General features: G+C 37.3%; 1 protein-coding gene across 2 annotated transcripts; it reads right to left on the reverse strand.

The window, feature by feature from the left end:
- Positions 1-23613: 23613 nt before the first annotated feature.
- Positions 23614-53696, reverse strand: RAD21 (RAD21 cohesin complex component). Of its 2 annotated transcripts, XM_047842422.1 has the most exons (15): positions 53482-53696; positions 46865-46991; positions 45563-45737; positions 40614-40743; positions 39103-39202; positions 36595-36701; positions 35719-35925; positions 35117-35242; positions 34658-34780; positions 32511-32734; positions 30990-31149; positions 30405-30553; positions 27728-27877; positions 26355-26438; positions 23614-25336 (listed from the first exon to the last, which is right to left on the reverse strand). In XM_047842422.1, the coding sequence occupies exons 3-15, from the start codon at positions 45704-45706 to the stop codon at positions 25145-25147; spliced, it is 1896 nt and encodes a 631-aa protein (XP_047698378.1). In that variant the 5' UTR covers positions 45707-45737; positions 46865-46991; positions 53482-53696; the 3' UTR covers positions 23614-25144. The 2 variants fall into 2 exon arrangements, with proteins under 2 accessions (XP_047698378.1, XP_047698377.1); XM_047842421.1 differs by lacking the exon at positions 46865-46991 and having other exon boundaries at positions 53482-53695.
- Positions 53697-72089: the final 18393 nt, after the last annotated feature.

Below are 72089 nucleotides of genomic sequence, written 5' to 3' on the forward strand. Positions count from 1 at the left end.
ATTTAGAGTTATAGGTATGTAGGGACCTACTAATGCCATCTTGTTAATAGTTTATTAGTTATGTTGTATTTTCATTGTTTAGTATTCCCTTTGTTTATGTCTACCTTTGTGAATAGGTGATTTTCCATGGTGATATGCTCTGTTTCCCCTTTATTTTTTGTCCTTTTACTCTAGACTTTGAGCTCATGGTTACCATGAGCTCACATAAGACCCATCTTACATAGGCAAAACAGTCCATTTTAAGCAGATAGCAATCTAATTTCAATCATCTACAAAAGTTTCACTATTTTACTTCCCCTTTGCATTTTTGATGTTACTATTTACTCTTTTTTTGATGTTACTGTTTACTCTTTTTATACTCTTTTATATGCCTTCCCTTGGACTCTTATACTATAGTTAGGTGGTTAATACACTATCCTATTATGGAATTGGAGTTTTTGGAGTTTGGTTGTATATTTACTTTTACCAGGATGTTATATGCTTTCATATGTTTTCATGTTACTGATTAGTCTTTTTATTTCAGCTTGAAGAACTTATTTCAGCATCTCTTAGAAGGCAGGTCTTGTGGTGATGAACTGCCTCAGATTTTTTTTTTTTTTGGTCTAGGTAAATCTTTCTTCTTCATATCTGAAGGATAACATTGGTGGATAAAATATTCTTGGCTGGAAAATGTTATTTTCAACACTTTGAAATTGTCATTTACTCTTTCCTCACCTAGGGTTTTTGCTGATTAATCTGCTGATAGCCTAATGGAAGTTCCTTTGTAGGTTATTATCTTTTTTTCCTCGACTATTCATTTTAGGAGTCTTTATCTTTGATTTTTGACATATTTATTATACTATGTCTTAAAGTCTTTTTGCATTGAGATAAAAGCATGCTATTAGCTCTGTGAGCTTGGTCGTCCAGTTCTCTCCTCAGGTTCAGAAAGTCCTCAGCTACTACTATTATTATTTTTATTGAGGTATAATTAGCCTCTAACTTTATATTAGTTTTAGGTGCATAATGATTCAACTATATATATTACAAAATGATCACCACAAAAAAGACTAGTTAACATCTGTTACTATACATAGTTAAAAATTTTTTTCTTGTGATGAGAACTTTTAAGATCTAATATCTCTTAGCAACTTTCAAATATTTAATATAGTTTTCTTAACTCAAGTCATCATGTTTTACATTACTTTCCATGATATATTTATTATATAACTGGAAGCTTGTACATTTTGATCCCCTTCATCTATTTTGCCTACCCCTCAACCCTCCACCTCCAGCAACCACCAATTTGTTCTCTGATTCCACTTACAAGTGAGCTCATGCAATATTTGTCTTTCTGGGGCCTGACCTTTTCATTTAGCATACTACCCTCAAGGTCCATTCATGTTGCCATAAGTGGCAATATTTCATTTTTTACAGCTGCATAATATTCCATTATATACACACACCACATTTTCTTTATCCATATATCATCCATGGATGGGCACATAGGTTGTTTCCTTATCTTAGCTATTGTAAATAAGGGTGCAATGAACATATATCTTTTCAAGTTAGTATTTTTATTTTCTTTGGATATATACCCAGAAGTGGATTTGCTGGATCACATGGTAGTTCTATTTTTAATTTTTTGAGGAATCTACATGCTGTTTTTGATAGTGGCTGCACCAATTTATATTTTCACCAACAGTGCACAGTGTCCCCTTTTTCCACATCTTCACCAACACCTGTTATTTCTTATGTATTTTTTTAATTTTTATTTTGTAATAGCCAACCTAACAGGTGTGAAGTAATATTTCATGGTGGTTTTGATTTTTACTTCCTTGATTAGAGATGTTGAGCACGTTTTCATATACTTGTTAGCTATTTGTAGTTCTTCTTTGGAAAAGTTTATTCAGTCCCTCTGTCCATTTATGAATCAGACTGGTTTAATGCTATTGACTTTTGTGAGTTATTTTATATTAACCCCTTGTCAAACATATGATTTACAAATATTTTCTCCCTTTTGATAGGTTGCCTTTTCATTTTGTTGATGGTTTCCTTTTCTGTTTAAAAGCTTTTTAGTTTTTATTTTTGCTTTAGTTGCCTTTGCTTTTGGTGTCAGATCCCAAAAATCAGTACCTTGGCACCTGGGTGCCTCAGTCAGTTAAGCGACTGACTTTGGCTCAGGTCGTGATCTCACGGTTTGTGGGTTTGGCCCCCCCCCACCCCCGTGGGGCTCATTGCTGACAGCTCGGAGCCTGGAACCTGCTTGGTTTTGTGTCTCCCTCTCTCTCTGTCCCTCCCCTGCTCATGCGCTGTCTCTCTCTGTCTCTCAAAAATAAACATTAAAAAAAAATCAGTATAAATACTGATGTCAGGAATTCACCACCTATGTTTTCTTCTAGGAGTTTTATGGTTTCATGCCATATATTCATCTTTAATCTACTTTGTGTTAATTTTTGTGTGGTATAAAATAGTGGTCTAGTTTTATTCTTCTGCATGTAGATTTCTAGTTTTCCCAACACTATCTATTAAAGTGACTGCCCTTTCTACACAGTATTTTTTTGCTCCTTTGTCATAGATTAATTGATCATAAAAACGTGGGTTTATTTCTAGGCTCTCTGTTCTGTTCCATTGATCTACACATCTGTTTTTAGATTGTTTTGTTTACTATAGCTTTGTAGTATAGCTTGAAATCAGGTAGCACGATACTTCCAGTTTTGTTCTTTGCCCAGGTTGCTTTGGCTTTTTAGGGTCTTTGTGGTTCCATACAAATTTCAAGATTATTCCTTCTATTTTCATGAAAAATACTATTAGGATTTTGATAATGAATGTGTCAATTGCTTTGGGTAACATGGGCATTTTAACAATATTGACTCTTTTAATCCATGAGCATGGAATATATTTCCATTTATTTTTGTCTTCAATTTCTTTAATCTATGTAGTATAGTTTTCATTGCACAGGTCTTTTAATTCCTTGGTTAAATTCATTCCTCAGGTATTCTTTTTGATGTGATTATAAATAAAATTGCTTTGTAATTTCTCTGGTAATTTGCTATTAGTGTATAGAAATGTCACATATTTTGTACATTGATTTTTTATCCATAATACGTATTTACTTATTAGTTCAAGTAGTGTTTTGGTGCAGTTTTTAGGGTATTCTATATATAATAGCATATCATCTGCAAATAGTGACAGTCTTATTTCTGCCTTTCCAATTGGCTACCTTTTTATTTCTTGCCTAATTGCACTGGATAAGTCTTCTGATACTAGATTGAACAAAAGTGGCAAGAATGGGCTTTATTGTTCCTGATCTTAGAGGAAAAGCTTTTACTTTTTTACCATTGAGTAGGATGTTAGCTGTGGGTTTGTCATATATGATCTATATTATGTTGAGGTACATTTGCTCTGTACTCACTTTGTTGAGAGTTTTTTGTCATGAACAGATTTTGAATTTTGTCAAATACTTTTTCTACATCTATTTAGATAATCATATGATTTTTATATATTTTTTTTTAATAAAGGGTATCACACTAATCGATTTGTGGATATTTAACTGTCCTTGAATCCCTGGAATAAATCCCACTTGATTATGGTGAATGATTCTTTTCATGTATTGTTGAATTTGGCTTGCTAATATTTTGTTGAGGATTTTTGCACCTCTGTTCATCAGGGATATTGGCCTGTAACTTCTTGTGGTATCCTTGTCTGGTTTTCATATCATGATAATGCTGGCCTGGTAAATGAATTTCCAAGTGTTCCCTCCTCTTCCCTTTTTTGGAAGAGTTTAAGAATTAATGGTATTAATTCTTCTTAAATGTTTGGTAGAATTCACCAAGGAAGCTGTCTATTCCTGGACTTTTGTCTGTTGGGATGCTTTTGATTACCTATTCAATGTCTTTACTAGTATTTGGCCTGTTTAGATTTTCTATTCATGGTTCAGTTTTGGTAAGTTGTATCTTTCTAGGAATTTATCCACTTCTTCCAGGTTGTCAAATTTTTGATATATAATCGTTCATAGTATTTTCTTGTGATCCTTTGTATATCTGGTATTAGTTCTAACATCTCCTCTTACATTTCTAATTATATTTATTTGAACCCTCTCTCTTTTTTTCTTGGTGAGTCTAACTGAAGGTTTGTCAATTTTGTTTATCTGTTCATTCAGATATTAATGACATCAATCTTTTCCAATCTGTTATTTCCTCCCTTCTAGTAACGTTGGGCTTTATTTGTTCTTCTCTTTGTTTTTGCTTCTATTTGTTCCTTAATAATGGTTATTTGTTTGATATTTTTTCTGTTTCTTGATACAGGTATTTGTTGCTGTGAACTCTCTTAAAATGGCTTTTGCTGCATCCTATAATTTTGGCTTGTTTTATTTTAATGTTCATTTGTCTCAAGATATTTTTTATTTCCTTTTTGATATCTTCTTTGACCCACTGGTTGTTTGGTAGCATGTCGTTTAATCTCCACCTATCTGTGAATTTTCCAGTTTTATTCTTATAATCAGTTTTAGTTCCATACCATTGTATACTCGATACAATTTCAGTCTTCTTAAAATTATTGAGACTTGTTTTGTGACCTAGCATATGACGTATCCCGGAGAATGTTTCATGGGCACATTAGAAAAATGTGTATTACTGCTTTTTGATAGAATGTTCAGTACATACCTAAATCCAAGTGGTCTAACATGCCCTTTAAAGCAGATGTTTCCTTGTTGATTTTCTTTCTTTCTTTCTTTCTTTCTTTCTTTCTTTCTTTCAGTTCACTTATTTATTTTGAGAGAGAGAGAAGGCGAGGGGCAGAGGCAGAGAGAGAGAATCCCACACTGTCAGTGCAGAGCCTGATGCAGGGCTCAATCTCACAACCCGTGAGATCATGACCTGAGCCAAAATCAAGAGTTGGATGCTTAATGGACTGAGCCACCCAGGTGCCCCTCCTTGTTGATTTTCTGTCTGAATAATTTATTCATTGATGAAAGTAGGACATTAAAGTCCCCTGGATTTACTTTTTTGCTATTTAGTCCACCCTTTAGGTCTATTAATATTTGCTGTATATACTTAGGGGTTTCTGTCTTGGGTACATAAATATTTACAATATTATATCCACTTATTGGATTGACCTGTTTATCAGTATTTAATGCCCTTCTTTGTCTCTAATTATAATGTCTGTTACCCCAGCTTTCTTTTAATTTCCATTTACATGGAATAGCTTTTTCCATTCCTTCACTTTTAGTCTGTGTGTGTCCTCATGTTTGTGTTTTAAAAAACTTATTTCTAGGGGTGTCTAAGTGGCTCAGTTGGTTGGGCATACAACTTCACCTCAGGTCATGATCTCACGGTTCATGAGTTCGAGCCCCGCCTCGGGCTCTGTGCTGACAGCTCAGAGCCTGGAGCCTACTTTAGATTCTGTGTCTCCCTCTCTCTGTGCCCCTCCCCCACTCTCTCTCTCTCACTCTCTCTCTCTCTCTCTCTCTCAAAAATAAAGATTAAAAAATTTTTTTAAACTTATTTCTAAATTCATAGCATTGTGTTCAGTTTTGATGCTTGCTATGATTTCAATCTTATTAATTTATTGAGATTTATTTTGTGGCCTAAGATGTGATCTGTTCTGGAGAATGTTCCATGTGTGCTTGAAAAAAAATGTGTATTCTGCTATTTTTGTATGTAATGTTTTATATTTATCTGTTAAATCCATCTGGTCTAATGTGTTGTTCAAAGTTGCTGTTTCCTTATTTTCTGTCTGGATGACCTATCCATTGATGGAAGTAAGTAAAGTACCATTATTGTAATACTGACGTTTCCCTTTATGTCTGTTAATATATACTTTTTATATATTATCTAAATATATTTAGATATTTGGTACACAGATAATTATGATTGTTAGATCCTCTTGTTGGACTGACTCCTTTATCATTATTTAATGCCTTTCTTTGTCTCTTGTTGCAGTCTTTGTTTTGAAGTCTATTTTGTCTGATATAAAGTCTATTTTGTCTGATTTTTCTTCTATTTGCATGAAATATCTTTCTATCCCTTCATTTTCAGTCAGTATGTGTCTTTAGGTCTGAAGTGAGCCTTTTGTAGATAGCATATAGATGGGTCTTGCTTTTCATTTTTCATTTTTAAAACTTTTAAAAAAGTTTATTTATTTTGAGAAATAGAGAGTGAGTGCAAGTGGGGTAGGGGTAGAGAGAAAGCAGAAAGAGAATCCCATGCAGGCTCCATGCTGACACTGCACAGAGCCTGATGTGGGGCACAAACTCACAAACTGTGAGATCATGACCTGAGCTGAAGTCGAGAGTCGGATGCTCAACTGACTGAGCCACCCAGTCACCCAGGTCTTATTTTTTTTAACCAGTCCGTCCCCCTATGTTTTTGATGGAAGGATTTAGGCCATTTACATTGAAAATTAATTATTAGTATGTACTTTTTGCCATTTTGTTAATTGTTTTCTGATTGGTTATGCAGTTCTCTGTTCCTTTCTTCTTCTCTTGGTCTCTTGCCTTGTGATTGGTGACTTCCTTTAGTGTTATTCTTGGATTTCTTTCTCTTTATTTTTTGTGTATCTATTACAGCTTTTTGGTTTGTGGTTACCATGAGGTTCATATATAACATCCTAAGTGTATAGCAGTCTATAATAAGTCAACGGCCTATTAAATCACATTCTAGGGGTGCCTGTGTGGGTCAGGTGGTTGAGCTTCTGACTCTTGATTTTGGCTCAGGTCAAGCCAAAATCCCAGGGTCGGGTGATCAAGTCCCATGCCTGGGATCCTCTCTCCCTCTCTCTTCATCCCCTTCTCCCCCTCTCACACCTTCTCTCTCTCTCTCTAAAATAAAACAAAAAAATGACCACATTCTAAAAGCGCAGTACAGTTTTACTCTCCTTTCCATGTTTTATTATGTATATGATGTCATATTTTACATCTTTTTTGTTTTGTTGATCCCTTAACTAAAATTTTAGATGTAATTGAATTGACTACTTTTGCCTTTTAACCTTATAGAAGTGATTGATCTACTACCTTTACTATATGTTTACTTACTTATTTTTAAAGTTTTATTTATGTTTTTTACACCCAATGTAGGGCTCAAACCCATGGCCTCAAGATTAAGAGTCACATGCTCTTCCAACTGAGCCAACCGGGCATTCCTACTATATGTTTATTTTCATTTGTGAAAATTTTTCCTTTCATAATTTTATTCTGTTACAGCCTTTTCTTTTCCTCTTAAAAAGGTCATCTCTTTAACTTTTCTTGTAAGGCTAGTTGAGTGATAATGAACTCTTTTAACTTTTGTTTGTCTAGGAAATTTTTATCTTTCCTTTAATTCAGAAAGGTAAATTTGCCAGGTAGAATATTCTTGGTTGTAGGTTTGTTTTTGTTTTTTGTTTTTTTTTTCTTTCAGCTCTTTGAATATATAGTGTCATTCCCTTCTGGCCTACACAGTTCCTGCTGAAAAATCAACTGATAGCCTTATGAAGTTTCTTTTCCATGTATATGTTTTTTCCTTTTGTTGGTCAGCTTGTGTGATTTCCATTATTCTGTCTTCCAAATCAGTGATCCATTCTTCTGTATCTAATCAGTTGTTGGTACACTCTCTTATATTCTTTATTTCAGTTATTGTATTCTTCAGCTCTTATTTTTTTTAAATATATTTTCTGTCTCTGTTGAAGTTCCCACTGTATTCATCCATTTTTCTCCCAAGTGTGCTGAGCATATTTACAACATTATTTTGAACTCTTTGTCACATAAATTGCTTATTTCCATTTCATTTAGTTCTTTTTGTGAGGTTTTATCCTGTTCTTTCATTTTGAACATATTTGTCTGTCTCCTCATTTGCCTGACTCTCTGTGTTTGTTTTACTGTATTAGGTAGATCAGCCATGTCTCCTGGTCTTGAAGTTGTGGCCTTATGTAGAAGGTATCTTTTGGGACTAAGAAGCACAATCCCTCCTAATCACCAGAGCCAGATACTCCAGGAGTGTTTCCTGTGGGGGCTACATGTACCCTATTGTGGCTGGGCCATGATTGCTGCATGACTGACTGCAAGTCCTGGCTTTATTATGGAGATGCTAGTGATTATGTGGCTTGCCCTGCTGTCCACCTCCCAACAGGTGAGACCCGCTTTGGGAGAATGTGGGGGTGCCTGACCTAACCGAGGCTGCTCACTAGGTGTGGCAGCCATGGTGCTCCTTTGTGGGGGCACCAGAACCAGCCAGTTCTGCTCACTGGCTGTGGCAATACGAGAACCATTTTGGGGAGGTACTGGACCTACTGATGTGTATACAAACCCTTTTCAAGAAGACACTGGCTTACAGGGGTGCCTGGGTGGCTCAGTCAGTTAAGCATCTTACTCTTGGTTTTGGCTCAGGTTATGATCTCATGGTTTGTGAGTTTGAGCCCTGCATAGGGCTCTGCACTGACAGTGAGGGGCCTCCTTGCGATTCTCTTTTTCTGCCTCTCTCTCTCAAAGTAAATAAATAAACATTTTAAAAAATGATACTGACTTACAGTGAGCTAGAGGGAGAAGATAAAGAGAGGTATTTGCTGATTTCCCTGGCTTCTGGGGAGGATCACAGTAACCCCCATATGTGTGCTAAATTAAAAGCCTGACCCTTAGCAGCAGCTTTTAAAGTATGAAAGTAGACACCTTTCAGAGAAAGACTGGGGAGATGGGTGATTTTTCCTGCTTTCTTTGTGCTGAACCCTGGGAGATAACTGTGGTTGAGTACTCATGCAGCTGTTAAGATTTTCTTCTTTGTTTGACATAGTCTTGTTGGTCTCATGGATGTGAGCCCCATTAACTTTCAGAGTTAGGCACTTTGGGGCCTGTTTCTCAGGTGAGAGTCTTAAAAATTTTGGTGGTAGGTGTGGAGTCCAAGCCCTTTTCTCTTCAGAAAGAAGCTAGGAGTTGAGTTCCTTCATGATTGTATGTAGCCATGCTGGGAGTGGGGCTTGTGGAGAGGCTTGACTCAGACTTTCCTGCCCATTTTGATGTGGGTTTTTTGGTTTTTGTTCACCCAATGTGTAGGAGTTGCTTGGCTGGTTCTGGATTTCTTTTAAAGGAAATTTCTCCATGTGTAGCTGTATGTTTTGTGTATCTTTAGGATGAAGGGAACTCAGGAAACTCCTGTGTCACCATCTTTGCAGGATTTTGAGGATTGCTCTTCATCAAGTGCACTGCAGGCAGAGAAAATGGTGTGCTGATAAAGAGGGATGGTCAGAGGGCAACCGTCCTTCAGATTCCTCTGGCATCTCAGATCCCCTAGTGTTGACAATGACGTTTAGTCTCTTCATTCTCCTATTTTACATTCCACTCTGTCACATTTGTATTCTGAAAACTCCATTTTCTCATATGAATACTTTGCTTGAAACATTTTTACAGTAGCCACTACTTATTGAGTGCCCACTGTTTTAGGCACTTTTTATTTCACATAATCCTCACAAGACGTTTCAAGTTCTGCACCAATGGCCCAAATTTGTAGTTGAATAAGTAGAGTCTCATGGCAACCCTGGTCTATTTAACTTCAAATACCAGTTTACTTCTCATTTAACCCATTGTTCTCAAATTTGGGTACTAGTGGCAGAATGTCAGGGTTACTCTAATCCACGCAGTAAATAAGATTTACCTTACAGAAGCATCAATGTTACTCAAAGAGTGTGTGGGAGATCCATTACATTACAAATCCATTCCATCCATGCATCCATTTAACTATTTTGTGTTCAGTGGGAAATAAGAACCTGGAGACACATTTCTGTGGGGAGTAAGACCCAGGCATCAGTATTTTTTAAAGTTCCCTGTTTGATTGCCAAGGGCAGCAAGATGGAGAACCTCGGCTGTACATGCTCTGGTCCCTCTTATGTCTCCCACCTTATTTACTATTACTTTCCTCCACTCACTTTGTTCCAATCACTGTCTGGTCTTGCTTCATCTTAAACACCTCAGGCATACTTACACGTCAGAGTCTTTGCTGTAGCTGTTGGCTCTTTCTGAAACATTTTTCGGTACATCCCTTCATCTCTCTTCCCTCCTTCAACTTTCTCTTTGCTCAGAACTTCACATTTTAAATGAGGTCTCCTCTGACCACTCTATCTTTACAACCTGTATCTGTCCTAACATATTCAATTTTAAGTTTCTTCATTATTTGTCTATATGCCAGAATGTAAGCTCTATGAAATCAGAGAAATTTGTTTTGTGCATTCTTGAACTGTAAACATCCTGAATAAATTTAGGGGAATTATCTTAAGACTTTGTAAACTTTTAATGTCATGTTGAACCGTGCTAATATGGTAGCTGTTAGTCACATATGGCTATTTGAACATTTGAACTGTGGCTAGTATGAATTCATAAATGTAAAATGCATGCTAGATTTTTAAGATTTAGTAAAAAAAAAGTGGAATATAAATCTTAAGAACTAATTACATTCTGAAGTATTGGAGATATATTGGATTCAATGGGTTATTAATTTCATCAATGTGACTACTAGAAAAATTAAAATTACATAAAGGGGCTTACATTCGACAGCACTGATTCATAATTGATTAGGGCTCAGATATATCACAAGTGTTTATTGCTTTAACTTGACAATATTAGCTAGCTTTGTATTCAAATCAGTTATTTCATAAAATCTCATTTTAAAAATTCTTATTTTAGTTACTATCCTATTTACCTTATTAATGGGTTAACTAGAGCTTTCACATGTGCTATTTATATGAGCATTTTAACATTTTGAGAATTGTTGATAGTATTCATTGCATATCTTGTGAATGAATGAGGCTGTCATAGACCTAAGTAGTGGTAACAAGGGAATGTACTGAAATTATAGAATCACCGGGTATTGGAGATGCCCAAGGTGAACTGACATGAATGAAGAGATCAACTGATGGAAGAGATCAAGTGAAGATGTTCATCTCACAAGGTGACCCTGGAAAGAAAAAAATAAGGGTTTTGCTCAAGCATGGACACCTGAGTTGCCTGAATCAAAGGGTTATCTCCTTCATAATAAAGATTAGGGGCTTTTCTAATTGCTTTTAACTAGTTCACAGGATTTTCACAACTCTTAGAGACAGTGAGACTTGATTTTCATTTTATCTTAGAAGTAGAGAATAAAGCTTCTTGAGTTTTAGGCTCCATAATCAAATGAATTTTAGAAGTTGGTTTTCCAGACCCTTGAGCCATTGGTCTTTCTGCTGCACCCTTTTGGTAGCTCTAAGCTTGAGGACAGAAGCCAAGACAGGATTCTACTCTCAAAGTTTCCATTGAGGCATTTTGGTTCCATGTATTTAGTCCCATACTCATGGTTCTGCTATACCTAAAACAAACCATTTCACTTACTTACTGTGCTGAGCCATCTTTTAAGTGTTTATTATTATTTAAAAATTTTTATTTCCCATTGTACTGGAGTTGACACATTAGTTTCAGGTGTACCACATAATGATTTGACAAGTTTATTTTTATGCTATGCTCACCATAAGTGTAGCTACCATGCGTCATCATGTAATGCTACTACAATACCATTGACAATATTTATGCTGTACATTTTCTCCCCATGACTTATTTATTGTATAACTGGAAGCTTGTATCTCCTACTGTCTTTCACCCATTTTTCCCACGCCCCTACATGCTCCCCTCTGGCAACCACCAGTTCTCTGTATTTATGGACCTGTTTCTGCTTTTAGGTTGGTTGTTTATTCATTTGTTTTTTAGATTCTACATATAAGTAAAATCATATGGTATTTGTCTTTCTCCGACTTACTTCACTTCGCATAATACTAATTCCACCCACGTTGTCACAAATAGCAAGACCTCATTCTTTTTTATGGCTAATACTGTGTGTGTGTCTGTGTGTGTGTGTATACACACCACACCTTCTTTATTCCTCTATCATTGAACACTTGGGTTGCTTCCATATCTTGGCTATTATAAAGCTGCAATAAACACAGGGATGCATATATCTTTTTGAATTGTGTTTCCATTTTCTTTGCACAAAAACCCAGTAATGGAGTTACTGTTTCATATAGTAGCTCTATTTTTTAATTTTTTGAGGAAATTCCAAATGTTTTTTCACAGTGGCTACACAAATTTACATTCCCACCAATAGTGAAGGAGAGTTCTCCTTTCTGTACATCCTTGCCAACACTTGTTATTTCTTGTCTTTTTGATTCAAGCCATTCTGACAGGTGTGAGGTAATATCTCTTTGTGGTTTTGATGTTGAGCATCTGAGTGATTTGTCTGTTGGCCATCTGTATGTTTTGGAAAATGTATATTCAGGTCCTCTACACATTAAAAAAATGTTTATTTTGAGAGAGAGAGAGAGAACAGGGAAGGGCAGAAAGAGAGGCAGAGAGAGAATCGTAAGTAGGCTCCACCCTGTCAGCACAGAGCCTGATGTGGGGCTCCATACCAGGAACTGTGAGATCATGACCTAGCTGAAATCAAGAGTTGGATGCTTAACTGACAGAACCACCTAGGTACCCCTCATGCCCATTTTTTAATTGGATTGGGTTTTTTTTGGTGTTGAGTTGTGTAAGTTCTTTATATATTTTATTTATTTTATTTTAAAATTTTAATTAATTTTTAAATTTCTATCCAAGTTAGTTAGCACATAGCACAAAAGTGATTTCAGGAGTAGATTCCTTAAAGCCCCTTACCCATTTAGCTGATTCCCCTCACACAACCCCTCCGGCAACCCCCTGTTTGTTCTCTATATTTAAGAGTTTCTTATATTTTGTCCCCCTCCATGTTTTTATATTATTTTTTTGTTCATCTGTTTTGTATCTTAAATTCCTCATATGAGTGAAGTCATGTGATATTTGTCTTTCTCTAACTAATTTCGCTTAGCACAATACCCTCCATTTCCAGCCACATAGTTGCAAATGGCAAGATTTCATTCTTTTTGATTGACAAATAATACTCCATTGTGTGTGTGTGTGTGTGTGTGTGTGTGTGTGTGTGTACACACACACAACATCTTTATCCACTCATCCATCGATGGACATTTGGGCTCTTTCCATACTTTGGCTATTGTTGATAGTGCTGCTATAAACATTGGGGTGCATGTGCCCCTTCGAAACAGCATATCTGTATCCCTTGGATAAATACCTAGGAGTGTAATTGCTGGGTCATAGAGTAGATGTATTTTTAATTTTCTGAGGAACCTCCATACTGTTTTCCAGAGTGGCTGTGCCAGTTTGCATTCCCATGAGCAATGCAAAAGAGTTCCTCTTTCTCCGCATCCTTGCCAACATCTGTTGTTGCCTGAGTTGTTAATGTTAGCCATTCTGACAGGTGTGAGGTGGTATCTCATTGTGGTTTTGATTTGTATTTCCCTGATGATGAGTGATGTTGAGCATTTTGCATGCGTCAGTTAGCCATCTGGATGTCTTCCTTGGAGAAATGTCTATTCATGTCTTTTGTCCATTCACTGGATTATTTGTTTTCTGGGTGTTGAGTTTGCTAACCTCTTTATAGATTTTGTACACTAACCTTATTTGATATGTCATTTGCAAATATCTTCTCCCATTCTGTCAATTGCCTTTTAGTTTTGCTGATTGTTTCCTTCGCTGTGCAGAAGCTTTTTATTTTGATGAGGTCCCAATAGTTCATTTTTGCTTTTGTTTCCCTTGCCTCTGGAGACGTGTTGAGTAAGAAGTTGCTGTGGCCAAGATCAAAGAGGTTTCTGCCTGCTTTCTCCTTGAGGATTTTGATGGCTTCCTGTCTTACATTGAGGTCTTTCATCCATTTTGAGTTTATTTTTGTGTATGGTGTAAGAAAGTGGTCCAAGTTCATTTTTCTGCATGTTGCTGTCCAGTTTTCCCAGCACCACTTGCTGAAGATACTGTCTTTATTCCATTGGGTATTCTTTTCTGCTTTGTGAAAGATTAGTTGGCCATACGTTTTTGGGTCTAGTTCTAGGTTCTGTATTCTCTTCCATTGATCTATGTGTCTGTTTTTGTGCCAGTACCATACTGTCTTGATGAATATAGCTTTGTAATACATCTTGAAGTCCAGGATTGTGATGCCTCCATCTTTGGTTTTCTTTTTCAAGATTGCTTTGGCTATTTAGGGTCTTTTGTGGTTTCATACAAATTTTAGGATTGTTTGTTCTAGCTCTGTGAAGAATGCTGGTGTTATTTTGATAGGGATTGCATTGAATATGTAGATTGCTTTGGGTAGTATCAGACATTTTCACAAAGTTTGTTCTTCCAATCCAGGAGCATGGAATCTTTTTCCATTTTTTTGTGTCTTCTTCAATTTCTTTCATAAGCTTTCTATAGTTTTCAGTGTCCAGATTTTTCACCTCTTTGGTTAGGTTTATTCCTAGGTATTTCATGGTTTTTGGTGCAATTGTAAATGGGATCAATTCCTGGATTTCTTTTTCTGTTGCTTCATTATTGGTGTATAGGAATGAAACGGATTTCTGTGCATTGATTTTATATCCTGCAACTTTGCTGAATTCATGGATCAGTTCTAGCAGTTTTTTGGTGGAATCTTTTGGGTTTTCCATGTAGAGTATCATGTCATCTGCAAAGAGTGAAAGTCTGACTTCCTCCTATCTGTTTTGATGCCTTTTATTCTTTTGTGTTTTCTGATTGGTGAGGCTAAGACTTCCAATACTATGTTGAACAACAGTGGTGAGAGTGGACATCCCTGTCGTGTTTCTGACCTTACAGAGAAAGTTCTCAGTTTTTCCCCATTGAGGATATTATTGGTGGGTCTTTCATATATGGATGCTGTATTTTGTCGAATGCTTTCTCTGAATCTATTGAGAGGATCATGTGGTTCTTGTTCTTTTTTTTATACATTGATTGCGTTCTGAATATTGAACCAGCCCTCCATCCCAGGTATAAATCCCAATTGGTTGTCACCACAACCAATAATTCCTTTAATATATTGTTGGATCCAGTTGGCTAGTATCTTCCTGAGGATTTTTGCATCCATGTTCATCAGGGAAATTGGTCTGTAGTTCTCCTTTTTAGTGGGGTCTTTGTCTGGTTTTGGAATCAAGGTAATGCTGGCTTCAGAGAATGCATTTGGAAGTTTTCCTTCCATTTCTGTTTTTTGGAACAGCTTCAAAAGAATAGGTGCTAACTTTTCTTTAAATGTTTGGTAGAATTCTCCTGGAAAGCCATCTGGCCCTGGACTCTTGTTTCTGGGAGATTTTTGATTACTAATTTGATTTCTTTGCTGGTTATGGGTCTGTTCAAATTTTCTATTTCTTCCTGTTTCAGTTTGGTAGTTTATATGTTTCTAGGAATTTGACCATTTCTTCCAGATTGCCCATTTTATTGGCATATAATTGCTCATAATATTCTCTTATTGTTTGTATTTCTGCTATGTTGGTTGTGATCTCTCCTCTTTCCTTCTTGATTTTATTTGTTTGGGTCCTTTCCTTTTTCTTTTTGATCAGACTGGCTAAGAGTTTATCAATTTTGTTAATTCTTTCAAAGAACCAGCTCCTGGTTTCATTGATGTGTTCTACTGTTTTTTGTTTGTTTGTTTGTTTTATTTTGATAGCATTGATTTCTGCTCTAATCTTTATTATTTCCTGTTTTCTGCTGGTTTTCAGTTTTATGTACTATTCTTTTTCCAGGTCTGTAAGGTATAATGTTAGGTTTTATATCTGAGACCTTTCTTCCTTCTTTAGGAAGGTCTGGATTGTTATATACTTCCCTCTTATGACTACCTTTGCTGTGTCCCAGAGGTTGGACTGTGATGTTATCATTTTCATTGGCTTCCATGTACTTTTTAAATTCCTTTTTAACTTCTTGGTTAGCCCATTCACTCTTTAGTTGGCTGTTCTTTAGTCTCCAAGTATTTATCTTTCCAAATTTTTTCTTGTGGTTGATTTCAGCTTTCATAGTGTTGTGGTCTGAAAATATGCACAGTATGATCTCAATCTTTTTGGACTTGTTGAAGGCTGACTTGTGTCCCAGTATGTGATCTATTCTGGAGAATGTTCCATATGCACTTGAGAAAAATGTGTATTCTGCTGATTTATGATGAACTGTTCTGAATGTATCTGTTAAGTCCATCTGGTCCAGTGTATCATTCAAAGTCATTGTTTCCTTGTTGATCTTCTGTTTAGATGATCTGTCCATTGTTGTAAGTGGGATGCTGAAGCTCCCTATTATTATGGTATTATTATCAATGAGTTTCTTTATGTGTGTAATTAATTGATTTATATATTTGGGTGCTACCACATTTGGAGCATAAATGCTTATAATTGTTAGATTTTCTTAAGGGGGTAGATCCCTTAATTATGATATAATGCCCTTCATCATCTCTTGTTACAGTCTTTATTTTAAAATCTAGATTGTCTTATATTACTCTGGCTACTCTGGCTTTCTTTTGGTGACCATTAGCATGATAGATGGTTCTCCATCCCCTTACTTTCAATCTGAAGGTGTCTTTAGGTCTAAAATGGATCTCTTGAACAAAACAACATATAGATGGATCTTGTTTTCTTATCCATTCCATTACTCTATGTATTTTTCTTGGAGCACTTAGTCCATTGATGTTTACAGTGAGTACTGAGAGATTTGAATTTACTGCCATTATGTTGCCTGTAGAGTGGAGTTTCTGGTGGTGTTCTCTGGTCCTTTCTAGTCTTTGTTGCTTTTGATCTTTTTTTTTTTTTTTCCCCTCTTTTCTCCCCTCAGAGAATCTCCCTTAAAATTTCTTGCAGGGCTGGTTTAGTAGTCACCAACTCCTTTAATTTTTGTCTCAGAAACTTTATCTCTCCTATTTTGAATGACAGCCTTGCTGGCCTGCCAAGTTTCTGTGGATAGGTCTGCTGTGAACCTGATTTGTCTTCCCTTGTAGGTTAAGTCCCTTGTAGACTTTTGTTTCCCTTGCTGCTTTCATGATTCTTTCCTGGCCTGAGTATTTTCTGAATTTGACTATGATATGCCTTGTTGATGGTTGGTTTTTGTTGAATCTAATGGGAGTTCTCTGTGCTTCCTGGGTTTTGATGTCTGTGTCTTACCCCAGGTTATGGAAGTTTTCTGCCATGATTTGCTCACATAGGCCTTCTACCCCTTTTTCTCTCTTCATCTTCTGGGACTCCTATGATTCTGATGTTATTCCTTTTCAATAAGTCACTGAGTTCTCTAATTCTTATGTCGTGCTCTTTTGCCTTAGTCTCCCTCTTTTTTTCTGTTTCATTATTCTCCATAAGTTTGCTCTCTATTTGGCTGATTCGCTGTTCTGCTTCATCCATCCTTACCGCTGTGGCATCCATTGGAAATTGCAACTCAGTTATAGCATTTTTTATTTCATCCTGACTAGCTTTTACTTCATTTATCTCTGCAGAAGGGGATTCTAATCTATTTTCAACCCCAGCTAGTAGTAGTATTATGGTGATTCTAAATTCTGGTTCAGACATCTGGCTTGTATCTGTGGTAAGTCCCTGGCTGTCATTTCTTCCTGTTCTTTTTTCTGGGGTGAATTCCTTCATTTAGTCATTTTGAAGGAAGAGAAGGAAGTAATAAAGTAACAATAAAAATAAAATTAAAATTAAAAAGTGAAAAAAACATAAAAAAATCAAATAAAGGATGCTAGATCCTAGGTGTATTTGGTTCCTTATCTGGGGAAAGATAAGAAAAAAAAGGGAAAAAATTCATTTGAAAAAATGAATACAATAAATAGAATAAAATGAAATGATGAAAGTAAATTAGAATTTAAAAAATTTACAAAAAAGTAAAAAATATAGTAGAAAAAAATTAAAGGAAAATCTTTTTAATAAAAATGGGAAGTAAAAATATTTTTTTCTTTCTGTATTCAAGAATACAAAAAGAAAAAAATTGAATAGATGGATCAGCAAACAGAATGAAATACGATTGAACTTCCATCCAGTTTCCCCTAGAAGTCAAAATACGAAGCACTTTATAGTCTGTAAACTAAGCAGAGGGGAGACTTGTGGGGTTCCTCAAGAGTGAGGTTGGCCTAGCTGGGCACGGCTTAGTGTAACGGCTTCATTCTCCACTAGAGGGTGCTGCTCGGCTTACTGGGGTGGATTGTTGTGGCACGTGTAGGCATGTATGCACATATGCAGGAGGGGTGAAAATGGCACCACCCAGCTACCCAGTCTCTAGTTCAGAACTCTGTTCTCTCCCTAACTGGCAATCAAGCACCCCTCCTTTTTCTCCGGCTTCCGTCCACTCATCACTACTTCTACATTGTCTGTGACCAAGCCATCAGCCTGCCAGGCGGCACCTCCCTCCCTCTGGGGGAGGGTCTTGCTGAGCAATGACCAGGTGCCCACCTGCCCCCAGCAACATTCCCCAGACCATGCTGCTGGCAATCCATGCCCAGAGACTGCGGCTGGATGCCAGCCACTCCAGAAAAAGTTTGCATGATTATGTAGCAGCAGCACTTCAGGGATTATGGTAAATCTCAACACACATCTGGCACCAGCCTTCCCCCTTAACATCCTTGTTCCAATACCAGCAAATGTGGTTGTTCTCTGGGGTCCACTGGGACCTTTGTTTGAGGGGAGGCCACACACAGCCTCTACCAAATGTCTTCCCAGAAGGGGAACTGCCACTCTCATTGTAGCCCAAGGACTCCTTGGACCTCCCTCTCCATACCTGGAGTTTTGCCCTTCCCACCAGGGCACTGCCAGGTGTCCAGCTGTGGAGTTTCAGACTCTGCACTTCCTCTGTTTATAGAGTCTTAATGGAATTTAAACCCTCTCCTTTCTCCTTTCTCCCATTTTAGTTCAATCCCTGCGACTGTTGCCACTCTTCCACTTTTCTCCAGCTGGTTTCGGGGTGGAAGGTGCTTTTCCCATACTCTCCCCCAGTGTCTGTCCTCTCTCCACAAGCAAAAACAGCTCCCTATCCTCCATGGCTTCTCTCTCCCCCATTCATCTCTCTGCACCATATACCTGATGAGTTCTGTGGTTCAGGTTGTACAGATTGTTGTGTTAATCCTCAAATCAGTTTTCTCAGTGTGCAAGATGGTTTAGTGTTGATATGGCTGCATTTCAGGGACTAGAGATGCAAAAAAACCTTCCATGCTGTTCTACCATCTTGGCCCCTCCTCTCATTCTTTATGTATTTTAGATGTTAACCCTTTTTTGGATATGTCATTTGGAAACATCTTCTCCCATTCAGCAGGTTGCCTTTTTGTTTTGTTGATGGTTTCCTTTGCTATGCAAAGTCTTTTTAGTTTGGTGGAGTCTAATAGTTTATTTTAAATTTTGTTTTCCCTTGCCTAAGGAGACAGATCTAGAAAAATTTGCTAAAGCTGATGTCAAAGAGATTACGACCTATGTTTTCTTCTAGTTTTATAGTTTCAGATTTTACATTTAGGACTTTATCCATTTGAGTTTATTTTTGTGTATGATGTAAAAAATCGGTCCAGTTTGAATTTATTTCATATAGCTGTCCAGTTTTCCCATCACCATTTATTGAAGAGACTATCTTTTTCCCATTGTATATTCTTGCCTCTTTTGCCATAGACTAATTGATCATAAAATGATGGGTTTATTTCTGGGCTTGCTATTCTGTTCTGTAGATATATGTGTCTATGTATTTATGTCAGTACCATACTATCTTGATTACTACAGCTTTGTTATATATCTCAGAATCTGGAATTATGATATCTCTAGTTTTGTTCTTCTCAAAAGAACAAGACAAGATTGCTTTGGCTATTTAGGTGTTCCATGCTTCCATATAACTTTGAAGATTGTTTTAGTTCTTTAGTTGGTATTTTGATAGGGATTGCATTGAATCTGTAGATTGCTTGGGTAATATAGACATTGTAATGATACTATTTTTCTAATCCATTGTAACAGTATTCTTCCAATCCACTATCACAGGATATCTTCCCATTTGTGTCATTCTCAATTTCTTTCATCAGTGTTCTACAGTTTTCAGAATATAGGTTTTTCTCCTCCATAGTTGAATCTATTCCTGTGTGTTTCATTCTTCTTGATGCAACTGTAAATGGGATTGTTTTCTTAATTTCTCTTTCTGTTACATCAGTATTAGTGTATAGAAATGCAACAGATTTCTCTATATTAATTGTTTCCTGCAGCTTTACTGAAGTCATTTGTCCATCCTAATAATTTCTGGTGGATACTGTGGGATTTAGTAAGTCCTATCTCCAAAATAGATCAAGAACATTATGCCCTGAGTGTGTACTTAAGGGTGTGGTAAAGCAAAAGAAAAGAATCAGGGTGGGAGGAGCTGTACTTGAGAATATTTTTGGTCACAGAAAGGTCCTCATGGTAGATCTGTCCAATATGGCATTAGTCTGGATCATATATAAATTTGCTGAGACTTGTTTTGTGGCTTAACATGATCTATCCAGGAGAATGTTCCATATGCAACAGAAAAAAATGTATATTCTGTTTTGGGATGGAATATTCTATATATATGTTAGGTCCGTCTGGTCTAATGTGTCACTCAAAGACAGTTTCCTTATTTTCTGACTGAAAAATCTGTCCATGGACATGTGGAGTATTAAAGTCCCCTACTTGTGTTATTACTGGTAATTTCTCTGTATATCTGTTAATATTTGCTTTATGTATTTAGGTGTTCCAATGTTGGGTGGATATTTTTTGTTATATCCTCTTATTGGATTGGCTCCTTTATCATTAGGTAATGGCTTTAGTCTCTTGTTACAATCTTTGTCTTAATGTGTATTTTGCCTGATATAAGTATTGCTGACCTGCTACCCTGGCTTTTTTTTTTTTTTTTTTTTTTTGCTTTCATCTGTATGAAATATCTTTTCATACCTTCACATTCAGTCTGTATGTCTTTGGGTCCGAAGTGGGTCTTTCTGTAGGTAGCACATAGATGGGTCCTGTGTTTTTAAGCCATTCCACTCTGTGTCTTTAGAATGGAGCACTTAGACCACTTACATTTAAAGTAATCATTATTAGGTGTGTACTTATTGGCATTTTGTTAATTGTTTTCAGGTTGTTTTTGTAGTCTCTTGCCTTTTTTTAAAAATGACTTTCTGGGGGCACCTGGGTGGCGCAGTCGGTTAAGCGTCCGACTTCAGCCAGGTCACGATCTCGCGGTCCGTGAGTTCGAGGCCCGCATCAGGCTCTGGGCTGATGGCTTGGAGCCTGGAGCCTGTTTCCGATTCTGTGTCTCCCTCTCTCTCTCTGCCCCTCCCCCGTTCATGCTCTGTCTCTCTCTGTCCCAAAAATAAAAAAAAAAAAAAAAAAAAAGACTTTCTGTAGCGTTATGTTTGGCTTTATTTTTTTGTGCATCTGTTATTGGTTTTGGGTTTGTGGTTACCATGAGTTTCATAGTACGTAGCAATCTCTATTAAGTTATTGTCATTTTGCTTCAAACATATTCTAAAATAATTTTTTGCTCACTTCTCCACATTTTTATGTGTATGTCATGTTTTTATATCTTTTTTATTCATATTTTTATTATGTCTAATTATGGACTTTTCCTCTTAGAGAAGTCCCTTTAACATTTGTTTTAAGGCCAGTTTAGTGGTGAGGTGCTTTTAACTTATATTTACCTGGGAAAGTCTTTGTCTTTCAATTCTGAATCTTGCTAGGTCAAACATTCTTGGTTGTAGGTTTTTTCCTCCCAGCACTTTGAATATATCATTCCACTCCCTTCCGGCATGAAAATTTTCTGCTGAAAATTTAGCTGATAACTTTATGGGGTTTCTCTTGCATATAATCTTTTGCTTCTCTCTTACTGTTTAAAGAATTCTCTTTATCTTTAATCATTAACATTTTAATTATTACATGTTGTGGTGTGGATCTCCTTGGGTTCATCTTGTTTGGAACTGCTTCCTGAACCAGATATCTGTTTCCTAGGTTAGTGAAATTTTCAGCTGCATATTTAAGTTAGTTTTCCTCCTTTTCCTCTCTCTTCTCCTTCTGGGATTTCTATAATGTGAATGTTCTGTTGATGTCCAAGAAATCACTTAACATATCTTTATTTTTAAAAACTCTTTATGCTGTTCAGCTTGGGTGCTGACTTCCATTACCCCATTTTCTAGATTGCTAATCTATTCTTCTGCATCTGCTAATCTGTTCATTCCCTCTAGTGTACTTTTCACTGTTATTGTATTCAAATCTAGTTGTCTCTTTTTTCATATTTTCTACCTCTTTGTTGCAACTCTGAGTTCTTCCACTCTTTTCTCCAGTCCAGAAAGCATTTTTATGATCACTTAACTCTTAATCAGGCATATTGCTTATCTGTTTCATTTAGTTTTTGGGACTACTCTAGGTTAAGGGCCTGGGGCTCATCGAAGTGGTAAGCTGGCTAGGGCACCCAGGCCTTCCCTTCTGACCAAAGTGTAGGGGGGGAACGTAAACCATGGTGCTTTGACAACCTCTCTGACTTGGGAGAGTTCCAGCAGCTTCCTTGCTGTTCAGTGGAGTTGTGGGGCTGCATCTTTTATTTTCTGGTCTTTCAAACTTTTTCTGTGCCCCAGGATATCCAGGAGAGGTGTGCGGACATTTCGTTGTAAGAAATGTCCCAGGGGTCATTGAGGGAACTGGCTGGCTATGGTGCAGGGACTGTGCCCCTAATCAAGGTAGAGTGGGAATGTAAACCCCTCATACCCAGAGAGAGTTCCAGCAGTTCTCCCACCATTTGGCAGGGTTCTAGGGCTGGATCTTTTATATACTGGTTGCTCTTTTACACCACGGGTCCTTTTCTGTGCCCCGGGGCAGATGAATCTGCAGTCAGTCCCTCAGTACTATCCCTCCCATCACCATTCATAGCATCTGATTCCCTTGTTGTCCTGTCTGCCTCTTGCTTCTGTATGTGGTCTCTCTTGTGAAGGTGTCGTCCAGCCCTCTTCTTCAGGAACAACGGTCCTATAAATAGGCATAGATTTGGTGTGTTCATGGAGGAGGTGAGTTGATCTTTCTACGTTGCCATCTTGGACCCTAAATCTAAGTTATTTTCCATCCTTTAAATGTTGGCCAAAAGATTTTTATTTTCTGGGATGTTTTCTGGACCATTCCCAGATATTTTGGCATGCTGTATTCTAGACTCCATCACTTTCACATTAGGTTATAATTTTCCCCTAGTCTGTTTTACCATAGGTGGTGAGCCTCAAATTGAAGAATGTTTGGGTTTGAGTACAATAGGTGCTTAGTAAACACTGGTTTTCCTATTACAAACAGCAGTAAACTATTTAATGCTTAAGATTTAGCAAGGCTTAAACCATCTTAGTTTCTTAAAGCTCACAGTTGGGAACAGGGTAAGGCTGAATGTGCACAGGTAGGGACATGTCAAATTACTGAATACCCTGGCTTTCAGTAGCCTTCTCAGATGGGCTCAGGAAGCCTCCAGTTCATCAGCTTTGTTTAGGGCTGCAAGGGCATATACCAATAGGCACGTCATAATTTGCAGGTACTTAGCAGTTACAGGGATATATCTGTGCCCCAAAGATTCCTCAGCACTAGCCATTGGTTACTTTCATTTTAATTTCATTACAATGTAATATATATCATTACTGTATATCTACCCAAGTTTCAGATCATATGGCCCTTCTGTTGACAAAGACACTGATCTTTCATTTTTTTAACCCAAGACTTCTTGAAAAATTCACTATCAGTATGAACAATTATTCTAGAGAAGGCAAACAAAAGATGAGGCATAATTAACATTTTCCTGGGGAACACCATCAACAAAACAATACTCCAAAATTTACAGCTTATAACACAACTTTTATTAGAAAAGTTATACATAACATAGCATCAACTATTTTCAAGAACAATATTAAACCCGATAAGCAACAAAACCAGACTAACAAAATGTGTTAACAAGAAACTAATGACCTTTCTATAATCAAACATTCAATTATCTACAATGACTTTTTACAAAGGGAGAAAAATCCATGGTTTACAGGCACATATTGAAAATAAAGCTGCAATAGCAATTTTATACAATTACCATTCTCAAGAAACTGAATCATCAAAACAGTAATTACGAGTTCACTAATTTAAAACATTTCACATAATTTAAAATTATTGGGTATACACTGAAGTCTGAGTTTGAAAAGTGATTTTTTTTCCACAAAAGTGCCAACATTTAAGCTAGAACTTTCAGTGTAATTTTGCCCTAAAAAGTTAAGACATATTTTGAGAATCATAATAGTCACATAATTTCTGGTGCTATCTGGTCTGTTAATAAAGCCTTTATTTGGATGTTTTTCTTAAATTACAGGAAACCGGATATAGGATTTCTGTTGCAAAGCCATTAAAAATAAAGTTCCAAACATAGGAGTGTGCAGCATTGGGAAAAGATCAGTACTAAAACTTGTAATAAATATCAGAGAAGCCATTAGTTATTAACAGCATTGTCTGCTTAAGGGCTAAGTCAACCAGGTGTATAATTTCCCATCAGTCTGTCCTTTTAGTTGGCATAGCAATTTCTATTTTCATGATCTGAATACTCAAATATATCCAAACATCTTTTTAAAACTTTGATTTATAGCTTCTGGAAAGTTATAAAATGTTTTTATATTTATTCTACTCTAAAAAGTCTACTTTGGCTCATTTTAGAGCCTCACTAAAACAACAGATTTCAGGATAGTCAGGTTCATTAAAAAGTTTCAAATGGAATGACTTACAAAATAGAACACTTTAAACCAAGTTCTATCATTTTGTAGCCGAAGGGTTTTACTTATATATAGCACAATTTCACGTGCCCTCTTGGTCATTACGGAATTACACTTTAAAATGTATCTCAAGAGGACAATTTGTTTTGGGCACCATCCCTAAAAATAGGTGTTAAGATTGCCAGTGTTACTAGTGGGAAAAGACAACTTCTTTCTGTCAAAGACTCACACCATAGTTCTTAAACTGTCCAGCGTTTTTTTCCTGACATGTTTTCCTTTCCACTGCAATAATGGAGAACTAAGATAAAAATCCCGACTTTCAACTGCTACTCATCATCACATGCGCCAATATTGCACACAACTGTTCTGAACTGTTAAAATGATCTTCTGGGTCCTCGGGTGTGCTTGTTTCTCCATCAGAACACAAACACATCCATATGAGCAGTTTCCCTTGAAGATGAAACTGATAAATTTAAAATACTGGAAAATGAAGAAAAAGGCAGAGACTTTGTACAGACAAAAATCTAAATTTTCTCAAAGGGTTTTGTGTGCCCTACACATGGGGGCAATTTGTATACACTAGTGAAATGAACACTAGCTATAATGCTTCTAGCTGCTCAAATAATGTGGAACCTTGGTCCAGGTGTTGCAATGATGTCACTGTATGGTTCTTCCTGTGTCAGCTCGATAGCTTGTTGCTTTTTAAGAACCAAAAAACTGTAGAATTTTGCTGCAGCTTGCTTTCTGTTTGTGTTTCGACATAACTCAAGCAAACTGATAGATTCAGCTCCAGTTTTAGCAAGAGCTCGCTGAAATAAAACAAAGGAAGAATTAAAGTAATCTCACAGGAAAGTGCTATTTTTTTTTTTTTTTTTTTTAATGTTTGAGAGCCAGAGCATGAGCAGGGGAGGGGCAGAGAGAGACAGGGAGACACAGAATTGGAAGCAGGCTCCAGGCCCTGAGCTGTCAGCACAGCCTGATGTGGGGCTCAGAACTTATGAGCCGTGAGATCATGACTTGAGCTGAAGTTGGACACTGAACCGACAGCCCCAGTAAAGTGCTAATTTTGGATACTAGGAAGAGTATACTATGTATTCTGATGGGAGTGGACTTTTTTCAATAGTGAAGGTAAAGGGGAAAAGCAAATGTGATACGATAGTAAAACTGAGCACTAACTCTTCCTAAGATTTCAACTTATTTTTTTTAATGTCTTTGAGAGAGACCGAGAATGAGTGGGGGAGGGGCAGAGGGAGACACAGAATCCGAAGCAGGCTCTGAGCCAAAGTCAGGTGTTTAACTGACTGAGCCACCCAGGCACCCCTCAGCTTATTTTTAAAATCTCTCGATCCTTTGACTCTATTTTGGGAAACCTTAAGCAACATGCCTGGTATTTCACAGATGCTCAAATAATGATCCAACAAATACGTTCAATGATCACTAAAAAGTAGCAGACACACAGAGGAATTCTATAAGCCACCACCACAGTTTACCTTTGCAGCATAACCACTGCAAAGTGTTCACCTGGATGCTTTCCAGGCTTACTCTTTCTTTTTTAAGGCCTTATTTGTTTGGAAGGGGAGAGGCAGCGTGGAGCCTGACACAGGGCTCGATCCCACAAACTGTGTGATTATGACCTGAGCAGATATCAAGAGCTGGACACTTAATGGACTGAGGCAGCCCAGGCTTACTCTTGGCATATGTATTGGAATACGTAGTGCTGGAAAAAGTGTCACAAACGTAGACTTTCTGCTTATAGCATGTTGCTTTTTGAGGGAGCAATGTCAAGTTTTCACTCAAGTCTTTCTAAGTCTGGACTGGCACACGTACCTGAAGACCATGAAGCATCTGCTGAGTCCTTTTATTCCATCTTCTTTCTTCTTGATCCTGATCACCTCCAGAAGCATCTTCATCCTGAATGAAAATGACCCCACCCAACACATAAAAAAGCTGAGAAAAGTGTTCTGCAAAATGAATTATTTCCTTTATCCTGAAAGGTCTAATTTAAATTGTGTATTGAGTAACAGAAAATATGTGTCTAGTATGAACTTGCCTAACTTACAGAAGAAAGTCTTCTGTACCTGTAAGCAAAAACTTAACTGAATATATAGCTCATCTCCTTGCGGACTAGTACCAAAGAGCATACAGATTAGCAGATGAGGAAGTACTACTGGTCTGGATAGTGTTTTAAAAGAAATGGGCTAATACTTGATTTTACTTGAGCTGCCTGGTTCCCAGTCACCTACAGACCTGTCTTCTGTGAAGCTGGCATGGGGCGACTGCTGAGACCTGCTATGCTGGAACTACATACCCCATTTCCAAGAACCAGGTGTTTACAACTTCATACATAATAAAATGCACAAGAATTTTAAATACTGACTCAACACTGAGTCTGAGATAATGTGGCATACATTAGTGCATAAAAGAGTAGCAGCTCTGGGGCTAAATCCTGACTGTAAAAAAAGGTGGTACTCAAGCACTAAATGGTTATAAAATCTATGGTTGGCATAATGATGATAAATTATAAATACAGATACTCATGAAAATATATACCCAATCCATAACCTTTAGTCTTAGAAGAAATTTAAACTTCCTGGAAGATATTTTATTAACATTTTTATTGTAAATTTAAAATATCTGACAGCATCAAAATAATAAATCCTAAGTTACCTAGAACAGCCTCAAAGGTCCAGAAAGACCCCAAACAGCCAAGAAAAGCCATTCTCAAAGCACCTCTTCTTTTAAAAAAATAAAGCCATTCAAACCTTTCTTTTAGCCAAGTCACATCTCACCCCAATCTAATGAAAACAAAACTCATGGAAAATGGTTATGTGATTTCCAGGCCACAGAGAGCGAGGTCACACCAGAGGCAGACACTAATAGTAAGAATTGGCCACAAGATAATAAAAGCAGGTACAAACCACCTAGACTTTAAGAAATCAGTGAGAGGGCAGTCGTGTGTCCTTCAAAAGCCCACAAGGGAAACAAGGAGGTATAGCAGAGCATAAAACTTGATATTCTTAATGATGATCCAGATCATTAAGAATTTGGTTAAATTTTATGTGTGAACATTTTTCATCACTGTGATGCTCAACATCAATTACCTTAGCTCTAATATGAGAAGTAAAAGAGAGCTGTTTTAAGATTTTTGCTAAATCTGGGATGGGAATTTATTCATCAGATCTTTTCCAATATTTCCTTACCTCCTCCTCCTCATCATCTTCCTTCTCCTTCTCTTTCTCCTTCTCTTTCTCTGGTAGAAGTTCTAACTCTGGAATTAACTGACAGATATTTGGAGGCTCTTCTGGGGGCAGCTCTACAGGGGGGATTTCCACCTGCTCTACCTGCTGGGGCTGAAACAGTAGAAAGAAAGGGTCATATTGCCATACTTCCTTAAAACCAAAACTTGATGATCTGTTCTTCTTAAAGAGCTTTAACATTAGGGTACAGAAGAAATTAATCCATTATAACAAAAGTGTTGTGTTCTTATACTTACTTTTTAGGCATCAAATACCTATAAAGTTGTAAATCACAAGAAAAACTAGGAACAGAAAACCCCCAGAACTTTGTCTAGTAGCATTTTAGGAAAAACCATACAAAACAGACCCACCCACTAACTCTAAGGCAACGCAAAAAGGCTTTAACGTTAAATAGCCTGTACTATCAACCATTACTACAAACAACTGTCTTAAGATTATTACAACTAAGCGTGGGCTTGCCTTGGAGCTCTTACTGGCAGCAAATTATAGGAATGAGGAGACTATCTTTCTGAGTCCATCTCTTGAATATCCTTCCTCTCACAGGCTTAATGTAAACAGTGAAGAACATTACAAAACAAGTTCCTCCAGGATAGTAGTACTAGAGTAACTCTCTTGATACCTGTTTCCACCCTCATTCCTGAGCTCATACAGGAAGATGCTCTCCTTGACAACTCTACCATCAGAGGGCACAGGAAACTAGTTCTTAAAATTGGCAGAGGAATCTTCTGCCAAAACCTCCTGATGGAGGCTGAACCAAGAGCCTAAGGTTATAAAAAATCATCCTTTTGCCCAGATTCGTTTATTCTATAAACTTAGGATTAGGGAGCCTCACACTACACCTTACTCCCTTTATACTTATTTTAGTTTTCCTATCTTACATGAACTTAAGGATAGCCAGATATTACTTCATGACAAGTATATTGATTATTTAATAAGATAGCCTAAAACGGTCTCATACTACAAGAACCTGGAACAGAATAGAGAGCCCAAGAATCAACCCATGTATATATAGCCTACCATGTGGAAATCTTATTTCAATAATGGTTCTGGAAAAATTGGACCCCTATCTTACACCACACACACAAATCAACTCAAAATGTATTAAAGACTTGAATGTAAGATCTGAAACCACAAAACTACTAGGAGAAAACATAGGATGGGTAAGCTCCTCAAAATAGGTCTTGGCAATAAAAGCACAAATAGACCTACATCAAACTAAAAAGCTCTGCAAAGGATGCTATGGATAAAAGGAAAAGGCAGTGTATAGAATGGGAAAAAAATCTTTGCAGATCATTTATCTGATAAGGGGTTAATATCCCTAATAAAGAATTCACACAATTCAAGAGCAAAAATAAAACCAGTTTGATTCAAAAATGGACACAGGAGGTGAATAAACATTTTCCAAAGGCCCTAGAGATGGTCAAAAGGTCCATGAAATGGTGCTCAACATCTTTGAAGCAAGGAAATGCAAACCAAAACCACAATGAAGGATCCCCCCTCACACTGTTAGAATGACTAGCATCAAAAGAGAAACCCTTGTGCACTGTTGGTACAGCCACTATGGAAAACTGTATGAAGGTTCCTTAAAAGATTAGAACAGCACTTCCACTTCTGGGTATCCAACAGAAATGAAATCACCACCTTCAACAGTTACCTGCACCCTCATGTTCACTGCAGCATTATTTATAACAGCCAAGACATGAAAACAACGTGTCCATTAATGGATAAAGATATGATACATATACTATGGAATATTTACCACGAGAAAGAAAATCCTGCCTTTTGTAACAACATGCATGGACTATAAAGGCATTATGCTACTTGAAGTAAGTCAGAGAAAGACAGATACTGTATACTCTCACAGGTAGAATAAAAAAAGGTTAATTCATAAAAGAGTACAACAGTAGTTACTAGAGGTTAAGAAGATGGTCCAACAGTATAAACTAACAGCTGTAAGTTCTGGAGATCTAATACACAGTATGGTGATCTTACAAGTTCTCAGGACAAGAAAAAAAAATCATGTAAAACAATATATATATGTATGTGTGTTGGGAAATGATTCCACAATATCAAATCATTATGTTGTATACTGTAAAGTAATACGTATGTCATTTGTATCTGTCAAACTGGAAAAAACTGTTCAATCTTGCTGACAAGGAGAAGAAAACCTATTAAAAAACTGGTCAGACACCTGGAACTAGGTGTTAATTACAAAAGTGACAACCTGTGTTCACTTTACTCATGACATATTTGATACTTAAAGAATTTAACAGGTTCTATATAATGATTTTCATCTTTAATCTAGAACTGTCAGATTCACCTGGACTATTGTCTGAGAAAGAAAAATAAATAATAAACTGGACCCAAGTTCAGAATCAAGGATTTCACATTAACCAAGGACGGTCATGTTAGGCCCCTCTGAAACAAAACTATCCAAGAAGAGTCAGAAAGGCTCAAACTCCCAGATATCTTCTCCCACTTAGGGCACACTGTGTTCACATCTTCGGTTGTCATTCCTTCTCTCTAGACCCATTCCCTGCCATTAATACTTCATAAGAGCTCCTTAGATAACCTTATTACTAGGGATCTAAAATTCTTAATGACTGATATGCTTACTTACAGGGATCACAGGCTCTGGGTCAATTTGTCCTGCTTTTCGCTTCACTCCCTGGGGAGGTGGTGGGGGCATGGCTGAGTCATCCAAGTTTGTCCTGCTGGTCTCCATCACGGACTCCTGGAGGCGGCTTGGTTCTTCCAAAATGGGCTCATCTGCAATTGGTCATATGAAGAGGAGATGTGGATCATAGAGTCTTTAATAATATTTTAGAGAATTTACTTTTAACATTAATATATTAAGAGTACTTTTTCTCTAATGAAGAAGGCCAAATAAATTTTTACCACCTCTCCCCCCGACAAATATTACTCAAGTTGTCAATACATTTAAAGGTGGAAAAGGGCCTTAAAAGGACAAGTTTCACCACCTCCAACCCAATGCAGGATAATCCTTTTAGCAGAAGATTACTCAGCCAGTCCTACTTTAAACCTTTCCAAAAACAGAAAGCTTATATTTAACAAAGAAATCGAATGCTATAGTAAGGAATGTATTTCCAGGTCCAAAAATTTGAGTATACCCCTTTGTTCCTGATTTCTTCTACTCTGCCAATATACAGGTAAGTCATCAAGGAACTATTCTAACAGAACATACCGATAACATCACGCTGCTGGTGCTGCTGCTGCTGGTCCTCTCTGGGAACCTCCGGATTTTCAAATTCTTTGAGGAATTCATCCAAATTATCAGCCTCTCCTCCTTTCCTCCTTTTTCTAAGATCTTCTGGTACTAGTGGTGTAAGACAGCGTGTAAAGAGCTAGGGAAAGAAAAAAATCTCAATTATAAAATAAAAATCAAATTAAAATCCACCACTGACATTTCTATTTTCCATTAAGTACATTTTAATATAGTTGTATGATTTCTACTTCATGTTAAATCCACACTTCATTCCGTCTTAATTTTTAAATACAGGTTAACAAATTATTAAGTACAGCAATTTCAGAAAAATCAATAAAGAAAAATTATCCACTATCCTGTAACCTGGAGAGAACACTAAAATTTTAAATTTGTTTGCCTGCAGTTTATTTTCATATTCATATACTTACTCTAACTGGAAACATACCAAGTGGTTTTACATACTGTTTTTTTTTTCACTTAGTTAATAAGATTTCCATATAATACTATCACTTTTAATAACTATTTAATATTCCACAGAGTGGAGATATATATGCACATGTGTACATACCACATTTGAACCATTTTTTTGCTATTTTGTTGTTGCTCTATTGCAAACACTGTAATGGACCATACTCACAGAAACGGCTTTTTTCCATATTTTGAATTACTTCCTTAGGAATTTTCCTAATAATGAGATCACTAAGTCAAAGAGTAGAAATACCTTAAAGACTTTCTTCCAACTAATTCCATCACTCAGATTCCAATAAATAAATTTTACAATAGCATTGCTGCTCTGAAATACTTTTTAGTAACATCTATCGTAAAATCAATTCTATGCATATTTCAACTTTAGAACAACAGTCTAATAGTACTGCTTCACTCAGCATTCTCCACTTTTGGACCTTGTTTTGGAATAGTATGGAACCTAAAATGAGTAGAAAAGAGCCTAGAGATGAAAGTAATTCTCATTAAATAAATTCAAAGCCAGATAGTTTTGTTTTGTTTTGAGAGTGAGCAAGTGCACAAGCAGGGGAAGGGCAAAGAGAGAGAATCCCAAGCAGGCCTCAAACCCACAAACCATGAAATTGTGACCAGAGTGGAAACCAAGTGTTGGACGCTCAGTGGACTGAGCCACCCAGGAGCCCCATCAGAGAATTCTTTATTCCAGGAAAAGGAGAACCACGCCATGGTTTGGCTTGAAAGCGGTATCTAAGGATTGTAGACTTGAAGTACAGTGTATGCTAAGGTAATAGAATTAGTAATTTATCAGAGAGAGGTTGAGGAGAGAGAATTATTAAAAACCACAGCAGCTTTTTCATACAGAAAAAATTCCTTCTGCATCTTTTAGAAATGCAGGTGTCAACACAATCTTTCAGAAAGGTTATGTTCAGTATATTGTGATTTAAGTAAAAAAAAGTGCCATATAGTTGAAAATAGTTGATCAAAAATGATTCAAAAGTTTTAAAAATTAACTTAAAAAAATTCTGCAAACTCTATTACCTTCAGTAGTCTGTTATTCCATAAAGGCTGAGCAGGTAAGGAGAAGAGTTTTTCCACTCCCCCTGTTTCTTTCCACATCATCAATTTCTTGGTGGGTGGTGCCAGATCCAAAGTAGTAACAATATCAGAATAATCACTGAGCTGGGCTCTAATGGTCTTACTATCCAACTCTTTGACACTATCAACAATCAGCTTCCTCTTCCTCTTGGCTTTTGTTTCTTTGACTGGAATGATAGAAGAAAATAAGGTCATTTTCTTGTGAGGCCATCATGAAATAAAGAGCCACCAGAGTTGGTCTCATTGTATCCCTGCTTTTCTATACACCTGGCAGAAAAACATCAAGAGGGCAGAATCCGTTTTAACTGATGTTTCTGCAGTACCACGTAGAATAGAGACTGGCATACACAATAGGTGCTTGATAAAAATTTGCTGAATGAATATTTATAGACTTTAGGCACAAAATGAGTAAAATAATTCAAGTGTCAATATATTTTTCCCATGTAGGTTTACAGTGTAAAAAGGAACCTATCATACTTGATTCAGATCTGGGCTCAAGAACTGGGTTTTGTAATTTATTATTACCCAAGTGACCACTTAGAAAAGTTAACTTCATCTTGCTTATCCCTTTATTTTCTCACTTGAAATAATGCCACCACTTATAGGAGTTGTAAAATACTTAGTCTTCTGTAAATGGTTGCAATTATTATGATTTTTAGTGGAGAAGTTACAATTCACATATGGCACTTGTACAAGCAGACTGAGGAAGTAAAACAAAAGCCCACACCCAGATGGACCTGGAGCTCTACTCTCCATCCTGCCTGTACACTCACTCGTAATCCTTACCAAAAACTCAGCAAAGTAGGCAGCATTCTCTCAATTTCTTAGGCTACAAATTCCTCAACATCACATCCTGTCAGAAATGTTATACCTCCACTGATTTTTATGTATAAAACATTCAGGGAGTTCAGAATTCAAGATTCAAAAAGATGTTATACAGTGACAGCCCCTGTACAACACTTATTCTCCAGCTACTGAGTTCCCGTCTCTGAAAGTTGAAGTTCTTAAAACAGACTGCAAATCCTGATTATTATTATTATTTTTTTACTATTTTTTTAGAGAGTGCAAGTCAGGGGGGAGAGGCAGAGTGAGGGGGACAGAGGATCCCAAGTGGGTTCTGTGCTGACAGGCTGACGGTAACGAGCCTGATGTGGGGCTCAAACTCACAAACTGCAAGATTACAACCTGAGCCGAAGTTGGATGCTCAACCGAACCACTCAGGCGCCCTCTGATTATCCTATTTTAACCTGTGCGGTGTACCTATTTTGCCTTATTTATAGCTCTCTACAAAATCGGTCACTAATACAGTACATATTGTACTTACTCATGCTCCCCTAATTAGTACTTAAGTTCCATGGGATAAAGACTTGTTCTTTGTTCTATTTTCAGTTTCTAAATAGATGAATAGATGTCTACCAAGCACTCTTTATATACCAGAAGCCCAAGGCAATTTTTGGTGATCAAATTCTAGTTTTAGGTAGAAAAAAAGTTTATCTTGTTCTATTTAAAAGTGATAGCTGTATCTTGAATTATAGTGTAACTAATTTCAAGTATTCACCCCAAAGTACCCATAAACCATCTAGAAATTTTACTTTCACATCTAATTTACCTATCTTAAATTGCCCCTTTTATTGAGAAACAGCACCCCAGTATGTTTGGCTTTGTTTCTTAATAAGCACTAAAAGTGCTTATTTTAGAATCACATTTCCAGTTAAAAAAATAAAAATAAAAAAAGAATATGCTTAGCTTTTCCCAGATTGTAGCCCAACTCTACAGAATATAGAACTTTGGAAGGTAATCAATCTTGTAAAATGCCTTGTAATGTTTTCTAATTGTTACCTGTGATCTTTTTTGGGAACCCCCAAAGACTAAGATACACGTTAGCAAAAAACGTGTTCTCTGTATTTCAGAGCGACCTGTACAGATATTCTGTAAGATATCTGGATTATAACTGAAGATTCTATAATAGATACCTGACAAAAAGAAAGAAGCTTAGTTATCTAAAACAAGAGTAGCAGATTAGAGAAGAGCAGCCAGAACTAGGACCTTATATTCTAAATTTTATATGTCGAAAAAGTCTGTTTGCTTACCAGTGATATCAATAGGTTCCAAAGCAAAGGCTTCTTCCTCATTTGGAACAAGTGTTGTCTGATCAGTCATAGTTGGCATTGGTTCAACAGGATCCACCGAATCAGGACTATCAGGCCCACCCACTATAAAAACAGAAATTTGGTCACAAAAGCCTTGGGTATGTAATACATCTCCTACAAATGGCAGGACAAAATCCCCTTGAGAAACTGAAATAAACCCACTGGTACCAATAACCAACACTTTTCTAGTTATGAAGGAGTTGCTCCAGACGTGAACCCTACTGGCCACAAAAGGGGAGGGACAGAGTTAAACATGAAAGAGAATAAGAACTAAGCACTGTTTTTAAGAAGATTTACAATTCATTAAAAGCTGGAACTTTTAGTTTATGGTCGTCTACATTAAATACCTTTCTAGCTACCATATAATCATGTCCAGGTCACTGAACAGGAAATGCTTACTTGATACGTTATCATCCTCATCCATATCATCATGTGCAGGCTGTTCTGGCAACATCACACCTGCCTCAGACAGGGCAGGGGGATCGTCAAAGATACCACCATCATTATTACTTATAAGTTTGTCATCTGAAATAGGGAATGAAATTTAGTTATAACTTGAAAAAGAAATGCTAAAAGAATAGCTAATCACTAGGAAATACAATTATATGAAAATCAACCAAATTAAAAAACTTCAACTTCCATCTGTTTCTCTTCAAGGTAGCATATGAAAGTATAAAACCATATACAAAAAAATTTCTCATTCTTAATTTAGATTTTCTGGTTCATATCTCTATTTAAAACATATTTACTTAATATAGATATCAAACACAAATAGAGAAGTTTTAAGAACTAGTAAACCTTAACACTCTGAGACAAGCACCTTTAAGAAAATCAGGTACATCATATTTTTAGGCTAGTTTCAGAGAACTTCAATGAAATCAAATGGTCACAATTCACACATCTGTACCCAAAGAGCTGCTTAACGCATAAAATTAGTGACTGCTCTAAAACACCACAACTGAACAAGGAAACGTTAAAATAACCACCTTGTTGTGACCTACCTAATATACCACCATCATTTCCTTCTCCAAAATTGTCATCCTTATATTGGTCTTCATATTCTAAATGGTTAATTTTCTCATTCAGATTGCTGGTGCTCTGTTCAGGCTCTAACAGGAGGTTAGAGGCGCTAGTGCTCACTAACATGTCGTCATCCTCAAAAGCGCTGCCTTCTCTCATTATCTCACGATCATCCATTCCAAAGTCGCCTGAACAAATTTTAGTGATAAGGTAAACAAAGTTACAAACATCACTGTTATAAAAGCACCTAACAATTTATGATAATTGTGATGCCACATCTACTTATGGAAGTCTTGAGTATTAAAACATCTAGTTTAAACTTTAAACCTTTAGCATTTATATTTCATAAACTGATTCTGGGGCATGACTAGCAAATCAAAAGTAGGATCCATATTTACATCATCTTAAATATATCAGGTAAATTTAACTATGTATGTAGGTTAGGTCGCATAAATACTCAGATTTTGTTACAATGTGTTTTCATCAAGAAAATACTTCCGCTAACTTGTTTTAAACACTATTCAAAAAGAATAGTAGGTACATAATGAAATTGTTCCAAAGTGATTAGTTTAAATGTATTACTTCAATATTCAAACTTTTCACACAGATCCATACATAGGTTCTATCACTGTGTATGGGGGCAGGAGTAGACGAAATCAAGTTTGGTGCATAAATGGAAATGACGGTTCATATACTGGTAGGAAGGCAAATTCTTTTTTTGATGAAAATACAGGAGATAAAATTTTTTCTGTCATCATAAATGTAACATATGTCTGGGTTTTCTTTTTCAAATTGCTAGTAGTGCAACAACATAATTCTAACATTAGCTAGTGTCTAGTGATCTGTTTCTCTATTACCAAAATCATTTTCTTGTAGAATACTGATGTTCCCAACTTCTTCTCTCATGGTTATTTCTTCCACTCTACTCTGGTTCAGGCTGAACTGCTGGGCCACATCTATGTCACTTTAAAAGAATTTCAAATACATTTTAGTCTCAAGTCTTACTGTAACGCGTATACATACATACATATGTGTGTGTATCTATATCTATATCTATAGATATATATATAAAATCCCAATTCTCTCTATAAGGAAAAAACATGCACACAAGTTATCATGGTTTATAAGTCTTAATATAGAATACTAAATACAATTAAAGAATCTTTTTTAGTTTTTTTTTTAACGTTTATTCATTTTTGAGAGATGGAGAGAGACAGAGCATGAGTGGGGGAGGGGCAGAGAGAGAGGGAGACACAGAATCCGAAGCAGGCTCCAGGCTCTGAGCTGTCAGCACAGAGCCCGATGCGGGGCTCGAATCCATCAACTGTGAGATCGTGAACTGTGAGATCCCAACCTGAGCTAAAGTTGGGATGCTTAACTGACTGAGCCACCCAGGCACCCCTACAATTTAAGAATTTTAACAGTGATTTGGAATTTATTTCGTATGCTTATTTAAAAATCAGAAGTGACCGGCAGGCAAAATAGAATATGCTGAAATCACTACATAAGGTAATAGAGTATACAGAGGAAAAACAGAAGTGCATGGTCTAGACAGGCATGAGTTTTCATCAGGGTTGTGAAACTTACAGGTGTTACGAACACTGAAGCTACCCAGCTTTTCTGAGACTTTCTTCTTCTAACAAATAATCTCTATTATTTAAAAAATATTAAATAAAAAACATGTAACATTAAACAATGTAGAATATCAGGAAAATTCAGAATGTAAATGCTTCAAAACAAAACATCTGTGGTTGTTTTTTTTTTTTTTTTTTTTTTTTTAGCAAATGCCAATAAAAACACAAGAGACTTCTAAAACATACCAACCAAATGCAGCTTACAGAATGTGTACAGACCCTAACTTAAACTGGGGGGAAAAAGGCCTATGTGTCAACGGGGGACATTTGAATGCTGACTGGATATCACATTAAAGAAATATTGTATTTTTAAGATGGGATGTTGTTATGGATATATTTAGAAAATTCCTGGGGCGCCGGGGTAGCTCAGTCGGTTAAGTGTCCGACTTCGGCTCAGGTCATGATCTCACGGTTCGTGGGTTCGAGCCCCATGTCAGGCTCTGTGCTGACAGCTCAGAGCCTGGAGCCTGCTTCAGATTCTGTGTTTCCCTCCCTCTCTGCCTCTTCCCAATTTGTGCTCACTCTCTCTCTCTCTCAAAATTAAATGTTAAAAAAATAAAAAAAAAAAAAAAGAAAATTCCTTACCTCAAAAGAGATACATACTGAAGTATTTACAGAGAAAGGAAGATCTATATTCTTTAAAATAATCCAGTGTGCGTTGGAGGTTGAATTGGGGAAATACATATGAAATAAAACTGGCAACATATTCAAATTAAACAACAGTGCATGGGGTTCATTATACTAATCTAATTTTTGGCTGTTAAATTTCCATGATAAAAATTTTTTAAAAATGGAAATTTAAGAGGAAAAAGAAAACAGGAAAGGAGCTAGATAGCACCTAGCATTATTTCACACACACACAAAAATAAATCAGAATTAGGAGTCATAGATCATTTTACAAAGCAGAAAAATTTGTCAAAAAAAAAAAAAAAATGGGGCGTAGTGTAAGAGTTTTCTGGTTGTCACTTGTGCTACTAAATCACATGGAAAGTTATAGGCACATTCCCTGTCATGGTAACAGCTGGATTTTGAGGACTTGAGAAAAGAGAAATATACTACAATATTATGCTAGAATGGTCATCTCTGTACAACTTTCTCAATTGGATGTTGTAACAATGACCCTTTCTTGCTCTTTAAGTTAGCTTGGCAAAAAGGATAACTATAGATGACTTTAATATATACCTCCAGAGAAAAATCATGAACCAATAGTTCATGTTTACTAATATCCTTATGTAAAGCACAAACCTGGGAAACTGTTTACACAAGCTTTGGCCTAAGCACATGTGAATTCTCCTATCTTAGCTTTGTTAAAGTTGACATCTGTACAGTTTTCTTACAGAAGAAACAATTCTAGGTTATATGTTTCATATTTATACATTATTCTAATTGAAAGCTTATACATTTGAGCCTCATGTTAATTTGGTGTCAAAACATTCCAAGGAAGGGGCGCCTGGGTGGCTCAGTCGGTTGAGCGTCCAACTTCAGCTCAGGTCATGATCTCAGTGTTGGTGGGTTCAAGCCCCGCGTTGGGCTCTGCACTGACAGCTCAGAGCCTGGAGCCTGCTTCCGATTCTGTAACCCCCTTTCTCTGCACCTCCCCCCTTGCACTGTGTGTGTCTGTCTCTTGAAAATAAATGTTAAAAAAATAACATTCCATGGAAAACTATACATTTGGAAACCAATAATGTTATTTGTAGACCAAGTCAACAATTAAAAGAGGGAGAGACATACTCTAAGTCAGGCAGTGGCTGATCAAAGTCATGAAATTCTTCAGGTAAGGTAATAGCATTGTAAGCAGCTTCTCGATTTTCTTCAGGTAGGTCAACAACACCTGGAAAGGAAATGGTAAGCTTGAAGGCCTGGTTATATCACAGGTTATCTAGGGATGAGAGGAAGGTAAAGTCAGTATAATCTCCTAAGGTTATAGTCCTGAAAGATTGATAATGTATGCAAAGTACAACCAAAGCTCAAGTACTTTTGTTTTTCTATACTCATAAGCCAAATTACTTGCATTCCAAAAAAAGTCAAAGCACTATTAATGCATTAAGGTGGTAAGTCTTGAAAAGGACATGACAAATAAATATTAATAACAGTTTTCTTCATAAACATGACATTTATGAAGAAGGGGAATGACTGGAAAGGAACACCCTAAATATCAAGAGGAGTTGGTTATTTTAGGGTAAGTGGGATTACATTATTTTGGTTTTCCTTATATTCTTCAGTGTATGCTAAAAACGCATTGCTTTAAATAAGAAAAAATAAAAAAGCATGGTTACTTAAGCAAAATGCAATTATCTACATGTTAGAAATCATTCAAGAACCATAGCCTCTACCTAAACATTTTGCTTTTATATAAAATCTTAGATCTCAAAAATTTCACTGTTCATATGTTAAAATAAATTGAAGTAGTAAAACATAACTTCGGTAAAAACTACCATATAAGGCATCTCTTCATTATTTTAATTAGAATAAAATTCCATCATTGTTTTAAAAATTATAAAATGACATATGAATTCAGATAAATATCATAATTATTATCTATGCAGATGCAAATTTGGTTGCTAGAATCCAGTTTTAGAGCCAATCACTACCTAAAACAACAAAACACTATAAAGAATGTTTAATAAAAGTCTCAAGTTAAAAGTGAAATTTAAGAATATGCTAGGGGCGCCTGGGTGGCGCAGTCGGTTAAGCGTCCGACTTCAGCCAGGTCACGATCTCGTGGTCCGTGGGTTCGAGCCCCGCGTCAGGCTCTGGGCTGATGGCTCAGAGCCTGGAGCCTGTTTCCGATTCTGTGTCTCCCTCTCTCTCTGCCCCTCCCCCGTTCATGCTCTGTCTCTCTCTGTCCCAAAAATAAATAAACGCTGAAAAAAAAAAAAAATTAAAAAAAAAAAAGAATATGCTAAAATTATTTGGGAAAAAAATTTTAAATCCTAAGATTTTCTTAAGTTACATTTAAAAAATTCATGTAACAATCAGCTTTCAACGTTTCAACTCTCAGTTCTATGTAAGATAATGAAAAGGCATTTAAAAAGGGGTGACTGCCATAATTCCATATGTATGACTGAAGTGGGTTTCTTCCCTTGAACCACTGCCTCTCCAAGCCTGGCCCTATTTTTGAAAGGTTCCCCTGTATTAATATTAGAACAAAACAAGTGGAACTAGAATATAGGTTTTGCAATTTTTCATACTGCATGAGAAAATCCAAGGTTAAAAAAAAAAAAAAAAAAAGTCAACAATACCTGGCCGAAAAGCCATCTTTATCTTAATGAATGCTTCATTACAGTCTGCAAGGAGATATTTGGCTTTTCTGTGATAGATTCGAACTACTCCCAGTAAGAGATGTCCTGATGTTCGGAGCGCCATCTTCACCTAGGAGTAAGACATTAATATTGATCTAATTTACAAAGTTAATTTTTTTGGTTTTAGAGGTAATCATACTTCAAAGCTTGTATTCTGTGCAATTGATGGGCAGTTTTCACTTTCTCTCTTCATACTTTTAATCATTTATTTGAAGTTACCTTATAAATCACCTATAATTATTTTACTTGTGCCTTTATCTGTAAATTTCGAGTATCTGTATTGACCAGGACTAGACTAGCAGCAATTCATGAGTGAACACAGACACAAAGGTAGCTATGCAGCAGGTACCAAGGCATCCCACAGACTGCCATCATAAGCACATTAAGGAATGTGTGGTGCTTTTGTTTGCCAATCCAGAGCCATTGCTCCTTGCTAGCTAGCTGAACTCTATTTTGTCTGGGGAGTGAATGTTCTCAGCCTTGAAGAACTGTCTCTTTCCTCTTTGCTAATGCTTTTTGAGTGGGCACATAACCCAGTTTAACCAACAAGAAAAAGTATAAAGTATGTCAGCTTCTGAGAGATTTTCCCAATAAGAAAAAGAATGCCTCCCTCTTTTTTCCCTCCTGTGTTGTGAGCAGTGGGGTTTGGAGCTACTTGTAGTCATGAGGCTGTAAGTACAAGAACAAGAAGCCAACAGGAGACTGGTGAGTCCTTAGATGAATGACATCATTGAATGAACTCAACTAAACCTGAATCTTCCTATCTCTAAACTTCTAATTAAGTGACTGTTAATTTCCTCACTGTTTAAGACCTTTTTCACTGAGTTTATCAGTTGACTGGAAGGCATAATAACAGTTGAAAGGTAATGGTAACCCATCTTTTTTTTTGTTTACAAGAAAATACACTCTTCAGCCTGTTTTTTTTTTTTTTTTTTTCCTTTTAAGGTAGATCTCAATCAATGCTTGTGTGGGATGAGATGCAGTAGTTGGGAAAAGAAAGCGCAGTAAACACCCAACTAAACAGCATGATTCACAATTCCTCTAGCTAGAATATGGAAAAGTTTTTGAGAACAAGACAACAGGAACTCAAACTTTCCCAGATTATTTTCCAAATCATACCATAGATCTCAAATTCTAAGGTAGCAAAGAAAGCTGTTAATCATTTGCTTCAAATATAATTAGTATGTTACTTATGTTACTTATAAAATGTTACTTATAAAATGAAACACTGTATTTCTCAGTTATATATGTACTGTCTATAGCAGCCTAAGATTCCATTTACAAGGACTCTCAGGCTCTGTCTTTATGGCAATTTCACATGACTTACAACATAAATTACGAAAGTTACTGCTATTCTTAGTATATCTAAAATTAAAAATTTGTAATCAAATCCAGGACTTATCATCCTTGATATGAAAAGACCCAATTAAAACACTGTTCCTAATGGAAAGAAAGAATCTACTTTTATGATGTGGTCTTAGAAAATTTAATATTGACCGCACCTTTACCTTTAATTTTAAAATTAAAACCCACTGCATGCCATTATCTTGTAAAGAACTGGAAACTTTTTAAAAAGGTGGTGTTTGGGCAAAAGATTTCTTTCTGGATGAGTTTGGTTCAGAGTTTAGCAAAGAAGTAGGTAATATGAAGTATGGCCCTTTTTGCTGTTGAGCTAGCCCATGTTAAGAGTATAGGTGTAATATGGAACACAGGTTATGTACCCAGGGAAAGCTCTACAGAGGCTACCAGTGGCTGTTCAAACAGAGGAGTGTCGTGAGGGGGCAGAAGCCACACGGTTACAACTGAGCTGTATGTCTGACGCTTGTTCTAAAATCCCTCACAAGAACTGCACAAGAGCAAACAACAGACATTTTTGAGTTAGTACACCTGTGGAAATATATATTCTATCAAAATAAAACAAGACCAATCATAAAAACCCACTTAGACGGGTGCCTAAGTGGCTCAATCGGTTGAGCATCCAACTCCTGATTTTGACTCGGGTCATGATCTCAGTTTGGTTCCTGAGGTTCATGAGTCAGAGGCCCACATCAGGCTCTGGGCCGACAGGGCTGAGCCTGCCTGGAATTCTCTCTCCTTTGCTCTGCCCCTCCCCTACTCACACATGCTCTCTCAAAATAAACATTGAAAAAAACCCACTTAGAAATGGTTTTTAAAGTAAGTTGTTCTTTCTCACACCCTCCACAGTTTTTTACATTATTCTTGAACTGTATGCTTTACTTTGTGGCAACTGCTACATACCTTCACATATCAGATTATCTTGTATTCTTTTGTAGTGTCTCTAAAGGTGTACAAAGTACTCTGCACATACTATGAAAAAATGTTATCCTTTTAAGCCAAATCACCCTCAATATTTGCTTATGGGTGTTAAAGATTAGTCACACATATCAATTTCAAGAAAAGAGCTCAACTTCTCCTTTTTCCATTCACTTCCCTCAGTAAGCATACCTATAAAAAGTAGAAAACCTCATATTCTCAATTAGACCAGCAGTGCAAACTGGTACTATCTCCCCACAGAGCAAACTATTAATGCATATCAGAAATATACCGCCTGGCCCATCATTTATCTTCCTAAACATCAACACTAAGGAAAAATTTACAGATGGGAACAAAAGATCAATGAAAATGCAAGACTGGTTTTGATGTATCCTAACCTCACATAGTAAACAATCTTGAGTCAAAAAAAGAGAGGCGGGCATCTGGGTGGCTCAGTCGGTTAAGCATCCAACTTCGGCTCAGGTTATGATCTCATGGTTTGTGAGTTCAAGTACCTTGTCTGGCTCTGTGCTAACAGCTCAGAGCCTGGAGCCGGCTTCAGATTCTGTGTCTCCCTCTCTCTCTCTGCCCCTTCCAGGTTCGTGTTTTCTCAAAAATGAACAACAACAACAACAACAAAAAGCCCACAGATGTAACCAAAAGATTTTGCAAGCAATGTTTATTCAATGGTTATTTTTTAAAAAGAGGAAAATAAACCTGTAGTCCTACCAAGTAGAAAAATCTTTGTAATTTTAATGGTTGCGCAGTACAGGACCAGTGGAATTAAAATTCAAAACATTAGGAAAAATTATAGATTATCTAAAAAAGACACTGGTAAGATAAATCATGTATAATCGAAACAATGAATTACAGGTCTATAATCTTTTATGTTAAATCCTTGGGGCCAAAAGTGTTTTAGAATTAAGAGATTTTTTATTATTAAGGTAATACAGTGCATATGACATATATTAAGACATTCCCAGGATCATCTAATTCGAGCTGTTTCCAATAATCATTTACATTAGTAGTTCTACAGTGAACATATGAATACACAAATGACCTGTTTCTATGTTTTGTATTTAAATTCTGTGGATAAGAGACCATGACACTATACAATGCAACCATGAAAAATGATGGTAAAGTTATGAACAGAGCTTTTCCTGAATGTAGTCTTGTTATAAAACATATAATGCAGTTTGTGTATACATGCTTATGTGTAAAATACATGCACACATTTTAAATGCATACCAAAATACTAAAACTTTCTCTAGGTGGTAGGACTAGAGGTCACCTATTCCCCTGTTAGTAAACTTTTCATTTTATAATTTTTCACTTTACATCTTAGAAATAATATGATAGAAATTTCCTTAAAACCAATAAATGCCACCAAATTTAACTCTAAAACCAGCCAAAATTCTGTAGACAAGTGGAAACTCTGTAATTTAGCTCTCATTACACATATAAACTTTCACTTTTCTCTCCTAAAACATATCCTCTCCCACACGACTTTTCTCAACAAGTCTTTTCTAGATCCCAGCTTTATTCATCTCAGATCCCCTTGCTTCTTCAGCAATAAAGAACTACCCTTATTTATTTAACACATCATGGCAGCCAGCATCATCCAAACTGCCAATTCTAAGAGTAGCTCTCAATGCGGTCCAGACAGTTGTATCTGGACTATTTTCTCGACAGGACAACTAGAGCGCATATGGGTTAATACAAGGTCCACAAAAGGACCTTTAAAACACGGACGTAACGTGTTTGTGTGTGTGTGTGTGTGTGTGTGTGTGTGTGTGTGTGTGTGTTGTATCATATTTAAGGACTTTTCCTTTGAGATTAGCCCTTATACATTTTGAAGTCAACGTTATCTGTTTCTCAACAAAGTGTTAATGATGTTAATACATGTAATTGTGTATGTTGTAAAGGTCCTTTCTTGGCAACACAAAAAAACATGGATTATTTCTAGTTACACTGTTTGTGAAATCCAAGGGTAAAAACCACTGTCTCAGAACAGTTTCACAGGATGTTAATAAAAGCTCCTCTAGGAACAGAGCTGTAAACAAGGCAGATAAGGTAAGGACATTCATGAGGCTTCCATGCTAGTGGGAGACACACAATAATTAAATATTTAGGAGAAGAGCACAGCAAGCATAAAAGTTCTGAGACAGGGAAAAAGCTCGATATCTTTAAGAAACAGCAAGTAGGCCTGTGGAGCTGAGGAGGTACAAGAGTTATGGATACTATTTACGAGATGGCTACGATAATTAGATCTGATCCCTACAACAGTTTCTAATTAAAGGGTCCTTATTTTGAATATTTTATAAATTCCCAAATTAGAAACACCTATACATATGTTTAAGTACAAAAACATCTAGAAATATATTTGGGTAGTGCCTGATCTCACACTGATCTACCATGAAAACAGGCAAATGAAAAGATCTGTGCACTTACAGAATTTTTAAAGGGAATAGCATACCAAACTGGAACTCTGGGTAATCTAGAAATTTTTCTTTGCCTCCAAAGAAGACGTAAACCTAAAAAGCTGTTTTACAGAATTGTTTCACATATCAATAAACAATCGACAAAGTGAATAAAAATATCAACAACAAACATACCTTTGGTGAGATGATACTCTCCACACTGCTCTCTAAATTACACTCAAACACATGGGCTTTGGTTAGCTTCTTATCCCAATGGGCCGCTAGCCAAATTTTGGCCAGAGGCCCTCTCTTACTGAGGACAAAATGTGCGTAGAACATTGTTCCGGCTGATTATGAAACAGGAGGAAATCTGAAAGGGAAAAAAAGTTAATATAACTACCATATGAAAACAAACATTTATCAAGACATAGAAGAAATATGAATATAAAAGTTTCCTGTTCTTTTTAATATGGAATCATGAAAGGTAGAAGAAAGTACAGTATGCATTTATGAAAACAATCTACTGTGTTAGTTTTGAGAGGGCAAGAAAAAGACCCCAAAATAGCAGCTGAAGAGAAAAAGGACAAAAGAGTCAAATCATTTTCATACCCAAAATAAAAGGGCCATTTTTTTTTAAAGTAAAAATTGTCACCAGAAAACTCTTTTCCATTTTGAAGTTCCATCAAGTGTTCATTCCATTCCTACCCTGATCACTGACTGTGGAAAAGAGTCTGCCTCTGGCCAAAAAAAAAAAAAAAATCTTTATTGCAAGAAAAGTATGTCTAAGAATACTCAGGAACAGATATTAAACAGTGTGTAAATTTCCATTTTTAGAACCCCATTAACAATGGATTCTCAGCTAGATGCTTTATAGGATAATTGCTACCTCATGACAAGTACTGTGCTAACAAGTATTTCATATTGTACCAGATAAAAGTAGGTGGGTTGGTCCACCTTTACAGGTGAGTAGTTTAGAAAAGTTGAGGCTTAAAAAAGCATTATATATATAGTTTTTCCAACTCAAGAACTTGAAAAGCACTTGTCCAATTATAATTTAAACACTAACAGGACATTGTATCAGGACAATGATACAGCGTTAACATTTATCTTATGACTGAAATAGTCTTAGTGGAAATACAAGTGCACATTTTTCTTTTAGCAAGCTATGTGTTGATACAGAAGGAAAAAAAAGGCACCCTAAAAAATCCAGTTTATAGAGTACATTAACTGTGTATGTTTCCTTCATTTCCTGTGTTGATATTTCCTTTATTTATTTACCCTTACATAGAAGATTTAAAAAATCTATTTCGCCAGATGAATTTCTTTTTTTAAAATGTCTACGACTACAATAAGATATACAAGTCATGTTTTTACAGAAATAAACTCAAGCACACCCATAGCACATGAAAAGTACATAAACATTTTTACAACAGTTTTTCTCTTGAAATAATTATAGGTTCACAGGAGTCCCAGAAATAGTAGAGAGGTCCCACTTACCCTTTAACCAGTTTCCCCCAATGGTGACATCTCACATACAGTATCAAAACCAGGACACTGACATTGGTGCAAGTGTATGTATAGTTCTATGCCATTTTATCACATGTGCAGATTTGTGTAACCACCACTGCAAGTGAATAAGATACAAAACTAGTTCATCAACACAAAGCTCTTCCTCTCTATCCTTTTTAATTGTCACCCCCATTCCTTCCTCTCTACCATTCCTAAGTCCGAGCAACCACCACTCTTCTTCATCTCTAACTTGGTCATTTTGAGAAGGTCATATAAGTAGAATCATATAGTATGTGACTTTTTGGATTCAGCAGTCTAACACTCTTTTTGAGATCCACCCAAGTTGTTGCAAGTTATCAATAGTATGTTCCTTTTGATCACTGAGTAGCATTCCATGGGATAGAGAGGTACACCACTATTTGCTTTGTCAATCACCTATCGAAGGACATTTGGTTGTTTCCAGTTTGAGGCTGTTTCAAATAAAGCTGCTATAAACACCTGTGTATATAGACTTTTAGTGAACAGAGTTTTCATTTCTCTGGGGCAAAAGTCCTGAAGTATGATTGCTGGGTAGCACGACAAGTGTATGTTTATTTATTTTTTTCATGTTTATTTTGAGAGAGCACATGCATGTGCATGCAAGCGGGACACGGGCAGAGAGAGAAGGAGAGAGAGAATCCCAAGCAGGCTCCAGGATGTCAGCACAGAGCCCAATGTGGGGCTTGATCCCCGGAACTATGAGATCAATGACCTGAGCTGAAATCAAGAGTGGGATGCTGAACTGAGCCACCCAGGTGCCCCTGTATGTTTAGTTTCAAAAGAAACTTTAACATCATGCCTATTGAAATCCTTTTGAGGTTTTTTTTTTTTTTTATAGCCATTGACAAGATTTTTGTAACATTTCTTTGGAAAGGCAAAGGAACGAGAATAGCTAAAACTACTTTTTTAAAAAAGAATACAGTGGGATGAATTTGTCTAACCAATTTCGAGATTTACCTAACAGCTACAATAGTCAACATTGTGTGGCAGAAAACACACACACACACACACACACACACACACACACACACACACCAATGAAACAGGACAGAAACCCAGAAATAAATCCACATAAATAACTCCAACTGATTTTTCACAAAGATGAAGAAGCTTGACAAAGGGGAAAGGACAGTCTTTTCAGCAAATGGTGATTGGATATCATCTACAAAATATGAATCTTGATCCAAACCTCATGCATTATATAAACAGTAATTCAGGGGTGCCTGGGTGGCTCAGTTGGCTGAGGTCCAATGCTCGATTTTGGCTCAGGTCATGATCTCATGGTTTCATGGGTCTGACCCCCGCGTTGGGCTCTGCACGTGACTGCAAGCTGGCTATGCAGAGCCTGCTTGGGATTCTCTAGACTCTCTGTCCCTGCTGTCCCTCTCAAAATAAGTAAGCTTAAAAAAAAAAAAATAATTTAAAATAAATCACAGACTTAAATGTAAAACTATAAAATTTTTAGAAAAAAACCAGAGGGGAAAACCTTTAGTACCTAAACCTTGGGAAGAATTTTTGGACAGGACACCAAAAACATGTCCCATAAAGGAAAAAAAGGCAATAAATTGGCCTTTATCAAATTAAGAAATTTTGTTATATAAAAGAGTTCACTGAGAATGCAAAGATACAAAATGGGGAAAAAACTGAAAATGACATATCTGACAGGAACCTAGATCCAGAATAAAGAATTCTAAAAACACAAATAAAAAAATCTAATTAGAGAGGTGCCTGGGTGGCTCAGTCAGTTAAGCGTCTGACTCTTGGTTTCGGCTCAGGTCATGATCTCAGAGTTTCCTGAGTTGGAGCCCCGCTTAGGCTGTGCACTGACACCCTGGAGCCTGCTTGAGATTCTCTCCCCCTCTCTTTGCCCCTCCCCCACTTGCACATGTGCACTCAAGCACTCTCTCTCAAAATAAACTTTAAAAAATCTAATTGGAAAATGGGCAAAAGAAATGAAGAGAAATTTCACAGAAAAGGATATACCAAAGGTAAATAAGAACAAGAAAAGATGTTCAACATCACCAGTCATTAAGAAAATGCAAATTTAGACCCACGAGATATTACTGCACATTATTAAAACGTAAAATAAAAAATAATGGCAACATCAAAGGCGGGTGAGGATACAGAGAAGCTTCACCTCTTATACACTGCCAGTGGGAATGTAAAATTTAGAATTAGCTTAAAAAAAATATCCAGAGTAAGTTAACTCTAAATTTTCAAGTTTTTGCAGAGACTGTAAATTTTAAAATGAGAATCTGTAAATTTTATAATGAGAATTTTGCTTATTGTATTTTGAATTAACAACTGTATCCATTCTTTCCAGTGTTGTACAGGAAATATATATTAGTTAAACATATTATAGGCAAGAGATTTCATGCCTGTCAAAAAAGTTTGAAAGGGTGGAGGGTGGTTGTGCAAGAGTAATTCAGTCAGGTTTGCCTCCTTTCCATTTTTCTATTACTTAATGGCAAAGGGTCCTGAAATTTTCAATCGCTGAACCAGATGTGTCCAGAGGATCATTATTAATTCACACTAGGAAAACTGTTTCAAAAGAAAACAATAAACAAAAAACAAAAACAGGCTTCATCAACTTCCCAATGTTGTGAACTCTCTTAAATGTGACTAAGGAATGTGAAAAGTAGGAAGAATTCAGATTAAACACTCTACTACAGAATTAAACACTAACTCCTCAAGTGTATCTTATATCCTGCTCAGCAGTATTTTATATTTCCAAATATGCTTCCCATAATCAAAGAGAGCCTATGTTGCAAAGCAATGCTTTTACTTTAAGCCTTAATGTTTGTTAGCCTGAAAATTAAGCTGCCTCTACAGCGCTATAAATAAAGTCTACAGGATTTTGTAGAAATCCAATATGGCAATGTGTTCTTAGAAATACAGTTGCTGTCATACACAAGAAGTCCCAATTTTCACTATAGAAGATAGCTGTATTCCAAACAAATATCTCCTTAATATTTAGATTTTAGAATACCGCCTGCTTCATAACAACTACTAAATACGTGCTTAATGAATAAGGAAATGAGATACAGCAAGTGATCTCACAATTGACATATGTAAAAAATTCTGGAAATTTTAGAAATTAAAACTACTGGCACTTTTCAACAGGTGTCAGTAACTCATGGCCAGGACTTAAGCTGCTAGTCAGAGTACCATGCCTAAAATATCCCAGTTATGTGGAGGCAAAGATTCCTAAATAGATGCTTTCTTGGCATGGGATGGGGTAACTAAAGCAAAGTGGTGCGAAAGTTATTCTGGGAAACAATTAGCAAGAGGAAATCACCCTAATAACTATAGGACGTCTGCAGCACAGTGGTAGATCAACAACTGGCTTATATCTAAATAAAGTACAATCTTTTGAACAATCTTTTTTCTTAGTATTACCATACTTTAATTTAAAAAAAAGTTGATTAATCTCTGTAAATGTTGCAAATTCTAAGTCTGTTAATCCTTTGTAAAAGATCTTAGCATAAAGCCTGTATTTGGTCTGAGAGGACAGCTTACGCAATGTCAGGATTTCTCATTTTTTTCTAAAGCAGCAAACTTTTTTCAATATAGCCTAAAAAGTAATTTAAGTCTAAAGTGAAATGACAAATCAGTATTTTTGAACATATTTACAAGTGGAAAAAATGACAATTTATGATCTTACAAAAAAAGGCAAATTACAGCCTTGTTTCTACAATGTAGAAGCAATGTTTCTACCATGATATTAGTCATTATGATATTTCACTCATCTGTTAGAAAGCAGGGCAGGACAATGGTTGTATAAATTGGGATAACCTCTTTTAAGGGCAATTTGCCAACATGTTATGAAAATCTCAAACACTCGAAATAGAAACTGCACTTCCAGTAATAATGCCAATGGCATACCTTGAGATATATAATAACAACAAAAAATGTTAAAAACTGATGTGTCCATCCTTTTAACGACAGTCATATGAGGTAAGCACCAGCCCATTTTACAGATGAGGAAACAGAGAAAATGGACAATGTGCCAAAGGTCATTAGCATTTAATTCAAGTGAAACTTGAATTTCAGAGCTCACACCTCTAACACAACACTGTGTTGCCTTGCCAGCATGTCTTTTAACAGCAAAACATTAGAAATAATTTACCTGGCTGCTAATTAGTGACTTTTAACAAATTAATACAGCCATATAACAGAATTCCATGCAGACTTAAACAATGATATACATATATGTACTCTTTAAAGGAAGGCTCTCTCTGTAAGATATATTTAATGCATTTACATAAATTATCTGTGGTGTACAAATGAAACTGATGACACTGGTTACCTTTGGAAAGCGGGTCTGCTGGGAAAGTGACACCTATCTTTTTGTACTGTTCGACTTTAACTTGGAACACACACAAATATCACCCAAAGTAAAAACTATTATATTGTAAGTCAAGACACAATCCTGCTTTGCCATTAATTAACAAGCTGCTTAGTCTGTGTGGTCCATTTTCACAAATTATAAAAATCTGGAAGGTTGAAATTCAGTGATTTACTAACCTTGGAAAACATCTATACCTAAAACTCAGATAAGAATGTGATGATCTCTGGAGGTTTGGGGGCTGTCTCAGGAACAGAAGTTATTTCCAACCCTGCACACTAGAGCTCCCCACCCTTCGGCTACTAACATTCTTTGAACAACAATTTTACAATCAAAAGGTCCTAGATTCAAATTCAGCTCCCTCCTGAGTTGTTCTGTAACGGTTAAAAGTTATTTAACTGAGTCTTAGCTTTCACATCTATAAAATAAGGATGTTAACCAAAAAGGATTATGAGAATGAAACAGAACAGCAAACTAGCACAATCCTACCGGGATGTAAATAAACAGTAAATTTGAAAAAAATCTCACAGCAGAAAATAAAAAGCATGATCATGCCTAACAATCTGACATCACAACATTTAAACAAAATACACAAAACCTTTATTTCTTAAACATTAGAAATTTCCCTTCTGCACCAAACTATGAAAGATAAATTTTTTTCAGAATATTTGCCTTCCAATAAATAGAAATTCATCAGGAAAGAAATAATTTTAAGAATACTTTAAACCTACCACTCTAAGCGAAAAACAACTGTAGAGTGTACTAATGTGTCGTCTTTATAAACAAAAAAGTTATTAAGGTTACTCTTTACCAATGTAATTCTGACTTGTTTATGAAAAGCACTATGTCCATTAGTTATGCACTGCTGTCACCTCAACAATTTACGAACTGTTAAATAATTTAATCACTGGTTACGGTATATGTCCTCATCAGTGTCTTTCTAAAAATAATTGTAAATTGCCTCCAACATTAAAAACAAAAATAAATTTAAAGATTCTACAACTTAGGAAAGCTTCTCCAGCCCGTCTCTAAAATTCTGGCGATTCACACAGCTCATTGGCATTTGCATTCATTTTTAAAAAGATTTTTTTTCTGGATTTCAGTGATGATTCTAAACAGCATTATGAGAACAAATATTAAACTTCGCTTGCAAAGAAAGCTGACAGACATAAGCCTTTACCAGAAATCATTAAAACACTAGCGCGGTTTTGCACCCTTAAGACAGCGTTACAATCATAGGGTGGGCAGACAAACCCTCCAGCGTTTCCTTCTTTCAAATTTGAAAGAATGCCGCTAGGTCTGGCACCACAAGTAGATAGTGTCACCCCACTCTATTACAGCAGATCAGTCGCAAAGACTTTCTCAGAAAGGAGAAAGACACCAAGCATTTGTCAGAAACCACCTTCCCAAAGCGTCTCTATATCAATTAACAAAACACTATCCCTAATCATTAGAAAAGTAGGGTGGGGAGGACCAATTATGCTAATTTCCTAAGAATCAGAAGCAACTTCCCTTGGTCTCGTTTTCTATTGGTCTGTCCAGTGTGTAATATTCCCAACGTAAAATATTTCCTTAAAAAAAGGGGAGGGGGAGCAGCAGCAATCCCTGGCGAGGGGCCCGTCGCCGTGCTATGGGTCCACAGCGCCCGCGAGGGCAGTGCCCGCACGTCTCCGACCCCCCGCACCCAAGCTCGGCAGACGGTTGTTGCCCCACCGAGCTGCCACCGCGGGCGCCGACCCGCCACCGCCGCCCGCCCCGCGTCCCGCGTCTTCCTAGACAGCCATTTTTGCCCGAGTAGGCGGCCCAGTCCCAGAGCGGGCTCGTTCAAACCTCCTCCTTTCCCTCCAGGACCCAAGGTTTCCTCTGCCTCCTCGGGGAGATGTGGCTCTCGAGGGACTGGAGGAGTAACGGCTTTTTCGGTCTTGGAACGGACCAGAACCATTTGTTACCAGACAAGCGATAATGCGGGCCCAGGTTGCGCGGGTCCTGGCCGAGGGCGGGCCCGGGGAAAGCGGCCTGGGCAGGCGGCGCTGCCGTTCCAGGGCTCGGAGGGTGGCAGCACGGCCACCGTCCCGGGATACGGCGAGTGCTTTCCTCCCTCGCTCCCCCCCCACCCCCCCTCCCCGAGCCCGGCTCCTAGACGGCAGGACGGCAGGACAGCAGGGAAGGGGTAGGGGGAGGGAGCCGGAGGATAAGAGGGGCCGGCCGAGTATCTTACCTTGTACTCCGCCGGGAGCTGGGCGGGCTGGGTGGCCTGGGGAGGGGAAAAGGGTCGGGGGAGGGGGCGGGGAAAGGGGGGGGGAGCCCCTGTGAGGTGTAGCTTCGGAGCAGCTCCCGCCGCCGCCACAGCCACCGCCTCCTTTCCGATTCACTCAAACAAACAAGATGGCTGCCGTTACGCCGCGGCTCTTCCTGCCGCCCAAATCCTCGGTTCAAATCGGCAGGATGTTTACGGTCAAAATGGTACATATGCGCCTGCGCAGCCAGCCTAGGACCCAGAAGGAGCGGACGCAGGCGCAGTGACCATTTCCTCCTCTTTGGACCCCGCCCTCTGGTTGTGCAGCTCCGAACTAAGCAGGCGCTAAGGTGATTTTCTGGCCAGAGCGTCTTCAAGGGTTGAGAACCTGGCAGATAGCGCACGCGCAGTGCTTGCCAGTGAAGTGAATCCCTGGCTTTTACCTTTATTCTTGCACTTGTTTTAGAGGGAAGAGCTATCGTTTGCCACGACACAAAAACTCATTTTAATGGCTCTGTAGCGACGAAAGTAACATAAAACCCTTAAACAAGCTCCATAAAATCTAAGGGTTCAGTCAACCTAGATTTATAGATAGTTGGGGTACAGCAGAGATAGAACCTGCCTCCATGAAGCTTTCAGTATAGCTAGGGAGGGATTTTTAAATTTTTAGACATGCCTGTGGCACAAAAAATGTCAAATATACAAGGAGACCCAAAAGTAGGGCAGTTGGGAGTGGAAGAGAGGTCTTTCTTGAGGAATTTTGCAGCTGGGATGTTGAGGTTGAGTCCCAGGAAGAGAGAACAGCATGTACAAAAGTCCTGTGGCGGTAGAGAACAAACTAAGGACAGAAGAAAAAAAAAAAGAAAGTCATGTATATGGACACTGATGGAGGATTCTGCATTTTAGAAAGACCATCCAGGCATATTGGAGAGGACTAGAGTAAATGACCAAGTGTAATTTGTGTTCGTTTGTGTGTGTGTGTTTTGTTTTGTTTTTAAGGAAATAAAACCAATAGGAAATGGTAGCTGATTCCTTATGGAGTTGTGGTAGAGGGAGTTGCAAAGATGATTCCTCTGGTTTGGAACTTACTTATAAGGATTATATGGTCTAGACTGGGTAGCCATACACTGACATAGAGCAGATGGAAGAAGGTTATATAAAGGTTAGTTTTGTTCTGTTTTTGTTTGTTGTCCATTTCACCAAGTTTCTATTCTCTCATTGGCTTCTTTAACTGGTCTCTCCACTTCCACTCTCGTTCTTCTTCAATTAATCAATTCCTTGCAATGCAGCCAAAAGAACCTTTGCAAAACACATGTGTGAACAGTCCCCTCCCCTTTAAAAACTCTTCCATAGCTTTTAGGCTATTAGCCAGAATACTTGATGTAGCCTGTCTCCTGCTCCAGCTTCCTCGCTGCACCACCCCTGCACCCCTGCACTGTGCTCCAGTCACTCCACTTTTTTTTTTTAAATTTTTTTTAATGTTTATTTATTTTTTTTGAGACAGAGAGAGACAGAGCATGAACGGGGGAGGGGCAGAAAGAGAGGGAGACACAGAATCGGAAACAGGCTCCAGGCTCTGAGCCATCAGCCCAGAGCCTGACGCGGGGCTCGAACTCACAGACAGCGAGATCATGACCTGAGCTGAAGTCGGCCGCTTAACCGACTGAGCCACCCAGGTGCCCCGTCACTCCACTTTTAAAATCATCAAATGCACTATGAGTACTCCTGAGAGGCCTGAGAAAATTGAAACTTAAAAGCTTAAGTTATGGGAAACTGAAACCTAACCAAGCTTAACCAGCTTGTTCCGCTTCTGTACAATTGCTTGGCATGCCCATGTATTCCTGATCAATCATTATTGCCTGGCACATCCGTATATTCTTGATCAACCATTGTTACTTGGCACATCCGTGTACTCCTGATCAATCATTGTTGCTTGGCACATCCGTGTATTCCTGATCAATCATTGTCATACCCGTACCCCCGGTTGTGGTCTGACCTAAAGGCAGGAACCAATCGAATACTGTTAAGTGTCCAACTTTAAACACCAACCAATCGCAGCTCTGTAACTGTGGGAAATTCCTGATTTCCCCATGACTTGTTTGTACCTGTCTATAAAAGGGGTGTAAAAACCTCTCTCAGGACCTCTCGTCGTCACCGGCAACGAGTGCGCGGAGGTCCAGGTTCGAACCTGCAATAAATGACCCTTGCTGCTTAGCTTTGACTCTGGACTCTGGTGGTTCGTTTTTGGGGGTCCCTTAGACTCTGGGCGTTTCACTCCTGCCTCAAGAATTTTGCACTGGCTGTTCCTTGTGCTTAGAATAGTCTTGTATTTCCACCCCCCACCCCCAGTCTTTTTTTTTTTTTTAAATGTTTATTTAATTAAACAGTGCTGTCAGCACAGAGCCAGACATGGGGCTCGAACTCACAAACCATGAGACCATGCCCTTAGTCTAATTCTTAATCTTCCACAATCTTAGTTCCACAGTTATTTCCTCAAGAGAATCTACCCTGATCTTCTGTATTACTTAGGGTAATGTTATTACTGTAAAATAAATCCCCTCCCTGCCCAAAATTTGAGGGCTTTACAAAATGGCCCTACCAATTACCGCCTGTATGGGGATAATAATTTTCATGATTGTTGAAAGAATTAAATGAGATCATATATTCAAAGTATGTAGCATAATGCTTGGAACTGAGTTATTACTCAGTAAATTGTGGCTATTGTTCTTGTTCCTTCTTTCTGAGCAATGAAATAGCAAGGTATGGCAAATATTTATCAGATACTCAAGTTTTAAGAACATTGAAAATACTTGGATACTCTTAAATGTCCCTCTTAACTATACTCTATGTCCATCTTGTAATCCATATTTGAAAATGTCTCTCTCTCTCCCCCTCTCCCCTTCTCTTCTCTCACTTTTCTTCCGCTCCCACTTTCCCTCCAGTACTGAATTGCCAACGTACTATCACTTCTTTCCTCTTGAACCATTTTTATACTCATTAGATCTCCACCGAAGCCCACCTTCCCTTTCACGGATTTTTATATAGTTTCTTCACATACAGCCCTGGTCACCTAAATCTGCTGAATTTGATTCTTTTGACCAAGGTTTATGTTCTGTTCTGGCTTAAAGTCCCATCCTATCGACATATTCATTGATCTCCTTGTACCAGAATGTCAAGTTAACTTTTCTTGTTATAGAATTTAGCTGCAGTCACTATCTCCTTTACCTGGCAATACTTATTTGATGATTCTGCATGTTAATTTTAATAACTGTAGATTTGTTTGACTGAAACCATGACAGGACCAATTTAAATCGGCTTTCATCCTCTTTGGTTGAAAATATCCTGTTTTCCTTTTCTGATTATTCAGTTGATGACTTGTGTGATTTGGGACAACCAGTGTCTGAAGAACTGGAGGCTGCCACTGTTCTGCATATGTTTATGAAAGCAGCTGTGTTCTTTCTTATTTCACAATGACATGCACACACACATGCATACACACACAACTGAGACTTACTGTGAAACAAAAATGGTTACAGAGAAAAATTACCAACTGATTGGTAATTAAAGATTTACACACAATTTTGTAGACTTATTCCTTTGAATTGCCAAATTTTAAAAGGAGGGTTATTTTATAATATAAAAAATATATATGGTAAGTAGGAGGCATTCGATTAGGAGAGGTATAAGGCAAATGGATAGATGTTCAGGAGTATTTCAATGTTAGTAATGGGTGAGTATTGAGCATGTGGCACCAGAATTTTTAAAAATTTTATTTAAATTAAAAAAATCAAAGTATAAAATATTTGTTGCATGAAACTTCTAAACTTTATTTAAGAAAATCTAGAGTGAATAGTCTCGTTAAGATTCTGGACTAAGCAGAGAAATGGACAGAAAGTAACTGGGAAAACAATCGTATATTCTGGCTTTTCCTCTAATGTCAACAATATCCATTTTATCTTTAAAAGGGACTGGAGGGGCACCTGGGTGGCACAGTTGGTTAAGTGTCTGCCTCTTGATCTTGGCTCAGGTCAGGATCACTTGGTTTGTGAATTTGAGCCCTGCCTCCGGTTCTGTGCTAATGGTGCAGAGCCTGCTTGGGATTCTGTCTTTCCTCTCTACGCTTTTCCCACTGTGTGTGCACGCTCTCTTTCTCCCTCTCTCTCAAAATAAATAAGCTTAAAAACATTTAAAAATAGAAGGGACTTTAATATTTTGATCAAAGCAGGAATGCATTTTAAGGACAACCATAGTCAAAAATATTATAAAGAGACATAGAAATTATATAAGAAGACATAAGAAATTATATAAGATTGAGGACAAAACATGGAAATATTAATTCTTAATGTGCTGAGGTATTAAGTAAACGGGTAATGGGGTGTGTGTGAGAGAGAGCTTTGTGAGCCACAGAAATGGTAGATTTCATTCACAGCCCCATGCTTTGAGCATATGGGTTTGAGTCAGTATCGTACACTGGAGAGGGGCTGCAAATCTCTCTGTCCAAGTGTACAAAAGGTCTGATCAGACAGGTAGGGGTCAGCAAAGAAAAATCACCAGAGGCCAGAGCAGGCCCAGGGATGCTGTAGGTCTGTGGGCCAGGTGAGGCTGTGAGTTTGTCAAGAACTGAGGTTGAGACCAGGTGAAGCTGCAAAAGCAGAAGCTGGGTAGGGGCCTATGTTAATCACTTGGACTTGTCTCAGAAACTTTCATCATACTAACTGCATTTCAATGCTGAGAGCAGTTTTAACTCTTTAGCTGGGGATTTTTGTCAGTGACTATTTTAATGCATTTCTTCTGTCTTCAAGCCCATCATCTCTTCTGTGCATTGTGCTGCACCTTTGAGAATAACGGGTATTTATCCAAAAGTAGATGGATAGTGTTTCTTCTGAACCCCTCTAATCATTGCAGAATGTGGGCATTTGTGTTGTTGTAACACGATATACTTTGTTCCTTTCATTTAGCAAAACTGCTTACTAAAAATAATAGGGCAAACTGGAAGAAAATTAAGCTGGGTAGGTCTCTTAAATCCTATACAACTATCAAAAATGTTAACATCTTAATGAAAAATCCTTGCAAACTTAAAAAAGACATACTAAGTTACCATTCATCAAAGACGTAACATGGTAAATAGAGTACTTTTCCTAAAAAGATGGGGAAGGTGGCTTGATGGAAGGGGTGAAAGGGAAGGTGGGAGCTGCTACGTTAAGAGGCAAGGACAAAATGCACAGAGATAAAGGAAACTCCAGCAGTAAGCACTTTAGAGACACAGCATGTGGCTAAAGTGAGCCAAGGACTGACTTGAAGTGATTGGGAGTGATGTACAGTCTTGTGCTTTCTGTGGCTAGGTGCTCAACTGTGTTAATTGCTTTGCATTAACTTGATGGGGGCAAAAAGTTAATGTGCTGGGGAAAGGAATCATATTTGAACTAATGTAATTTCCATGTTATTTGGAAATTATTCCCCTATCTGCTAATCCTATGTGAGGAATTAACATTATTATATAAACTCACACTAAAATATAACTGACTGAAATTCTTTCCCTAAAGAATAAAGGCGAACTTTATTATCAGTGAGGTCTGATATATTTATGGCAGAATGGCAGGGAATGATGCTTGTCCAACTTTAATAGATTTACAGCTCAGGAACTTGTTAAATTGCAGATCTGCATTTGGCAGTTTAGGGTGGGGTCCAAAAATTCTATTTTTTGTTTGTTTGCTTTTTTTTTTTTTTTTTTTTGGTGGGGGCGGGGGGGGCAAGATTCCAGGTAATTCCGAGGCTGCTGGTACACGAACCATATCAAGGAGCAAAGATTTTTACAGAACAGACTTTGGAACCAGGTAGACCTTGATTTATATCATGGCTTTTCCATAGCTGTGTGACCTTCAGCAAGTTGCTCAACTTCTCTGAAACTCAGTTTTCTTATCTGTAAAATTAGGCTAAATAGTATCTATAGCCTCATGCTGTGGTGTTCATTGCCCAAAATGAACTAAAGCATCTAGCTCAGTAAATCATAGTTACTATTTTAATATTATTGTAGTTGGATCTGATAATTTTCTCTTTCCTATTGATATAGAATAAAGATCTATATTGAGTTCCATGCTAAACTGAGAACTACTTCCCAATATCTTTCCCTTTTCCTTTAGTTTGGCACATAGCCCCAGGTAAAACATTACATTTCCCAAACTCCCTTGCATGTAGGTGTGGCCAAGTGAATATGTTCTACTCAGTGATATGTGAGTGTTCCTAAAAGATTTCTTTAAAAGCAGCAGCCCGGGGCACTTGAGTGGCTCAGTTGGTTAAGTGTCTGACTTCTGCTCAGGTCATGATCTCATGGTCTGTGAGTTCGAGCCCCACATAGGGCTCTATGCTGATATCTCAGAGCCTGCAGCCTGCTTCGGATTCTGTGTTTCCCTCTCTCTATGCCTCTCCCCCACTCATGCTCTGTTTCTCTCTCTGTCAGAAATAAATAAACATTAAAAAAAAAAAAAAAAGCAGTCCAGACTTCTTTTTCCTCCATTTTGCTGCTTGGAATGTAGATATGATAGCTGGTGCTCCAGCAGTAATCTTGGACCATGAGCACAAGGGTTATGCTAAGGATAGTAGAGCAGTGAGATGGACAAGTTTGGACCCATGATAACTTTACAGAGCTCTCATGTGACCTCTCAATGTCCATCTTCAGGATTCTTTCTTATAACTTAGAAATAAAGTCATGTCTTGATATTTTTGTTTTTTCTGTTATTTGCAGTGGTATCTAATCCTCAATGATACAAAACAATGATACAATGATACAATGAACTTACCTGGTTCAAGTGCTTTATAAGATACAAGGAATATAAAAATGAATGTCTGGTCTTTAACTTCAAGTAGCTCAGTCTTATATGTTACATCATTTAGTTGTCTTTCATAGAGTACTGTTTTATAATTTCATTGAAAGAATTTTGTCACCTATAAACTTCACTTTCAAGCACCCTGTCCCCTCATTATTTTTTTGGCCATGCAAATAATAAATCTTCCACCAAATATGTTCTTCCAAGTCTTTGTCATATATTCCATTTTTCTTTAAAAAACCTATTTTAGGGGTGCCTGAGTGGCTCAGTTGGATTAGTGTCTGACTTCAGCTCAGGTCATGATCTCACAGTTCATAAGTCTGAGCTCCATGTCAGGCTCTGTGCTGACAGCTCAGAGCCTGGAGCCTGCTTTGGATTCTGTGTCTCCCTCTCTCTCTTCCCCTCCCCTGCTCATGCTCTGTCTCTGAAAAATAAACATTAAAAATTTTAAAAACAAAAACAAAACAACCCATTTTAAATCATGAGGGAGAAAATCAGGACCCATCAATCAAAAGTCATGGTCAGTTTCTCCAGCATCTTCCTTTAGCTTTCCCAGTAACCACCTTCATGGTGAAGAAATAAATTTACATGTTTCATCCCAAGACTTGGCAATTCCCTATTTTAGACTTTAAGTTCACTGGCAATACTTCATGGTTTTCCTTGGAAGGCAGCATTTCATGTTATCTGAAATTGTTAGTACATGATGAATTTGTTGAGCCCCAGAAAGCTCTCTATTACATTTCTCTCCAAGATACTATCTCCCAAACCAAGCAGCATTTTTCTTTGGCATGTCAAGTCCATATGGGAAATCTCTGCACATACTGTAGAACTATGAAGGTGTAGCAGTCATGGATTATTCCGGGGAGATGTTTTCTCACTAGCACCTTTTCCTTCTTAGCATTATAGGAGTATAGGTAACAATAACTGCTTCTTTTGATGGTCCAGAATTGATCACCGTTTATTGGCAAAGGTGCATCTGATATAAAACTCTTTTCTTATGCACTGTACTTCTTGTCTGGAATCAGTTGGATTTAATTTATGTTAAGTTTTACTTCAACCACTGATAGGATTTTAAGTTGCAGAATAAAACTGGGCAATCTCAGGGCATCTGGGTGGCTCAGTCGACTGAGAGTCCAACTTCAGCTCAGGTCATGATTTCACAGTTCAAGAGTTTGGGCCCCACATCGAGCTCTCTGCTGACGGTAGAGTCAGCTTCAGATACTCTGTCTCCCTCCGTCTCTGTACCTCCCCAGCTCATGCTCTGTCTTAAAAATAAAAAAAACATTAAAAAAATACATTTAAAACTGGACAAACTCTTTGTCCACTAGCTCATGGAAGGTCAGGTTCAAAAGGATGATAGTAAAGAATTATTTATTTTAGATATGGAACGGTATTGTGGTTATATTTTTATTTTATCATTTTTAAAATGTTCTGGTGCTTTATGTCTTTACTGATTTTTTTTTTTTGTCTAGTTGTTCTATCAATAAGGCATGTTAAAATCTCAAGCTATAATTATGGAATTGAATATCTCTCCCTTTATTTCTATCAATTTTTAATTAATATATTTTAAAACTCTGTTATAAGACTTAACTTCCTAACAACAAATTCCTTTATCATTATAAAATGTCTTTATCATTGATAATGATCTTTGTCTTGAATTCTGTTTTATCTGCAATTAATTCCACTCCACTCTTCTTATGGTTACTATTTGTATGGTATATATATTTTCTGTCCATTTACTTTTTTAAAAATTAAAAACACTTTTTTATTAAGGTTTTTATTTTAATTTCAGTATAGTTAACATACAGTGTTATATAAGTTTCAGGCATACAATATAGTGATTCAATAATTCTATACATCATTATTCAGTGCTCATCATGATGAGTGTACTCTTAATCTCCTTCACCTATTTCACTTATCCCCCTACCCACCTCGGATATGTTTTATTTTGAGTGAGTACCCTCAGTTAATTTTTTTCAACAAGAACATTTTTTACTTGAGGCATACTTCAGAATAGATGGTTCTAAAAGATATGTATAAAACATTCTATCCAAGAAAAATAGAAAGAATATGCATTTTCTTCATGTACACAAAGAAGAATCCTCTGGTTAAATCACATACAAAGAGAAATAACATATTACAAATTTAAGAAGACTGAAATCATACCAATTGTATTTTCCAACCACAATTGTACAAAACTAAAGATCAACAAAAACATACTGAACAATCAACAATGTAAATAAATATTAAATATTTAATTTGTAAATATTAAACAGTACACTACTGCACCAGCAATGAGCCAGATAAGAAATAAAATGGCAAATCAAAAAATGCCTCAAAATAAGAGAAAAAGAAAACACATTATTCTCAAATCTATGGGATGCAGCAGAAGCAAATGTTAGAAATTTATGCTATAAATGCTTATATTAAGATAAAAATTTAATATAAACAACATTACATCATAAGGACCTAGAAAAAGAAGGAACTTAGCTAAAATTTATCAGGGAAAAAGAATAACAAAGAAAAATCAGAAATAAATAGGGACCAGAATAAACAATAACATAATATTGAAAGTAATCACCAGTTTAAAAAAAAATAAAATTGGTAATGCTTTACCTACATTAACTAAGAAAAAAAGGGAAAAGATTCAAAAACCAAAATGAGAAATGGAAGAGAAAACAATACAACAGATAACCACAGAAATAACATAGTATGATAACATTACTGTAAATAATTATATAATAACAAATCAGATAACTTAGGAAAAAACCCAGATAATTCCTAAAAATACACAATTTATCAAGATTGAATCATGAATCTTGAATCCAAGAGGTGGGAAATTATCTTAGGTCAATAACAAGAACGAATGTTGTATTAGGAATCAAAAATCTCCCAGCAAAGAACAGCCCAAGACTACATGGGTTCATTGGTGAATTCTAATAAACATTTAATTAATGGTAATCTTTATCAAAATCTTACATATAATGGAACAGAGAAAACACATTCAAAATAATTCCATGAGGCCAGTACTACCCTGATACCAAAGAAGGATAAAAACAAGAACAAAAAATCTGGTTTGTCCAATATAAGTACTGCTACTCCAACTTTCTTTTTACATCCATTTGCATGATAAATGTTTCTCTACCCCCTCACTTTCAATCTGCAGGTGTCTTTAGGTCTAAAGTGAGTCTCTTATAGGCAGCATATGGATGGGTTTATTTTATTTTATTTTATTTTATTTTATTTTATTTTATTTATTTAATTTTAATTTTATTTTTTTTAACCCATTCTGACACCCTATGTCTTTTGATTGGAGTGTTTAGTCCATTTACATTCAACGTAATTATTGATAGATACTTTTTTGTGTGCCATTTTATTACTTGATTTGTTGTTGTTTCTGCAGATTTTCACTGATTCTTTCTTGCCTTTATTACTTTTGGTCTCTCCTTTGCACTCAAAGAGTCCCCTTTCATATTTCTTACATGGCTGGCTCACGAAATCCTTTAATTTTTGTTTGTCTGGTAAACTCTTTATCTCTTCTTCTATTCTGAATGATGGCCTTGCTGGATAGAGTATTGTTGCCTGCAGATTTTCCCCATTCAGCACATTGAATATATCATGCCACTACCTACTGGCTTGCCAAGTTTCTGTCGAGAAATCTCCAGCTAGTCTTATGGGTTTTCCCTTATAAGTTAAGCCCTTCTTTTGTCTTCCTGCTTTTAAGGTTTTCCTTTATCACTGTATTTCGTAAATTTAATTCGTGTTGGCCTGCTTTTGTTGATCTTAATGGGAGTTCTCTGTGCCTCAAGGATCTGGATAGCTATTTCTTCCCCCAGATTTGAGATGTTTTCTGCTGTTATTTCTTGAGATAAAGTTTCTGCCCCATTTTCTTTCTTCTTCTTCTGGGTCTCCTATAATACAAATGTTATTATATTTTAATGGAGTCACTGAGTTCGTCAAGTCTATTCTTATGTTGCATAATTTTTCTTTCTCTCTTTTGTTCAGCTTCATTATTTTCCATTACTTTGTCTTCTAGGTCATTAATTCATTCCTCTATTTTTTCCAGCCTGCTGTTCATTGCATCAAGCTGTTTCCAATCTTGTTTATTGCATTCTTTATCTTTGATTCTTTTTTAAAATTTCTTTGAGAGAGACAGAGAAAGCATGAGTGGGGGAGGGGCAGAGAGAGAAGGAGACAGATAATCCCAAGCAGGCTCAGCTAGTTTAGCACACAGAGCCTGATGTGGGGCTCGAACTCATGAACCTGTGAGATCATGACCTGAGCCAAAATCAAGAGTTGGATGCTTGTCTTTCATTCTTTTCTCAAGCCCAATGAATATCCGTATGATTCTTGCTTTAAAGTCTTCATCACGCATGTTACTTATATCTGTTTCACTTATATATCTGACTGTGACCTTATCTTGTTCTCTCATGTGGGATACATTCCCCCATCTTGGCATTTTGCTAAATCTCTGCCTTCTTCTGTGTGTTTTCTAGAAAAGCCTTTTTTGCCTCCTGCTCCTAAAAGTAATGGCTTTATGAAGAAGAGGTCATGTAGCACCCGCGGTCTGTGCTTCATGGAGTGTCTCCAGTGTGTACTGTATGTGCTCTGCTGTTGCGTTTTGGCTGCTCTATATCCTTTAGGCCATTCATTTGCAGAGGCTCTTCTTGCCTGCAGTGGGCATTGTTTGGTCCTTGGCCTAAATGTGGCAACTTTAACTAGGTGTGCTCTGGTCTGCTTGTAAAATGAGATCCAACACCAACTCCACCAGAACTGAGGCCCTGTAGAACTCTGGTCAGGAGACATGGTGTGGATAGGGTTTTGTGCTGGCGATGAGGTTTGGGGTGATGGTGGGGACAGCCAAGAAAGAATTCTTGAAGACATCTTTGGTGCAAAAAGGTGATTTTGTTAAATCATGGGAAAGGACCCATAGGCAGAAAGAGCTGCACTGGGGTTGTGAAGAGTGACAGGTTATATACTATGGAGTTGGAGAAGGTAAAGTCAAGGGAAAGTTTTCAAAGAGATTTTCATATGCTAAAGATTCACAGGATATTAGAGGTCTAGCTATTGTCAAAGTAAGGTTGTTTTTCCCTCTAGCAGAGCATTAACATTAAGAGAGTAGGGAATTCCTGGAGAAATGTTCTACTCTGCCAGTCCCAAGTATTTGTCAATGGGCTGCAGGTTATCAGGAAATTTAATTTTACCTGCTATTTTCCTTCTTGCCTTTGTTCCCTATATCACTATGGAGGGGTGATGTTGGGGCTCCAGGAAACTGAGTCTACAGGTTTCTGGAGATTAGGCTATTGATAAGATTGCCTTTTTGTTGTAATTTACTAAGATTTGTAAACTGATGGAGACCCATGTATTGTGTGCCTGTGATCTCTATCAGTTAACCATTTGTTTTCTTTCCTTTCCTTTGTTCTTGGGCAGCCAGGAGTGCCTGAGGAATATCATACATATCCCACCTGGGGTGGGGGTGGTGGTGGTGGTCATGTGCTAGCTTGTGCTTTGCCCTTAGCCTGTGTTAGGTTTCCATATCACTAGTGTTCTTGGGAAAGGGTCTGCCATGCTGGTACTGAGGCAAAGTTGACTGAGAAGAGCCATCCCTCCAGACCGCAGTGGGGTGGGACTTGGTGTAAGCAAGTTAGGTAGCCTGTGTTGGAGCTGCGCTGCTTCCTGCGGGTGGCTCTGTGTTTACGCTGAGGGGTAGGAGAGTGAAATGGCACCAGACGGTCTTTTGTTCCAGGAGAGGAATCACTGTGAAAACTGCCTCACAGGGAATCTCCTAGACTAGTGAATAATATCCGTACTGTGTGCCCCAGGCATTCTTCAGATTGCTGTTTTCACACTGTCTGTCCCAGCCCCTCCCCCTGTTGTTTGCCTGCCTTCTCTCTTGGAGCAGGACAGTGCCCTCAGGGGTCTATCCCAGCCAAGCTCACTAACTTTTAACACTCCAGGCTTTAAGCCCTGATGGTTTCATGAACTCACAAGATTCGGCCCCTCTTGTTTTCCAAGCCAATGGCTTTGGGGAAGCATCCTTCTTGTGTGTTCTATGTGCTCCTCTCTCTCTCTCACCCTTTTCTGTGACCATGGCTCCCTTCCCTTTGCAGCACCTATGATCCATTTCTCCCTAAACCACATCCTATCTTCCTGCCATCTTCGATGTGGCCTCTTCTATCCCTTTAGTTGTGGAATTTGTTCTGTCTTAAGGTCAATTTCCGGGGTATTTAGGATAATTTGATAGTCATCTAGTTGTGTTCATGACACGAGATGAGCCTAGTGTCCTCCTACTCTGTTGCCATCTTGTTCCACTTGTAGTTATATTTTTAAAGAGCATTCTTATCCTTTAGAGATTCATACTAAAATGTTTATATGTTAAATGATAGGATGTTTGGCATGTATTACAAAATAATCCCCAAGAAGGAGGAAGAGGAGTGGGTAAGGCTATAAATAAAACAGGATTGGCTCTGAGCTGACAGTTGTCAAATTTGGGTGAAGTGCATATAAAGGATCACTTTAAATTCTTTATCTTTGCATATGTTTAGAATATTGAACATTTTTAAAAAAATAAAAAAAATGAGATTGAGAAGTGAATAATTTTAACCTTAAATAAGCAAATTTCCAAAGATTCACAGAATGGTTTTCAACTGGCATTTGCTGTTGACCACTTGGAATTTATTAAAGTACACTTATGTATAAACACTCAGTTCGACAAATTTTTTCACCATCAATTGGAAACTGAAAAGTTTTCTCATTTACATACCTTGTTGTTAAGCAGAGAGCCTTTATCCACTGTCTCATTATAGGAAGATCAACTGAGGTGAAATCTACTTGATAGTTTAAGCAATGCATTAGTTAGGCTCTATGGTTTTCCATGCCTTATGTTGCTTCTCTCCTGCCATGATTCATTTCTTTAGCAAGTGAGGCTATGAGTATCAGAGGCAAAGGTGGATCATGATGTCATCTGTCAAGGATCTGGAAGATCAATGGCAGTCTTCATCTTTTCATTCCCAGGTAAGCTCTGCCTACATCTAATCATCCATTCAATAAGCATCTATTTGATAACTGTTACATAGCAGCAAGATTTCCAATGTTTAAAAAACTTACTCGTCCCTCCACATCCCCTTTCAACTACTGTACCATCTCTCATTTTCCCTTTAGAACAAAACTTCTTGAAAGAATTGTTTATGTTTTCCACCTCCAATTCCTCTCCTTTCATAATTTATCTTTTTACTGTGGTAAAATACATATAAAATTCACCATTTAACCATTTTGTAGTGTACAATTCAGTGGCATTTAGTGTAGTGCATTCACAATGTGTATAGACATCACTACTATCTAGAATATTCTCATCACCCCAAAAAGGAACCCCATACCCATTCAGCAGTTATTTCCTATTTCCTCTTCTCTCCAGCCCCTGGAAACCACTAATCTATGGATTTTCCTATTCTGGATATTTCATATACATGGAATTACACAATATGTGACTTTTTTTTGCCTGATTCTTTAACTTAGCATAATGTTTTCTAGGCTCATTCACATTGTTGTCTGTACTTCACTCATTTTTATGGCTGAACAATGTTTCAGATATACCAGATTTTGTGTATCCATTCATAAGCTGATGAACATTTGTATTGGTTCTATCTTTTGTCTATTGTGAATAGTGTTGCTATGAACATTTGTGTACATTTGTTTGAATGCTTGTTTTCAATTCTTTTGGGTATATGCCTAGGAGTGGAATTGCTAAGTCACATGGTAATTACTGAACAGCATAACCCTTTTCCAGTGTCTGTACTATTTTAGATTCCTACCAGCAATGTATCAGAGTTCCAGTTTCTCAATATCCTTACCAACACTAGTTATTTTATGTTGCATTTAAAAAATTCTGAGTCGATATGAAATGGTATCTCATTATGATTTTAATTGACATTTTTCTGACTAATGACATTAGGCATTTTCTCATGTCCTTGTTGGCCATTTATATATCTTCTCTGAAGGATGTCTATTCTAACACTTTGTCCATTTTTAATTGGTTATTTTGTCTCTTTGTTGAGTTGTATGAATTCTTACCATATTCTGAATAATAGATTCTTATTAGATATGTGATTTGTAAATATTTTCTCTATAATTGGTCATTTTTGACAAAGGATAGTGAAGAGCCTAAGGATCTCAAATGTTCTGATATTCAGTAGGATGGATTGCAAGTGTAGATTAAAAAATGTAGTTTGCCTATAGTCTCATTAGCAGGAATAAAAAATATTTCAAATTCTTGAGTTGTAGGCAATAGTAGTCCATTTCTGATACCCAAACACGCCCCCAAACTTGAAATATGTAGATGTGCAATTTTTTAAAAATTTATTTTGGGAGTGGGAAGGGAGAGATAAAGGGAGAGGGAGAGAACTCCAAGCAGGCTCCACACTGGCAGTGTGGAACCGGGCACAGGGCTTATCCTATGAATCTTGCAATCATGACTTGAGCTGGAAACAAACAGCCAGATGCTTAACCAATTGAGCCACCCAGGTGCCCCTAGATGTGCAATTTAATTCTCAGACTGATATTCGAAATGTTGTCTTGGACCACAATTAAAATGAATCTTAATGAATTTAAGGAAGATCACCACAACTGAAATTCAATGTTTTTGAGTCTTTCCTTTTCCTGGACCTTTGCAAAATAATATATATTGATTAAATGTAATGTGCTGGATTTCCAGGTTTGGAAATTTGGCCTGACATTACAACTGATATTTGGAAGTTAGTAGACTCCTGACCTTTGTGTGAAATAAAGATATGCCATGCAGAATTCCTATGAGTGAACTAGAGATGATGTGTCAGTCAGGATCTATCCAGGAGATAGAAATCGCTCAGTAGTTTGAGTGGAACATTTTAATATAAAGTGTTACTATTTAATAATGAACTAATAAACTTATCTCATGGAATTAACTACTAAGGGATTAAATAGTTAACTAATAACAGAGGATTAACAACTAAGCAATAAAGAGAACTCAGATTACAAGAATAGTAGGTAGAGGGAATAACTTCTACAGCTCAGGATCAATACCTATGAAAGGAAAAAACTTGAAAGGAAGCAAACAATGACATCCAGACCCTGATGGAGAGGGTGTGGCTGTGCCCTACTTAATGGCAGAGAAATCTGCTGCGGTGTCACCAGTCAGGGCCAGCCGAAAACCACCTGCCACCACCTGCTGGGGCCCCAATGAAACTAGGTGGTAATCAGTGTTCTGGAATGTTGGGGAAACTCACTGGGAAGCCACCCTCTGCGGTGCTAGACACTTTGCAGTGGTTCTGGCAAAACTTGCTGGAGTGTGAACTCCCCTGGGCGTCCCCTAGGTTTCTTGCTTTTAGGGGGTGGGGGAGCAAAAACTGCACAGAGGAACCGGGAAGTGCAGCCCCTTCCTCCAGTAATGTCTCTTCCACGCCCCCTGCTGACAAAGCCTAACATTGCACCAGCTGCCAACCGGGAAAAGTTCACTTAGTCCAGCCCCTGTATCACAAAGCAAGACAAAGAAAGGTGGATTTGGAGCTGACAGACAATAAATTGATAACTGGCACAAAGGGTGTTTTGTGACTATTTGAGGGAAGAATGCAGAAAAAATATGGTTGATGAGGAAAAATCCTCAGAGGTGTTATGTGTGCAATGCACGGTAGCCATGCGATTAATTTGAGTACGAAAGCTTAGCAATAGCTGAACCAGGAAACCTGTAATGATTAAAAAATAGATATGTTGAGGATTATCTGAATTTGTGAGCCAAAAGTTCCCAAAACAGGAAGTTCTCTTTTGGAGCAGACCCAAAGATAATGCCCAAAGCAGGTGCTATACAATCAATTATGAGTCAATATCACATGTTCTAGATAAAGTATTCCATTAAATGAAGAATTGCAGATATCAACAAGCAGATGACTTTTTTGTTTGTTTCTTTGTCTGGGAGTGTTGTGGTAAAGGGGTCTTGAAATCAGACCGGGCCTATTTTTGAGGATAAAAGATAAAATTTTCCTTTTAGGTGTGTATCAATTAAGAATGCATTTTTTTTTTCTGAAAGTAATAAATGACCCCCTCCCCCCACAAGGAATAAAAAACAGTGGTTTCAGGAATAAAGAATAAGACATTTAATTATCTCACTTGACAAACCATCTGGTGGAAGAAGTTCCTTGATAGCCTCACAGTTATGCTCTTTCATCCTTAAAATATTGTGGCTTCATGGTTGGAACATGGTATCTGTTGCTCTAGGTATCACTTCACTATTTAAGACGAGAAGAAGGAAGAAAGGAGTTGTCATATGCACCTATGCTCAGCAGACATCATTGGTATCAAACTGCGTTTGACAAATATTTTAATGAGCTATCAGGTGCGTGGCAATGTGTCAGGCTGTGAAATTTAATGCTTTATATTCTGGGCCTTTCCTACATATCCAAATATGAAACTTGTCCTTCCTAGGGATTCCTTTTCCACTCTACACATGCCTGACCTTGTGTAGCAGGGTCTTTCTCCAATCCCTATATACTTAAGGTAATTCCTCTGCTTTGAGCCTTCCTGGTACATTTTAAGAATTATCCTATTATTTATTTTTGCTATAAAATGTTTTTAGGATAACTTTTTCTAATTTTTTTGTGATAGAATTCATTAATATAAAATCATTTTTAAAAATATAATTTATACTGATGGTAGGAAAGATTAAAAAATTTTTTTCCTTAACGTTTATTTTTGAGAGAGAGAGTGAGAGACAGAGAATGAGCAGGGGGAGGGGCAGAGAGAGAAGGGGACACAGAATCCAAAGCAGGCTCCAGGCTCTGAGCTGTCAGCACAGAGCTCGACATGGGGCTTGAACCCACAAACACGAGATTGTGACCTGAGCCAAACTCGGATGCTTATCCAGTTGAGCCATCCAGGTGCCCCTGATGGTAGCAAAAAATTTATTCTTTCTCTCTCCCCTCTCTATCTCTTCTCTTTTAAACCTAATAAACTATTATGCTAAATAATATGAAAGTGCCATCTTTCAGGCACATTCTCTTTGTTATGAGAGTCTGATTTCTATTTAAGCAGGGGGTGATTTATGGTTGATTTTGATGGCAGAAAGAATATTTCTTTTCTTTTAATAACTTTAACTAATAATGACAATTTCTTATTATCTTACAACTTTAGAAAGACTGTTCATTCCTTCTGTAATTTCTTGGACCAATTCTTAACACTCATGGAATAACTCTTTAAGTGAACATAAAAAACCAATTTATTAAAAATTCAATATAGGTGGTCACCTGAGTGATTCAGTTGGTTAAATGTCCAACTTTTGATTTTGGCTCAGGTCATGCTCTCACAGTGGTAAGATTGAGCCCTGTGTCAGTCTCCGTGCTGGGTATGGAGACTGCTTAAGATTCTCTCTCTCCTTCTCCTTTCTCCCACCCCCCCTTCCCCACCAAACACCCCCCATAACATAGTTAACACGTTATTTGACAACCTTGTATTACTAAGTTTCAAGTATCTATGAAAAAATTCATCCTCTGATATCTTCTCCTTCATTTGCTTCCTATATTATGGAATCCTCTCTTACCAAGTTTGTCTCTTCGGAGAAGTAGCCTGTCCTTGGCTTGTTTGTATAAACATTATATAAATAATGGAGAGGATTTCCCCCATGATATTTTTCTGAGATGGTTTTTTTCTCCAAAAACGTTTTCAGTTTCAAAAGCAAACTCCACAGATCCACGAAAGATAAGTAGACACAAAAACAGTTTAGCTGGTTCAACAGAATGTACA

Source organism: Prionailurus viverrinus, chromosome F2 (genome assembly GCF_022837055.1).
Source record: "Prionailurus viverrinus isolate Anna chromosome F2, UM_Priviv_1.0, whole genome shotgun sequence".
In the NCBI taxonomy this organism is placed as follows: Eukaryota; Metazoa; Chordata; class Mammalia; order Carnivora; family Felidae; genus Prionailurus; species Prionailurus viverrinus.

Bases quoted from the DNA above. Each gene is read 5' to 3' on its own strand.
- RAD21 (XM_047842422.1), bottom strand. From the start codon at position 45,706: ATGTTCTACGCACATTTTGTCCTCAGTAAGAGAGGGCCTCTGGCCAAA. The intron at 39,203-40,613 runs GTATTGTTGACT...TTTCCTTTCCAG, and splicing joins AAAGATGGCTTTTCGGCCAG to GTGTTGTTGACCTACCTGAA. The intron at 31,150-32,510 runs GTAATAGAGTTT...TTCTTTCCCTAG, and splicing joins GGAATAACAGACTACTGAAG to CTCTTTACACGCTGTCTTAC.